Here is a 72089-nt window from a genome sequence, read left to right as displayed (position 1 = left end):
ACCTTTTCACCTTTTGCTATTACCAAGGCTCCTTTGGTGACCTTCCAAGCTTTATCTGTGAAAGTTGTCACACAACCTTCACCGCCTAACTGCCCTGTTGGAATCAGATTTTTCTTTAGATCTGGAACATGCCTTACCTCCTTAGGTAGCCATTGGTTTCCATTCTGCTGTTTTACAATAACCTTACCCATTCCAACGATTTTACAAGGTTTATCATCACCCAAACGAACTTGTCCAAAATCTCCTTGAACATAGTCATGAAAGTATTTCTTATCAGGTGTGGCATGGAATGAAGCCCATGAATCTACCACCCAGGAATCAGTAATATTTTCGAAAGAAAGAATCAGAGCATCTTGTAATACCTCACCTGTCACATTTGCTTCATGATTGTTTTCTTGCTGTGCATCTCCTTCTTTTACCTTCCGAGATCTACAGTCTTTCTTTAGGTGTCCTTTCTTTCCACATTTCCAACACACTATCCCCGATCTGGACTTGGATCCGCCTTTCCTTGATTTACTGCGATATCTTGAGCTCTTTCCTCTTTCCATTTTTCTTCCTCTAGACTCTGCACTCAAAGCATTTCTTGATGTCTCACCGGAGCTTTTCTGTCGCATTTCCTCGCTAAGGATAGCACCGACAACATCATCAAACTTTAAAGTACTAGATCCAGAAGCAGAGTTACTAATGGCCATTACCAAACCATTCCAACTTTCTGGTAATGAGCACAAGAATAACAGAGCTCTAACTTCATCAGCAAAGTTTACCCCTACAGAACTTAACTGACTTGTAACTGTATTAAAATCATTTAAATGGTTTGCAACAGATCCACCTTCTGACATATTCATATTAAATAACCGTTTCATAAGAAATACCTTGTTTGAGGCCGAGGGTTTTTCATATAGTTTCAACAACATCTGCATCAAACCCTCTGTCATGGTTTCCTTCGAAATGTTGAAGGCGACTGACGCAGCAAGGCACAACCATATTGTTCCGAGTGCCTTTCTATCGAGAAGGTTCCATTCTTCGTCTTTCATACCCGTCGGCATCTTTGTTTTTTCGCCCAATGGTAGGTATAGATCTTTTTGATACAGATAATCTTCCATCTGCATCTTCCACAGCGAGAAGTTTTGGCCGTTAAATTTCTCGACCCTAAACTTACCATCTTCCGCCATTGCTCCCACTCGAACCAGGAACCCTTCTTTCCTGCGATTTTATCAGCCAAATAGACCTTCATTATCATCTGAAAATCACGCATGATGACACAAAATGTAACATTGACTATATACGTGACAACCGTAGCCACTGCAATGCATTTTCTACTATGAATTAAGTGTATCCAATCCAGTTGTTTGAAACTAGAGGCTTTGATGCCATCCTGTAATGCCCCACCCCGAATTTAACCACTTTTACAAGATATCAAGGGAAAACATGGGCTGAGTGTCACTATGATATTACGCGACCTCCATGTTCCAGTTATAGAAGTGGGGTCGACTAACCGATAACTTACAACCATCCCTCAGGGACTACAAAACACACAGGAGCCTACAAACCACCCTAGGTGATCAATCCCTAAGCTAGAACTCCTTTTCACAAAATAAACTCTCCAACTGCACCCATAACATTGCATGCATGTAGTTGTGACCCAAATTCCTCAGTTCAGTGCATGTGGTAGTTAGATCTATGACACTTTTTTAGGTAAGCATCTTAACCACTACCTATAATTGCTTGTAACTTTCCATAATCATGAAAAAAAGGATAACAATGATAAAGAAACATAACTTGAGCCATATATTGACCAATACATGCCTAATGAAAGATATAAATTTCATCAAACACATGAAAAACATGTAATTTATAGGTCATGAATTCATATCTAATCATAGACTTCTGAACTTCATCTGAGAATCACCAAGAAGGCTCAATGCCCTCTCAAGCTATTTGCAATAACACTTGTTAACCTATGAATCCATCAACCATCCAGTAACTTATCAAATCATGAGAGAGATCCATAGCTGGAGCACATCATAAAACCATGCATATAACCAACACATAACCAGAATATGAAATATGTCAAATCAACCATAAGATCACCATAATAACTAGTACAAATGCTCACATATCACAATAGGAAAATAGATCATATTAACATATGAAAATGCCAACCAAGCTAGGGAATTCCATGTACCACCCAACCATATATTGGGATGAACCAAATCTCTCCTTCAACCAATCACCCCCATGTCATATTCCAAGCATGAATGTGGGATCATAAGGGTTAAACCAAAACAAAATCATCCATGGCTTCCAGAGGTGAAACCACCTCAAATCTCAAGCACATTGATTTCACCTCTAAGGTCCATAAATCACTAACATCAACCAATTCAATCTCTATCCAAGTATTCCAGGGCTCCAGGAACTAGTATCTCAAACCACAACCTCTAGGGAACCCAAGTTGTTTCAGGGAGCTAGAGCATTTGTCCCAACCCTAAAGATCTAGGGACTAGTAACTCAACCCACAAACTCCAAGGAACCAAAGTTTTTCGAGGGATCCAGAGTGTTTTTCCCAACTCATAGCCACAGGAAACTTGAGAACCAATCGAAAAACTAAACAGGGAACCCACTACACGATGGTTATTTAAGAAATGGAACGGCAAGGCTAAAAACACTGTCAATCCAAGAAAATCTCCATGCCAATGACAACACATAACCAAGGAACCACATCCATATACCATAAATCCAAAAATTAGCAAGGAGGTCACACATGCAAATTGTCACTTACAAAGTAATCCTATTGTAGCTATTGATCCAACTGTCTCCATGCTCTTCCTTGTTTTGCCTTGTTTTCTTTCTCCAATCCAAGTGAATACTAGAGTGCTCCAAGAATGCTCTAAGAGTGCAAGAGTATGAGAGAATGAGAGAATGAAAATAGACCTCAACTCAAAAATGTCAAAAGACTAGAAATGGATTCTATGATGTCTTTTTATTATTGATGTCTCATTTTTCTTTCATTTTCCTTCATTTTTCCTCTAATTTCCCTCACATGAAATTTTTTGTCTCTTCACCTTCCTTTTCTCCTATTTTCCTTTATTTTCATAATTAAATGCCAATTAATGCCTCTTTTTATTTTCCATTTCCTTTTCCAATTTCCATGGGCATTATTAAACACAAGTGATGCCAACTATAATGTTTTTCCCACCATTCATCTTGGAGTATGTGTCCCATGACCTTGGTCTTATTTTATTTACATGGAAAATCAACTAGGGGTTATTACAAGAATACCTCTGCCATACATCATATCATCATGCAATAACTTATACATCTTGACATTAATGCACAAGCTAGCTCATTGTTAATTTTTGACATCAATTTCAACACCATGTTGCCAACATTCTCCCCCTTTGTCATTGATGGAAACACCACAACCACATCACACATTGATCTTCTTCATTAGTTTGTTGGTTTCATTCTCCACTAGTGGCTAGTCTCATTCTCCCCCTTTTATTTCAATGGAAAAGGGTAGCCAAAACTGATTTCACTCTCTTACTTTGAACACCATGTTGACAATAGGTAGTCTGATGAAACACTTGACAAATACGACCAGCTATAGCACATAAAAAAACTAGGCATTAGAAACTAATAAAAATTTGTCGCTCATACTTTTATCTCGTACAAAAAATATGCTAACAATGACAATATGGCCAATAAATGATGAACATGATCCCACTGAACATTTTCTTGGTTGTTCACAAACAATTCTCCATGTTGTTCAAAACAATTTTGGCTACCATTGTCCATGCCTCCTTGCAACATGAAAGATACTATTTAGCCAACAATAGTGCTTTACAACATACCAAGAACAAATGTTTAGAGAAATAATGGTACATGGATTAATAATGCAAGTAAAGGGTTATATCAATGCACATGAAAGTGCATACATCACTGAAATAAATGCTCTCTTCAATGCATGCCAAACAAGAGACTTCCTTATATGTATGGCCAAACTTGCTACAAGTACATACATGGTTGAATCACATTATTTATATTCATGAGTACATCATATGTATCAACAATAAAAATAAAGTGAAAGCAACACAAAATTAATATGCAACCCTTGAAACCCTAATTTCATGTACAACTCCCCCTGAGCTCACTCACTTTCCAAACTTGTGTTGATCTTGTAGACTTGATTATGCTTATAGGAACTTGGACATATTATGCTTCCACTACAACCCTTCTTCATGCTTCCCATGTTGTCATATGCATCCCCTAAGACTATGCAATACACATTTCGCTTTTATAGTTATTTGTATGAATAAATTTGAGAGTAATAGTTTGCAGTGGGGACTAGCTCCTCTTACTTTGAATCTAAAGAGGAAGAGATTGTTTTCTCCCTCTTCATTTTTCCTGTTCTTACTTCTTCTTCCACACTTTGGTAGGCTACTTTATGGAATGCACATTTTCTTCTGCCTTCCTACTAGGCCTACTTTAGATAATCTCATCCTTTTAATTTATGCCTTGAGAACCCGAACAACTCACAATCCCTAGCCATGTAACCAAGATTGTCACAAGTGTAGCATCTCACATGACCAAGATATGACACAAGAGGACCAAATATTCTAATTTCATTGATCAATCTTCAAAATATGCAATCAACTACCTTGTGGCCAAACAGGTTACATGAAAAAAATAACCATAAAATACAGTTGTATACTTGAATGATGATGATAATATTTGAACAATATACTTCTATCGCTAGTTGAAACATGTTCATAGTTATGAAATATATAACACTCAATATCGTTCATCAAGGGACCAAAGGAATTGTTATTTTTCCTTTGAAAACTTGCAGATATTTTAACTTCAACTCTAGGAGCAGATGCCTTTCTTGCAAAGGATACTTCCTTTGACTCACTTTTCAACTGTTGGTTCTGCTACTTACTTCCTCCCTTGCTACTCATGCTGCTTCCTTTTCTTATTGCAGACTTTTTAGGTTGTGCATTAATGTTTCTACCTACCTATGAGATACATTCTCCTTTTTGAAAACCAAGACCAGAATTTTTCAAGGGATATCTTTGACTGCTAAGCATGTTGCCCAAGTGATTGGTTCTCTTCTCAAAATTTAGTTGATTTTATTTCTCTTTAAGCTCCTTCCTCATTGCAACATTTTCAACCTCTAGATTTTCACATCATTCCTTGCTTTATTTTTGTTGGTTTCTCATCACATCTTCAATTCTTCTTGCTTCTTCTAACTGGATCTTCAAACTGATGATTTCTTATTTCAACTCAACCTCATTGACATAAAAAATATGAAATAATTTTCCTTGATCCTTTTTCACATCTGTTAGTCTTTCTATTTCAAGAGTTAACTTATATATTACCATAATGGTCGACTCTAGCTCAGCTTCAAGGACAAAATTCTTTCACATCCATTCTCACCTTAAATATTCAAATTGGAATGGATAACATCAAAACCATATACTACACAGCTAAGAATAACCTCACAATCATCTTTCCCTTTGGATTTACCTTTCTACATCACATTCGGTTCTATTGTGCATTCATTTCTTGATTTCTCCTCTTGATGATTAGTTGCTTCATTTGCACTAGGAGAATGGTTCTCATTAGGCTGACAACCTATATTTTGAGATCCATACTTATTTTTCTTATTTTCCTTCTCTCCATTGTAAATATTGTCATCTTCTTGGTACATAACCTATAATTTTTCCCATATTCCTTTGTATTTTAGATCCATGACCTTCTCAAGATTTGCATTGTGAAGATTATTGAAGATCACAGACTTTTCTTGAGAATTCTTCTGTTGCACTTGCTTTGAAGGTGTGTCTTTACCATAATATTTTCACACTAGCTTCTAGACATCAAATCCATAGGCTAACAATTCAAACTCCACTTTATCTCTCTAAACTTTATAGCTTGCAGCACGATGCAGAGGTACATTTTTATGATCGATTAGAAATAAAATTGACCAGATATAACTTCCATTGGTCAAGCTAGAACTGAAGATACCCATTTTGATACCTCTTTGGGAGCTTGACTATACTAAGGGGGGGTGAATTATTATAGTGCATAATGGATCACCAATTATAACTTTTTACCATTTCTTTACAAACCACTAAATCATTAATTAACTAGCACCATAATATATACCAACAGATCTAAACATAACATATGAGAAAAAAATAATATATGAACATATGAACCATGAGAGTAGCATATAACACATCAAATAAACACCATCAAACACATGAGGACGCCAAATATTAGGTGGAAAACCTTCCAAGAGAAAAACCACTACACACATTGTCTTCTTCTTATTATTATTGATGAAATCTTCTTTTACATAGGAGCACGCAGAGGTTATCAGGGTCGAGGATGGGGCCGAGGAGGAGGAGAACCTGGTAGAGGCCACGGTCAGATTATCTGCTACAACTATGGGAAGCCAAGGAACTATGTACGGGAGTGCCAGAATCCTACACACCCGTCATGTCAAAACTACAGACAGTTTGACAATACTATAGAAGAATACCTGGTACTGATAGCTAAAATGCAAGAGAAGAAAACACAACCTCAAAATCCCATGAAAAATCTATAAATGATGAGGGCTGAGCCCCGCGGAGAAGATCCAAGCTTTAACATTGTGATATGAAGTGGAATGATGACTGGTGATGATAAGGGTAAACAACCTGAAGAAGAAGGATGGGTCCACAAAGCACTAGAGAAGGAAGTTAGCTTTGATCTGGATCATGCTAAGGAAACATTTATGGAAGCCAAGAAGAGCTAAGTTGAGGCCTCCACCTTAGAAATCCAGGAAAAGACACAAGAAATCAACGCGCCTGCAAAGGGTGACCCCTTTGTACTCACTACATTTTTGGAGACCTACATAAAACTGTTGCACAATAGAAAAGCTGTGGAACACCTGCAGAAATTAATAAATAAATGCACCATCAAGGAGAAGGTCCTTGATGGACACACATAAAAAAATTTGGTAAACATAAGGCACGAACAGGGCGCGAGATGAGGCTCACCATGCAAATAGGTGATTATGAGATGGACCAAGTCATTTTGGATCTGGGGTCAAATGCAAACATATTACCAAAACAAACATGGGAAAGGATGGGGAGACCTGCGCTACAGTCATCTCTGATTCAGCTTAGAATGGCGAACCAGCAAAAAATCATCCCTATGGGATGATTATGTGGAGTAACAGTTGATATAGAATGTCTGTGCACAATGGCTGACATTGAGGTTATAGAAATCATTGATGACAGTAATCCCTGCCCCGCGCTCTTGGGAGTTAACTAGGCTATTGATATGAATGGGGTCATCAATTTGAAGAAGAGGACAATGTCATTTGAAAGGATGTCACTTTGGGTTATAGTACTGTTGGACACTGTAGAAGGGGCGCACTATACTGAACTAGTCCACGATTATGATCAAAGTGATGATGAACTAGATCAGATTTAGAAGATTACAACATGGGATCAGGATTGGATCACTCTGACGTTAGATGGATGGATTACATGGGACCAGGAGAGTTCCTGCACCTCTGATTCAGATGAAGAGTTGGAGAATTGAAAGAATCACTTGCATGAAGTATCTGCATTGCGATGCAATATGATGACGAAGTCGCTGTGCTATGTTTCGTCAGAGGTAAGGAAATTACTCCATTATGATGGTTTAACTGACGTAGATATGTTTTTGGATGAATTTGAGTATGAAGTCCCTGAGGAGCACCACTTCCAAGCATTAGAGTTAGCACTACGCTCTACGCCTACATGTTGGTGGGGTATGGATAAGGATAGTTTGTTGGATGGAGAGACTACCGGAGAATGATGAGGTTACGGTTCGGGCATACTAACACCAAGATGACTAATAAATATAATGGAAGGGACGATCTGTGCGATCACCTAGCAAAATGGACTAAAGCATGGGGAACAAAACCGTAGCCAGAATGGGTACACATATTTTGCCATACTTTAGATACAATTCCCATGAACTGGTATGTGGAAACAGAGCTTTGCCATGGCACCATGGAATGGGATGTATTGAAGGAAGGGTTCTAATTGACCTTCAACTTTGAAGACGATTTCACAAGCATCGATGAATCGCTACAAGAGATTGAGGCGCTTATCTTTAGAAAGCCGAAGGAAACTATGGAATGGATTCAACCAGACTGGAGCACCTAGTTGTGCCATGCATTGGAATGCTATAATGTAATCGATGAAGAGGAAGATGAAGATCCAAGAAACATTAATATTCCAGAGGCAGAAGGGCATCATGAAGTCGAAGGCCCACACCTAGAAAACCTGGACATCTCTGCACCCTTGAAGACAAAGCAAGTAAACATTGGAACTGAAGAAGAACCAAAGTTAGTGAAAATTGGAGATTATTCAGATGATACTATAGTGGATAAAGTCACTGGTCTACTCCGTGAGTAGCAGGATCTCTTCCCCACTAAGTTTTTGGATTTGAAGGGCATAGTTGGTGATTTGTGCATTATGAAGATCACTTTGAAGCCAGAAGTGAATCCTATTAAACAGAGGTCGTATCGCCTTAATCATAAATACAAGGAAAAGGTTCGCAAGGAGCTAGATAAGATGCTAGAGGCAGGCATCATAGAACATGTTGAAAAATCTAGCTGGGTGAGCCCAATGGTGGTTCAGGAGAAGAAACAAAAAGGTGAAATAAGGATTTGCGCAGATTTGTGGAAGCTTAATGATGCATGTGTTCACGACCCATTCCCAACGTTGTTTACAGATGATGTTTTAGATAATGTTAGAGGGCCTGAGGCCTATTCCTTTATTGACAAGTTTTCTGGGTATCACCAGATTAAGATCACGTCTGAGGATAAGAGAAAAACGACCTTCACAACTAAGTGGGGTTGTTTTCAGTATATTGTGATGCCATTTGGACTCAAGAATTCGCCTGCGATATTTTCCTGCTTAGCATAGCAGCATTCAAAGAGTTCATTCATAAGTTTCTGGAAGTCTACTTTGATGACTAGATGGTGTTTGGATTAGTAAAGCGACATGTAGCAAGCCTACACCTGATGTTGGATACATGTCGCAAATACCAAACCACGCTAAATTTGAAAAAATGCATATTTTGTGTTCCTTTTGGGATCTTATTGGGTCATGTTGTGTGCAAGCAAGGATTGATGGTCCACCCTACAAAGATTGTGGTAATTGTGAATTTGGAGGCCCTTAGGAACGTTAATCAATTGTGTGCGAAGCTAGGACATGCAGGATATTATAGAAAATTTATCAAAGCTTATGCTCAAATTACTGTGCCCATGGAGAAACTGCTAAAGAAGGATGCAACATTTTGTTGGGATGAAGAATGCTAGTGCAATTTAGATGTGTTGAAAGAAAATATGGTCACTACACCGATCTTCATATTCCTTGATTGGAAAAAGGAGTTTCATGTGCATGTGGATGCCTCTTGGATTACGTTGGGTATAGTGCTAACACAGGCCGGTGAAGGAGAAATGGATCATCCTATAGCCTTCGCAAGTAATAATTTATCGAAGGCCGAAAAAAATTATTCAACAACAAAGCGTGAAGGATTGGCCATGGTAGACACACTGTAAAAATTCAGGCATTATCTGTTAGGAGGGCATTTCAAGATGTACATAGATCATTCTGCCTTGAAATACTTAGTCAACAAGCCTATGTTGGGGGGGGGATATCTGCAGATGGTTGATATTATTTTAGGAGTATGACTTTGAAGTAATTGTGAAGCCAGGGAGGTTAAATGCAGGACCTGATCATCTGTTGTGGATCGAAACAGCCGAGGAGCCTAATTATCTAGAGGAATGGTTGCCAGATGTGCAAATCTTTGCGGTACACATAGCAGATGACCATTTTGTAGACATTATCCACTTCTTGACTATGGGGATGGTACCGGAAGGATATATGAGTCAACAGAAGAAGGAATTAGTCATGTGCGTGGCTGATTTTTTGTTATTGCAGGACATCTGTATAAGATGCGTACAGATGAAATATTGAGAAGATATGCGTCGGAATTTGAGCAAAATAGCATTCTTGTTGAAGCTCATGGGGGAATTACGGGCAACCATTATGCAGGAAAGGAAATTGCATAGAATATTTTGCGCGTAGGTCTATGGTGGCCTACATTGCATAAGGATTCCAACACGTATTATAAGGCGTGCGATGCATGTCAAAGAACTAGCAAACCATCACAAAGATATGAGTTACCACTACATCCTCAAGTATCTTTGTAGCCCTTTGGGAAGTGGGAAATTGATTTTTTTGGGCCAATCCAACCCCCTGGAAAGAAAACAGGTGCACGCTCTATTATCACTGCGATGGAATATCTCCTTAGATGGGTGGAAGCACAGTTGGTGAAATATTGTATAGGAGATAAAACAACAAAAATCTTGTTTGAGTATGTCTTAACCATATTTGGCAACCTGAAAATATTGATGAGTGACAGGGGTATGTACTTTCTAAACGAAATGATCAGCATGTTGACTGAAGAGTTCCAAGTCTACCATCAGAAGAGTATGCCATACCACCCGTAGGAAAATGGAATTATTGAAGCTTTTAACAAGATTTTGGATAACGCACTGACAAATATCTATAACGCGCTGCGGAATGAACTGGATGTGCACGTACTTGTAGTACTATGGGCTTATAGGACTACTTGTAAGAAGGAGACTGGGCAAACATCGTTCAGATTAGTATATAGGGTCGAAGCCATAATTCCAATAGAGTACATTGTTTCTAGTCTGCATATAGCAGCTCTTATGGGTATGGCAAATCATGAGGCCTTGGAGGAACGACTCGCGCCGGTGATAGAGCTCAAAGAAGATCAATATTTGGTAAGATTCCATCAATAAGTGTAGAAGGAACGTGAAAAATCATGACATGATCACCATATCAAGCTTTGCACGTTCAAGGTAAACGATCTTGTCCTGTTATATGATAGTAAATTCACTAAGTTTCCGGATAAGTTCTAGATGCATTGGTTAGGGCCATATATAGTCAAAGAAATTATAGATGGAGTCGCAGTTCAACTCGCAAAGCTAAATGGGGAACCCTTCCCAAGAAAATTGAATGGGAGTAGGTTGAAGTTGTATATAGGGGATTATGCACAATGACTATATGGAAGTAGGATAGTCTTAGTGCATCAGGAAGTTGCAAGGGAGTGTGGGACTATAAAATAACTGCCGAGCCAAGAGGACAATGGAGCAAGCAAGTTGCAAAAAGACTAATGGATATGCAACCAAGGAAGCTACACTCAAAAAGCTCCACCATGGGGGAATGATCCGAATCGGATCCATAAACGACTATCATATAACCATGACTATATTGGGATGAAACAAATCCTTGAAGAATCCAAAACAGCAATCGAAAACACCCTAAACTAGTGGCCATGGTAGCCGGCGTGGAACGACGAGGACCTCTATCAAAGCGCACTAACTGAGGCCCATGGAGATTGCGCAGGAGGTCGATGTAGCCCCTAGGAGCCCCGGAATAGGAAAAGGAGCTGATTTTTGATGCGCGATTAGCGCCTAGTGCTAATTGCGCATCACTAGGCGAACAGGGCTGAAATGGTAGAGCCTTAAGCACTCGGTCACGTTGGGAGCCAGAAGACCATGGGCAGAGAAACAAAAAGCGCCATCATACGAAGGTGGAACCCACAACCTGGAAACCGGCGGTTTGATCGAGGTGCCCTTGAACGGTAAGTGGTTTTGGAGAAAACGGAGCGATCACACTCAGTGATTGATGCGTGGTAGAGGAGGTGAGAGAAAAACCACCGTGATCACGCATTATCGGTCGAGCAAGTCAACCGCGCTCAGCGTGCGTATGACGTTGGATCTAGAGGAGCCCAGATCGAATGGCTGAGATTGCATCCAATAGACAGAGCAGAATTGACAAGGAATTAAGCCGTGATTTAAGGGGATTTGGAATCCGTTGACCGCCACGGTGGAGAAAGAAACGAATCGACGAACAGGCTGGTGTTGTTCTGATGGAGACACATGGCTACTTCCCGAGCATTCATGCTGATGCCAAATAGGGAACTCCCAGCACACAGGCAGAAGGAGAATCAACGCAAGAAGGAGAGGAAACGAACAAGCATGGAGGTCAAATGGCTAAAGCCATGAACAGAGACAGCTGAATGGGATTAATAAAGAGAGAGCGAAGAGTCCAAGCGACCAAGAGAGATAGTGAACAGTGAACCCTAAGAGGAGGATTGAGAACAGAGAGTAGTAAAGCCAAGCAGAGGAGACAGAGGGCCGAGCTAACCACAGGCACTATCGAGCACCAGAGAGCTTGAAGAATCAAGCCTTCCCATAGAGGAATTTTTTTGGATTGAGCACCATAGTTGGCTCTTTCCACTGTAGACTGAGGGTCATAGAGCTGGTAGGAAGAATAAGAGTCTGTGTACTCCGAGTGGCTTGCGGAATCCAAGAACCACCTTGCCAAGCAATATCTGCTTCAGGCAAACTCACATTAAGTCCCTGTATTGTAATTTCTCTACTGAAAGACACAATAAAACAAGGCCACCACTGAAGCTAGACCAGAGACGTAGCCCTGGAGAAAAGGGTGAACTCCTTATTAAAAATTGTTTGTGTCTTTGTGTTGCTTACTGTATTTCTCTGCCGCCTTTCCATTTATTTTCTGTGTATTGGAAATCTGATCGATCCGTTGTTTCAATAACATAGAACACACACACCGGCACATGGGTCTGTAATACCTTTTGTTTAATAAATCTTCAACTGAGGTCACTCATAGGGTGATTTTCAGATCAAGTGGTATCAGAGTTCTAGGCTGTAAGGTTGGACAAGCTTGTGTTGGTTTAGCTGTGAATGCTCACTAGATCAAATCTCAAATTAGGAGAAGGAGAGTTGGTGGAAACTAATCCTGAAATTGGGAGAGTCTATTCTTGAAAGACAATGTCAGAAGAAGGTTCTATAGGGCCAAACTCTCAATTCACAGAAAGTTTTCTAGTTATAAAGTCCATGGTAGAAGAAATGTATAGGGACTTTAGAAATCATAAGGGTGAAGATTCATCAAGCTGTAAGCAAGATAAAGAAGAAGATGAATCTCATTCCCATGACCACTCCAAAGGAAAGGGGAAAGAAGAAAGCTTCCCTACACCTCCTAGTAGCCCTGTGCATAATAAGAAAGCATCATTGATTAAGTTAGATGTTAAATTTGATTTGCCTATATATGATGGAGAGCTAAATGCTGAAAAGTTGGACAACTGGATAAGACAAATTCATGTGTATTGCAGAGTACAAAATATAGACTCAGACAAGAGCAAGATTCAGCTGGCAAGCCTTTGCCTAGGGGGCACTGCCATGGTTTGGTGGGAAGGCAGAACCCAAGCTGATATGAGGAAGCATGGCAAGACCATCTCTGTCTGGAATGAATTTGTTACTACAATCAAAAAGCAGTTCTATCCATTGGCCTACATGCAACAAGTCATGATGAATTGGCAAACTCTTCAGCAGTTGAAAGGGCAAAGTGTACAAGGGTATACTCAAGAGTTCAGAAAGAGAGAATTGATGTTGGGTATTTCATTAGACTCACCAGAAACGCTTTTGAAGTACATTGGTGGTCTACATAGCTACATGAGGCATACCATCCTCATGTTTAATCCCACTAGTATAGATGAGGTATCTATACAAGCTACTCATCTAGAAGCTAGAGGAAAGAATGGAAATCCAAAAGTTGGGGGACCATCTCAACCCACTGTAAACAAGAGCAAGGAGAAAAGAGAGCAGAAGTGGAAAGCAAGGAAGGCTAACACTATAGAGAAAGGCAAAGCCTCATGCACCCACTGTAAAAAGGGGGGGCATGATGATGAGCACTATTGGATTCTGCATCCAGAGCTGAGACCTAAGAAGTTTGAGGGCAAGAAGAAGAGGGCTGCTGCAGCTATTCAGAAAGATTTGGGTTCAGACTTAGGAGATGAAACAATCATTGCAGCCACAGGGATAAAAGGTAAGAATTCTGAAGCATATACTAGTAATTCTGCTCAATTTGTTATTGATGAAGAACATGAGAGAAAAAGGAATGAGCTTTTCCATATTCGAGTTTTTTCCAAAAATCAAAATATTGATACTTTGTTTGATAGTGGCTCACAAGTAAATCTGATTTCCGAAGCAATTGTAAAGAAATTTGGATTAGCAACTACACCTCATAAGAAGCCATACCCATTAGGATGGTTGAATGATAAAGCACAACTACAAGTGACTAGACAGTGCAAACTCAAGTTTTCTTTTGTGTCAGGATTTGTAGATGAGGTTGAGTTAGATGTAATTCCTTTGGATATATGTGGAATTGTTTTAGGAAGTCCTTACTTGTATGCTAGAAAGGCTATTTTATATAGAGCCGAGAACAAGTATCTACTTGTTAAAGATGGAATCGAATACTTTGTAAGAGCTCACAAGCTCAAGAATAATTATACTCTCATAAACTCAGGACAGATGAAAAGTATGATAAATTGATGCAAACAGTTCTTACTGATGGTTGTAAAGGAAAAGAAAACTGATAAAACCAATGTATTTGAGGGTTGTAATTCTGATCAGCAAGCTGATATAGAAAAGATTGTTTCAGAGTATGATGTCTTGTTTCAAGAACCTCAAGGTCTACCACCTAAAAAGGGAATAGTACATGATATTATTTTGCAGCAAGATGTTCCTTTGCCTAACATTGGGATGTACAGGTTATCTACTTTAGAGAATGCTGAAGTCAAGAAGAAGGTGCAAGAGTTGCTCGAGAAAGGGTTCATCAGGCCTAGCACATCACCATGTGGGTCACCAATCGTTTTGGTGAGAAAGAAAGATGGCTCGTGGAGAATGTGCATTGATTACCGAGCACTGAATAAGATAACAATAAAAAATCGTTATCCCCTTCCTCGCATAGATGATCTTTTAGATCAATTGAAGGAAGCTGTTTATTTCACCAAGCTGGATTTGCACAGTGGATACCATCAGGTCAGAGTTGCAGAGCAAGATGCATGGAGAACTGCTTTCAAAACAAAGCAGGGATTGTATGAATGGATGGTTATGCCTTTTGGCTTGACCAATGCCCCTGCTACTTTCATGATATTAATGAATGATGTACTCAGACCTTTTCTTGATGATTTTGTTATTGTGTATCTGGATGACATTCTGATTTTTAGTAAAACGTGGGAAGAACGTTTAAAGCATGTTAAGCAGACATTAGATGTTTTGAAAAGAGAAAAACCTTATGTTAAAATCTCCAAATGTGAATTTGGCAAAACCTCTCTAAATTATTTTGGTCATATAGTAGGGGGAGGTGAATTGAAAATAGATCCCTCTAAAGTGGCAATCATTGTAAACTGGCCTAAACCCAAGTCTGCTACACAAGTGAGAAGCTTCATAGGAGCAGCCCAGTATTGGAGGAAGTTCATTTCAAATTTTTCCTCAATTGCAGCTCCCTTACATGCTTTGACAGGATTGAACAAGGTGTTTTAGTGGGGAGGAAAACAGTAGAAAGCCTTCGACACCTTGAAAGAAAAAATTAGACAACACCTGTACTAGCACTGCTAGATCTACAAAGACCATTTGAGATCCAAATTGATGCCAGTGACTATGCCATGGGAGCAGTGTTGACACAGCACAGTAAACCCATATGTTACCATTCTGAGACTTTTAATCCTGCAGTAGTCAACTATCCTACCTATGATAAAGAATTGTATGCATTAGTTCTGAGTGTGAAAAAGTGGAAACATTACTTAATGGGCAAGGAAACGGTAATACATACTGATCATTAGCCACTTCAATATCTACACTCCCAAACTAAGTTGCAACAGTCAAGACATTACAGATGGATGGGTTTTCTACAACATTTTCATTTAGTCATCAGATATAACAAGGGCATACACAACAAGGTTGCAGACATGTTATCTAGACCCATTATGAATGCATCTACCATAGTTAAGCATAATTTTGTACTACATGAAAGCTACATAGAACAGTATGCTCAAGATATGGACTTTAAAGATGTATATGCAACTTTCAGTCAAGGCAAAAGAGTAGAAGAATTGGACTATCATGTGAAGGACCGACTCTTATATCATTGTGGGAAACTCTGCATTCCACAAACTGAGAGAGCAAAGATAATTAGGGAAGCACACACTTCTCTGATATCAGGTCACTTTGGGGTAAGTAAGAAAGTTACACAGCTGCAAAGGTTCTACTATTGGCCAAGAATGAGTGAGACAGTTTCTAGATATGTAAAGGGGTGTGCCATGTGTGCGAAAAGCAAGCCCAGCAACAGAAAACTAGGCTTGTACACTCCATTGCCAGTTCCTTCTTACCCTTGGGAAAGAATTTCCATGGATTTTGTTGGAGGACTGCCTAAATCTAGGAAAGGTCATGATTATATATATGTTGTTGTGGATAGGTTCAACAAAATGTTTATTTTGATACCCTGTAGTAAACAGATTACAGTTGAACAAACTGCAAAATTATTCTTTGAACATGTATGGGTTCATTTTGGATTACCCACTTCTATTATATCTGATCGAGACACCCGATTTGTGGGAAAGTTTTGGTCTAGTTTGTGGGAACTAATGGACACCAAACTAAAGAAAAGCACAACTTTTCATCCACAAACAGATGGCTAGACAGAAGTAGTTAACAGGACAGTGATCCAGTTACTGAGAGGATATTGCAGCAACCACCCTAAGCTTTGCGATGAACACTTGTATTATGTGCAACATGCTTACAATAGAGCCAAACACTCTTCTACCCAGAGATCTCCTTTTGAGACCTACTTTTGTTTCATACCAAGGTCTCCCTTGGATTTTGTTTTTGGTAAAGATACCATGGTTGATGGACATAGTGATGTGGACAGGGAAACTAGGTTCATTGAACAGATCTAGGAGATCCACCAGGCAGTACAAGAACAGTTGTAAAAGAGACAGGCCAAGTATAAGGCTAGGCATGATAAGCATCAGATGGAGCATAGTTTTCAAGTTGGAGACCAAGTCTGATTGTATATTAGCAAGGATAGGATGCAAGGTGAAGGCAAGAAGCTAAAACCTATCAGCCATGGACCCTTCAGGATACTTGAGAAGATTGGTGAGAATTCTTTTTGCCTTGTTCTACCAGCTTACATGCACATCTACTCAGTCGTGAATGTAGATTGCTTGAGGTTGTTTGAACCTTCAATGATTGAGGACCCTGAAGAGCAGAGTCAATTGCCTTCTGTTGATGACTTGCTACCTGAATATCTTAATGAGTTGCAGGAAGATACAGTGCTGGACAAGAAGGTAAGGACGAGGCATAGTGGACAGGTGGAATACCTCAGGATTGGGCTTAAAGGTTCAAAGCTGAGCAGTGCGAAGTGGATTGAGATTGGATAAGTGAGACAACAATTTCCTCACTTAGTCAATGCTTGAGAAAAAACCAACGTTTGGTGGTCCAAAAGCTTTTCAGTAGGGAGGCCATGACCCAAATCAGATCCATAAACGACTGTCATAGAACCATGAATATATCAGGACGAAACAAATCCTTGAAGAATCCAAAACAGTAATCGAAAACACCCTGAACCAGTGGCCATGGTAGCCAGCGCGAAACGACGAGGACCTTGGTAAAAGCGCACTGACCGAGGCCCATGGAGACTGCGCAAGAGGTCGATGTAGCCCCTGGGAACCCTGGAATGGGAAAAGGAGCTGATTTTAGATGTGCAATTAGCACCATCGTTGGGCGAACATGGCTGAAATGGTAGAGCCTTAAGGACTCGGTCATGTTGGGAACCAGAGGACCATGGGCGGAGAATCAAAAAGTGCCATCGTATGAAGGTGGGACCCACAACCTGGAAACCGGTGATTTGATCGAGGCGCCCTTGAATGGTAAGTGGTTTTGGAGAAAATGGAGCGATCACACTCAGCAATCGACGTGTGGAAATTGAGGTGAGAGAAAAACAGCCGTGATCGTGCGTTATTGGTCAAGCAAGTCAGCCGCGCTCAGCGTGCATATGACGTTGGATCTGGAGGAGCCCAGATCGAACGGCTAAGATTGCATCCAATAGACATAGTGGAATTGACAGGGAATTAAGCCGTGATTTAAGGGGATTTGGAATCCATTAACCACCACGGTGGAGAAAGAAACGAATCGACGAAAAGGCTAGCATTGTTCCGATGGAGACACGTGGCTACTTCCCGAGTGTTCATGCTGACGCCGAATAGGGAACTCCCAGCACACAGGCGGAAGGAGAATTGACGCAGGAAGGAGAGGAACCAAACAGGCATGGAGGTCGAATGGCTAAAGCCATGAATAGAGACAACGGAATGGGATTAAAAAAGAGAGAGTGAAGAGTCGAAGCGACCAAGAGAGACAGTGAACAGTGAACCCTTAGAGGAGGACTGAGCACAAAGAGCAATAAAACCAGGCAGAGGAGACAGAGGGCCGAGCTCACCACAAGTAGCATCGAGCACCAGAGAGCTTGAATAATCAAGCCTTCCCATAGAGGATTTTATCTGGATTGAGCACCATAGTTGGCTCTTTCCACTATAGACCGAGCATCACAGAGCTGGTAGGAAGAACAAGAGTCTGTGTACTCCGAGTGGCTTGGGTTATCCAAGAACCACCCTGCCAAGCAATATCTGCTTCAGGCGAACTCACATTGAGTCCTTGTGTTGTAATTTCTCTGCTGAAAGACACAATAAAACAAGGCCACCACTGAAGCTAGACTGGAGACGTAGCCCTGGAGAATAGGGTGATCTCCTTATCAAAAATTGTTTGTTTCTTTGTGTTGCTTACTGTATTTCTCTGTTGTCTTTCCATTTATTTTCTATGTATTGGCAATCTGATCGATTCGTTGTTTCAATAACACAGAACACACACACCAACACATGGGTCTGTAATACCTTTTGTTTAATAAATCTTCAACTGAGATCACTCATAGGGCGATTTTCAGATCAGGGAAGGTATCACATAGAACAATAGGAAAGTGACCGTTATAGTTACTGTTCATGACTTGATGACCAAAAGATGGTTAAGTGGAGCGGGGTGGCGGTATTTAAGGAAAAAATCTTTGAAGATCTGTCGCCAAAACAACATTTATTATCATAACTTGGGGGGAATGATCGGATTTGAATTCAAAAATCCCTATAAATTACGAGTGCTGGTCCAACAGAGAACACTTTGTGCTCTCATATTTGTTGCTGAATTTCACTATCTGTTTCCTATAAGCTGAGTTTTTTGGGAAGAATTCCTATCACGAGCAAACATTTCTCCTGAAGCCCGTGATTTTTTTATGGAGAGAATGACTACCACCAACCCCACCGAAGCCCTGAGTTTGGAAGCAGCTGTGTCCGATACACCAGGACTGGAAGTGTCAAGTGTAGAGGCTATGCCTGCGATGCCCATGATGTCGAGGTTGCCCAGGACGAAACACACCATGACAAAAGAAAAACAATTTGCAATGAAAAAGAAGCAATCCGCAGCAAAGGAAAAGCATAAAAATCCAGTGCTGGTGCGCGCATCCCCAAGGAAGCATACTGAAACACAACCCAAGCAGAATAAAGATACGTAGCTAGAGCAAGTAGTGGACCTGGAGGCGGAATAATTCCAGGGAACAGAGGATATTGATGTTGAAGGGGTGGAACCCATAACAAGGTTATCCAAGTATATCCCTCCGTGGAAGGGAAAAGAAAAGGTCACAAAGGACCCAGATTTTGAGAAGTTTACAATATCCATGCCCCTACTACCTGAGAAGGTCCCTTTTGAAGGCCCTCATCTTGCAAGGATCCCATTGTTAAAAATGGAGGATTGGGACCTCGCAGACCACGCTAAGTTTCCACACTTGGTGACAGACAAATATATGTGGAGGGTCTATTATGAAGAAACAAGTGTTACAACGCTGGAAATGGAGGAACGGGTCTGTGGTGTCGAGAAATCAAGATTGCTCAATCTGTTGTGGGTGCCCCATTATCACCACACCCCATTAACACAATATGTGTGCGGGAGCTCCTCACAGTGGTGCACGATAGATGTTTATGGCTAGGAGGGCCTATCCCCATTACGGACATGCTAATTCATAGAATTAACTAGCTACCTTACAAAGGTGCGAGCCTAACTAAGGAGTTTGGCGGAAAGACTGGGGAGAAAGATCTGGCAGAAAGGATGAAGAGGGATTACAGCGTCCTCAAGAAGTCATGAGGGTATTCCATTATTTCCATAAAATATTAGGTAGTTCAATTCGCTACCCAGATTTTAGCGGGGAAGGTGATGAGAAAATGTCATGCAAATGAAGTTTTGGTGCCAGTGGTTTCCCTTCTTGTGCAGTGCATGAAAGGTGTAAAATTTAATTCGGCAAGACACCTCTGTTAGGAGTTCCTAGTGAATTGCCACAAAGCTCAGGACGAAACCAAGACATTCCACTATGCTTGCTTGTTACTATCAATTGTGCTCATTGCATGAATATTTCAGGAGGATAGCCAATTTCCTCTGCTCGAAGAATGATTGCTAGAGGCAGCACAATTCTCTTCCTTATGGTTTACTAAGGATGCCGCGCAGATTGTAGAGACGAAGATATTTTGTGTTCTTATGGAAATGGATCTCCATATGGCAATAAATCAATGTCCGAGGTTGTCCCCAACCTTGTTCACGCAGCTGTTAGTCTATGCAGTGTTCAAGGCTGACTTCCACGTAGTCTATATCCAAGCACGGAAGGATCCAAAGTAGAAATGGCACCAGTTGCCCTATTTGGTGTCAGAAATGGATGTGTAGGAGGTTGTAGTGTCATGGCCTGCAGAGTGGCACACCCCATCAGAAGTAGATGTTGGAACAAGCATGGGTGCAGGAAGTTCTGCTATGCAGAAAAGAAAGGAGGCAACTAAACAGGTTGTGCATACCCTCACAGAACAATGCAAGAAGGAAGCTGCAGAAAAGGCTTGCATTGAGAAGTAATGCACTGATAAAGAGCAGGCAGAAAAATAACATCACGAGTCCCAAAAAGGTGATAAGTCACCTTCGCCAGAGACAGAGGAAGAAGAGCTTTCAAGACAAGGTGGGAGAGGTGATGAAGGGCAACGCACCCCCTTCATTTTGGAAAGACATGGCATAGATCAGCAAGGAGGAACATGTAAGAAGTAGAAATCTAATAGAAAACAGGTTGATCCCATGGTATTAACAGAGGGTGATCTTGATGAGATTGGCGATAAAATTTGAGACACTGCCACAGAAGTATTGTAGTAGTTCGAGCAGTAATATGTGTAGATGCTTGGGGGTGTCCAGAAGGATCTGTGTGAATTGCAGCTCCAAGCAGCCTGAATCCAAGAAGATGTCGGGAAAGTGAGTAGTGTGCAAGTAAATTTAGCATGGGGAAAAAGTAAAGTTATAGAGATGGCCTGGCCGTAGGATGTGAGAGTCTTCCCCTTACCTGACAGTTCAGTCCACGCTGACACGGATGAAAAATGCACACTTCTTCACAAAGTCACAAACATGGGACTGAACCTTGCCTGCTATCACTTGAATATTTACATGAATTGCTTTAAGGAGTCATGGAAAAACTCAAGATCAGAGAACAGCAAGCACTAAATACTGTTAGTGAGTTTAAAGTCAAAAATCAGCAATTGTTCATTGAAAAGACGCATGCTTTGAAGGAAAAGGAGGCACTTCAGGTGCATAGTTCATGTCTAGAGTTAGTAGTAGCGGAGGCATGCAAAATAGTGCCTGAGTTTCACATCTCGGAGGATGCACAGACAGAAGCCAAAATTAGAAGGCTAGCTACTGGTGTGCGTGAGGCTGAACCAGAATTTGGACGAGTCACTTTTGAGTTCAACATCAATATTACAGAGTTGTAGTTAAAGTTGTAGCCCACAACTTTGCCTGAGGTCTGGGAGCAGTGCAGAGTTGCAATTAAGGAATGCATGGCTAACTTAGATGCCATAGTCACTGACTGTGTGGCACTCTTTGAGCAGGCTATGGAGCTAGTGACCAATCTACAACAGGATCCAACCCTGCAGACATTGACCACATAGGTAAGGGAGTTGCAGCGCTAATATGATGAGGACAGGGAAACTTTGCGATCCTTAGCACCGACACAACGCCTTGCCAAGTTACATGAAGGAAAAATTCTACAGGCATAGGTAGAGGACTTACAGAAGAAGGAGGCCTTACTAGAGGCCAGGTTGCAGCCTTGGTTGGAGGAAGCTTATCAAGTCATGACTAGCACTCAGGATAAGCTTAAAGGATTGTAGCAGACACAACAAACAATGAACTTAGAAGTAGAAGGACCAACCACTGAGAAATTGACCGAGGAAGTTAAACATGCAGCGCACAGAGTATTGTTGAGGTTCTAGTAATCCAGGTGGAGATGGGGGGTCTTCACAGTTCCAGCAGATTGGCTCGAGGGTGAGTCACGATCTTTGTGTTGGGGGCCTGTTGGGATGGGGTCCCCTGGGTTAGTTTGGGGTTAAGATAACCCAAGTTTTGGTATAGTTTTTGTAAATAATGTAAAGTCTCCGTGATTTGTGGATGCGGAGCGCGTAGATGAATAGGAGTCAAAGGGGCTTAGCCCCTTATTTTATGTAAAGTTTTGAGTCGGTTTTGAGATTCACCCATGGTTCGTGGACCATGGAATTGTATGAAAAGTCTATAAATAGTGAGTCTTAGCGAAGGAAAAAAAGATAGAGACAGAGAAGAGAAGAAAAATACTGAGAAAAGAGAGAGATTTGGGCCTAGGACAAGAGCTAGGGTGGGAAGGCTCTGCTTCCTACACTTATATAGGGAAAGAAAGGCTTCGCAATTGAGTGCGTGGAGGCCTAGGTAGAGTTTGCAGTTGAGTGAACGGACCCCTGTAGCTGTGTGTGCAGGGAAGTTTGAGTCCGTAACCTTGAATTGAAGATCAATAAAAACCTTTTTTCTGAATAATTCCTCGGTATTCTATTTATCTCTGTTAAGATCTATTTATGAAATATTGATTGAATGTTACGTGATTCTTTTGAATAAGTCTTAATTATGTACACAATGCATGTTTAAATACTTTTATGAAGACTCTGACAGTTCCTCTTATGTTTACTAATGACTTAAGTAAATTTATGCGAACACTAATTTAGAACTGCCCTCTGATACTCGAAAGTAGGAAAATTGATTGTTAGAGGTTCCCAAGGACTAATCGTAGACCTTTGTGAAGGTCTAAAGGCTTCTTTAACAGTGTTGCATCAATGTTCCCTAAGAGTTTATTGATCTACACAAAGGCAGATTTGAGCCGCTAGAAGACATCACACTAGTCTCTGGATGTAGAAACTTGGTTTCTTGCATCCCCTCATAATGCTTTAGGTGAGACTGCAGCCTGCATTATGCGGGTTGTTGCCGAAAGGTCTAGTAGTGTAGCATTTTTTTGGTTGACATAACTAACTCTGAACATGGGTCAGGACCCCCTAAGCCAACAATCAAGCTAGAACTGAGGACACCCACTTTGATACCAATTTTTTGGGAGCATGGCTATACTGAGGGGGGTTGAATTATTATAGTGCATAATGTATCACCAATTATAACGTTTTACCATTTCTTTACAAACCACTAAATCATTAATTAACTGGCACCATAATATATACCAATAGATCTAAACATCAGATATGAGAAAGAAATAATACATGAACAGATGAACCATGAGAGTAGCATATAACACATCAAATAAACACCATCAAACACATGAGGATACCAAATATTAGGTGGAAAACCTTCCAGGAGAAAAACCACTACACATTTTGTCTTCTTCTTATTATTATTGATGAAATCTTCTTTTACATCATCATCCACTAGCACACAGTAATGTGCAAGCACTAACTTGTGATATGGGAGCACCCACTCTCTCTAGGCCATGACTCTATGGAAGCACCCACTTCCTCAACTATATGCAAACACCCATCTGCTAGAGGCTCCAACCACCAATACGTTGTAGGAACCCACCTATTTGGAAGTACCCACTCCTAAATGGATTTGCAAGCACTGATATATTGGAGGCACTAAACCACAAATAGTTCTCAGGAACCCACCTGAAGGAAGCCACTACTCCCTGCTTAGCAAGCCACCACTTTCACTAAAGGCACCAACCTTCAATCCATAGTAGACCATGTTTCATAATTTTCACATTAGATCCACAAATATATATGCTTAATAATAATACAAAAACACACCAAACCTCTCCACAATAAATCCTCTCTCTTCTCACAAACCTTTTCTTAGTATCGACATAAAAAAAAAAAAAAAAAAAATCTCTCTCTAATATGATTTCTCTTTGCTACTTAAAACCTAGTAGCAGTACAACAAGCCACTTTATCCCTGCTCCACAATTTGACCTTGCTAACTCGTAGCAACAACATAGATCCTCTCATTGGAAGCTCTTAGCATCAATAACAATACATATAATTGTCCAACAATACAACCAATGTCAAAAGCTGGAAACAAACCTCAACATCACCATGACAAAAATATCAAACTCTTACTCAACGATATTACACATATACTCACTTAGATCTATTAATAAATAAGCAATAGTATGAAATCGCTACTCAATTAACATATGGAGTAGCATTTCTCAACCCTACAACAATAGCATGAAAAGATAGGGCTTATACGAGCAACACATTTATATTGTAACAGCCCCGAGTTAAAATTTCATGTAATAAAGGAGCATAGGATAAAATTAAGGTGAAGAGACACAAATTTGGATGACAAGAAATTAGAGGAAAAATAAAGGAAAATGAAGAAAATAGAGGCCTTAATGATAAAAAGGCTTCTGAGGATTAGTTCACAACCTTTTTTTAGTTTATCGTTTCTCTCTCACACTTTTGCACACATTGAGAAATCTTGGAGCACTTGGGGAATTAACTTGGATTGGAGAAACAAGGAAAATGGAAAGTAAGGAAAGTGTTGGACAGTTGGCATTGTCTAGATGGCTAGTGGCTGCAAGTGTGTTGGCATTGATGTCAACAATAATTCTGGGAGTTGTGCTGGATAGTTAGCATTGTCTAACTATTGGAAAGAGTGTTGGCATTGATGTCAACCAGACTAGCATGGATGTTTGTGGCAGGAGATGTTGGCTTTGATTTTCCCTAACCTAGCTATGATGGTAATTAGGCTAGTTTGATGTTCTTGATGTGTCAAGCTCAGGGGGAGTCTTGTGGTTGTTACAGGCTCTGGTAGGGAATCACTATAGTAGCATGCTTATTATAGAAGCCATAAAATAATGACTATGGTGGTTGGGCATCCCATAATGCCTTCGAAGAGCAAGTTCTAGGGACAAGAAGAAGGGTCAGGGTGAAAATATCAATAGAGAGTTTGAAACCATTTTTTCAAGTATAAAATGAGCTTAAACACTACATCGGACCTTATCTAATGGATATTCTCAGAAAGAGATTTCTAATGGTATGTGGAAGTCTGTAAATGGCCTCCTGGATCAAGAGTTATTCCCAGTCAAAGTTTGGTGACTTAAGTCCATGATAGTAGAGTTAAAAGGTGATTGGAGGAGTCTTTGTGCATAGCCAAAGTTGGAAACAATTCTGAACTCACGGAGATGATACCAGAGCCTCTACACAAATAAGGAAGTTCTCAGATCCTCGAAAGACTCAGAACATTGGAACCCAATATCGGAAGGTTTGAATATCAGAGAAGGCTCAGAACATTGGAACTTGATATCGGAAGGGTTGAATATCGAAGAAGGCTCAGAACATTGGAACTTGATATTGGAAGGGTTGAAAATCAAATCCTAAAGACCTTGGAACCTTGGAACCTTGTAAGTTCTTAATAATGAAATTCTTTAAAAGCATCGAGGTTGCGAGGAGTAGGGAATTACAAAGGAAATTTGTTGCAAAACAAAAAAAAACGGTGACCCTTTCTTTCTCCTCTGAAAAGACACATGGAAATTGTTGAGTGGTCCTAAGGAGTTGATGGTGGAAAATGATGTCAACATGATGTGGTAGTACAAAGGACATGTGGTAGTCATATTCGACATTTTGGGTTATCTAATGGGGCAAATCCTGATGACATGTGTCACCACTAAGGAGATGCCATGTGTAGATGATACCATCAACATGATGTCATCTCGGAAGTTGGAGATCTTGTAACTCCTATGCAATTGTTATTTGGAAATGTTACGATACAAGGGGCTTCAGATGTGGATTGGAGTTTGATCACGCAGACCCAAAGAACCAAGGGCACACAACATAGAGCAGGACCTAGCACCTAAGTGCTATGGAGCATTTTAGAGGTTGGGGATTTCAAAACTCCGTTGTAATTTCCTTCTGAAAAAGTTATGATACTAGGGAGCTCCAATGTGTTCTTGCCTAGTTAAGGAAGCTAAAATAACCAAGGGAAAAGAGGAAATACATAGGGAGATAGGCCCCTGATAGGAGAATTAATGCCTTAGCACCTAAGTGTTATTCCGACAGTCACATGCAGTAGTCCTATGGTAGAAATGGGATAAGGAGCTAAGAAAAAGGGGCTAAAGTCATCAAAATCTCGTAATATTGTAATGTCACCATATTATAAAGTTACGATAGGTTGTGGCCTCGAAATTTTATTGTGGTGTAATGTTATGATATTTTGGGCTTTGATATTGCACTACAAAGGAGTACAGAGGATGGATGAGCCGGTAGCTAAAGAGTACATGAGCACAGAGGAGTTGGTCAATGGAATAAATAGCATTTGTCAAATATAGTTGGGTCAAGGTAGAAAGGACCACGATTCTAAGAGAAGAGTGTTGGGCCTGTCTCAATTTGACATCATCTTCCTCTAATCTCCTGTGCATGCCTCATTAAATGAAATGAAGAATAAAGAAGCCATGCAAAAGTACCTGTCAAGCTCTATGAGCCATGAATAAGCATGGAGAGAGTCATCGGAGTGTGTAATTTGACTAAGAATTAATTCTCATTATGGAGAAATTCTCATATGCCCATTCTTGGTGGTTAATGAGGTAGTAGTGGCCTAGTTAGATGAAAACAACAGAATGGAAACCATGCAAGAGTACACTCTCAGGCAGTGTGGATGACAACAATGGAAACATCGACCAGTGTGAAGCAAAGGAATAAAACCTAGGATTGCAGTTGAGAAATGGGGGGAATGCAGCATTGTTGAGAGAGAAGTGTGGAGAGCTTTGTATGTAAGTGCCCTACTGTGTGAGGCTGTGTTAGCCATTTCTACAAAGAAAAATGTTGAGAGTGCCTATGCAGAGGAAAGAGACCCCGAGAGAGGTTGTGTTGCTGTGTGAGAAAAAGGCTAAGAGTGCATATGTAGAGGAAAGAGATCCTGAGAGAGGATTTGATGTTATGTGAGAAGAGGTCAAAAGTTCCTATGTAGAGGAAGAAGGCCGAGTGAGCCTATGTTGTGTTGTGAGAGCCCAAGAGAGCCTATGGAATAGAAGGGGCCAAGAGTTGAAGTGTATGCTACTAAAAGTAGAGGGTCGAGAGTAGTATGATGTTGTGGTGTTGACAGAGGGTTGAGTGGGTTGTGTTTTAGTGAATGTTGTGAGTGGAGCAACAAGTTGTTGTGAATTGTGAAGATGACAGACTGTTTGGGGTCAAGAGAAGAACCAACAACCACCATGAGAGAGTTTCCCAACAACAACACTAATTCACACAGATGGACTCGGTTATATGCTATAATGATAGAATCAAACCATGCATAGATGAAGGTATAGAGGGGGATATAAATACAAATTCTATGGATGCGAGCCTGCTAAATCCTGCTTCCAAAGCTTAAAAGAGAATTATGACCTCTGATACCTTGCTCAAGCTCCATTGAATGAAAATATGGAAACTCCAAGATAAAATAACTACAAGGTCCTGTTGTGGTAAAAACACAACCCCCCCATTATTGATGTGTTCACTTCAAATAATGGGGACCCTTTCTATAAAAAAATTTGGCTAAGCACCTTTTGAATTTTTATTTAGTTGATTGCCCTACGCTTTTGTTAATTTTTCGTTTTCTTTAGATTCTTGTTTTGATTGCTTTGATAGAATCGATTTTTTATAAAGCTTCTCATTGATGCTTGTTTCGCCTCATTTGGTCAACTGGTTTGAAAATGGCACTCTTTTGAAAGTCTGATTATTTATGTAGCCTGGGTTGAAATTGCATAAAATGTACAATATTGCATTTTGTAAATAAATTAGTTCAATAACTCATTCATTTTAAATATTAACCCATAGCGTGTTTTTACTAACATTTTTCCATTTTTAGTTATGCAGCCAAATCATTAATTATCGAGATTTTAAGAAATTCACTCCGATGTCTAAATCAATTATTGATCTCGAAAATCCAAATATTCAAGTGGCTGTAGTTTATTTTTCATTTATTTTCCAAGTGGCTGTAGTTTAGTTAATTTCATAACTAAATTTCATTAAAATAAAATCAAAATAAAACATTAATTTTATATATTAAATTTCAAAATAATTAAATTAATTATTATATAAAATATAATTAATTTAATTAAATTAAATTTTAATATATAAAATTAATATATATAAAATAAAATTAATCACGTCGGGACTTTTTTATCGCATCGCAAGCTTGGTTCGCAACATATTTTAAAAGCCATAAGCCACCCCCGATGCGATATCGGGTCACAAGTTTATTCGCAACATATTTTAAATCTCATAAGCCACCCCCCGATGCAATATATCGCATCGGGATTTCGCATTGTATTAAAAGGGCCGACACCTCCATTCCCCGATTTGCCGATGCGATAAGACATCATTCTTTAACCCTAAGTCTCATTAAAACGTTTTGATATTTGTTTTTTTAAATCACTCACGTATGAGTGAAGTGAGGAAAGGTGAGTAAATATAAGGTAGGTATATTAGTTTAAATATATAATATAAGATATTAAATTAATTTTTTAATATTTTAAATTAGTTAATATATATTAATTAATTAATAAATTTTAATTTAATCAGATTAATTAATTTATGATATTTAATTAATTTGATTAATTTAGATTTAAATATCATTTAGAATTAGTTTTTAATTAGATTAAATTTGTTTATAAATAGTTAATTAGATATTAGTTAGTTAGATTAATGATTAACAATTAAATTAGAAACTAATTTAGGATTAGATTTTAATTCAAATTTTGATTTTTAGCCCAGCAACAGAATTTCCAGATTCATGCCAAATTTGACTCATCAACTTTGGAAGCCCATAGAATGAGTTTTACTTGGCCAAATGAGGCCCAGGATGGCTCATTGGAAAGAGAAAATCAAGGAGAATATTTATGAGGAGATTTCATTGACAGATTTGGTCATTTATTGGGTCAAAAATCAGGCAGAAGATCAAGCTCCGAATTTTGAAAACAAAATCATTTTTCTGAGTTTTATTTTCATTGGTCCAGGCCTCTTCTAATTGCAGATTCACTCATCAATGATATTCTTGGCCAATTAAATCATCTAAGGAATCAAAAGAGAATTTATATTTTATAGGATTTGATTGGATTTGATTTAAATGCCAGCAATGCCATGATTGATTTTATTGTTGCATTTTAATTTATTTTGATTTCTTTTTGCAGGAAAACAGTGGAAAGAATATGGAGAAAAAGATCTCAGTCAATGAGAATGCTTCAGCAATTGAAGATCAGAATTTTGAGTAAGTAAAATTGGATTTAGCAGATTTCTCTTGAACAAACTCTCATCTCCAAAATTCCTACACAAATATTATAAATAACAGATTGTAGAATGGAATAAGGGCTGCTCTCCTCTGCAATGCTAGACTTCTGAAAGCACTACTGTAATAGGAATTTAGAGTTGTAGGAGAGAGGAGAGAAAATCTCAGATCTGGGGATTATTGAGGATTTTTCCTTTGTATCTTGAATTATGTATGAGGGGCATAGTTTTCACTATTGTGGCTTTAGCTTTGAAGGCAGAAGTTCAAGCAATTGTAAAGGACTGTTGGAGACCAAGATCAGAGAAATGGATGCAATAAATTGGTATTTTTAATACTACTGTTTTAAATACCAGTTTCATTTTTATAGTAACAAGAATGTGTCATTTTATTCATGTTTGTGCATTATTGTCAATATGGGTAGTTTGTCTCAATGTTGTTATCATGTATCTCTGTTCTTATGGATTAATTTCTGATTTCTGAGTAACTATTTACTCAGAAATCTGCCTTATTAAAACTGATTTATTAAGTGGTAATATGTTGTGAACTATTTCCACATATTATTGTTTAGTTATTGGATTTGCTGATTTGATAATCAATATCATTTATGTGAACTACTTCCTGAGTGTTGTTGGTTTATTATTTCAGTTAAAATGTCTCAATAGAATGTGTTTTGATATCCATAATATCAGTTAATTGAACTACTTCATTAACTTGATATTCATTATAAACAAGACATATCTAAATCCCAATACTTTAATTATCTTGCTCTTAGTTGGGTTAGATCTATATCTGCCTAATTAAGATAGGATTTAGATTAGTTTCTTTGGCTTGCATCATAGAATAAGCTTGCATTTAGAGTAAATTCTACATCCTTTTAAGTCCTCTCCTCAAAGAGGCAAAACTTTAGTTGTGGCTTGGCTGAACCCAAATCAGCTTAAGGGTCATTCTCTTGCCTGATCAGCAAGAAGAAGTGATCTGATGTCCCTGTCTATTGGTAGTTAAAGATACATTATAAACCAATGGCAATAGGGAGAAGGTAACTGGACCTAGTTGAACAGTCGGAGCCACCACACCAAACATAAAAGGAGCTGCTTTAAGGTCCGGACCGGGTGGTTATCCCCCAATGTTGTTGCAGCGATTTTCGAGGCATCAACATTTTTGGCGCTAGAAGGAGGGCCAAGATTTTTGTCTATTGGAATCTTTTCAATTTTAATATTTTATTTATTGCGATGGCTCCTCTCAAACTTCCAATTTGGAGTTGTATCCATGGACGTGCATCCTCCAATACTCCACCCGAAGTGGTAAGACTCTTGTCTCAGACAAAGTTTAATGGTAAGAGAAATTCTTCTGCTTTTAATCATGTCTTTCAATTTATTCAAAATGTTTCAAAATATGATTTTCAAGGAATTGATGAAGGCATTTTATGCAGAATTTTTACTCTCACATTTACTGCAAAAGCCAGAAGCTGGTGCAGAACTCTTCCAGTTGCTTCAATCCACAGCTGGGATCAATTTGTTACAATTTTCATTTGTAAATTTGACGGCTATGATTATGAACAGGTATGTGAAGAAATTGAATATCTACGAAGGTTTAAAAATGAGTCTGTTAATGATTTTAATATGCGATTTCATTTGAATTGCTTAAGATTTAAAGACGAAGATAAACATACGGAAGAAGAATCATTAGATTGGTTTGAATATATTTGTTCTCTTCCAACCATTCCCAATCCATATGAAATTAATTCGAGCTTTGTTCCATTCCCTTCTAATGTAAATGAGAATTCCAATATGGATGTGCAAATAAATGGTGATGAACTGGTTTCACAAAGCTTGGATAATATTTCCATTCAAATGCAAGAAGACAACAATAGCAATTTTGGGGAAAAGGCTGCTTTGAAATCTGAAAGCTACTTTGAAGTAAATTCAGAAAATCAAAACGCAAATAAGCAAGTACAAGCAGCAATCAAAGTAAATAAAATGCAAACTGCTGTACAAATTTTTGAATTTCTCCATGATGAGAAAATGCCAAAATCAGAGAAGCAAAGCAGCATTCTTCAAGAAAGCATATGCACGCAAATGAATGATCGGCAATCTGAAATTTACAATGAGAATAATGCACAAGAGCTCTCAAACAAAGACAGTTTTAAATGCATTGTTTCAGGTTCACATTTTTCCCTTAATCCTGATATTTTCAATAATGGTAATATTTTTCCTCCTGGTATTAATGATATTTCAAAAATTAAAGAGGATGAATTAAATAAATTACCATTAAGTTTTTATCAAGATAGAGAAGCAATTAATGATCATTCTTTTGCCCTTAATGAACATGATATTCTTGTTCCTCCTTGTTTGGATATATTGGATGAGATTGAAGGGAATTCTAGAAAGTCTTGTGAGGTCATTTATGATGATTACTCTGATATTGAGGATGTTGATTTCAATTTTTCTCAAGAGAATCCTCATGATAAAATTCAAATAACATCTGAGGATGAGGAACGCTTCAATTTAGGAATTATCCCAACTAATCCTCATTTTAGAGCAGCAAATTATCTTCATGATTTCACCATTCAAGAAAACATTCCAATTTATGATTCATATCATGATCAAGCTCTCATTCCTATTCATAATCATAATTCGTTTTCTATTTCACAAGTTGGAATTCAAAATTATTCAAATTCCATAATTCTGGCTATTCCTTGTGAAAGTGAAATCATTTCAAAACAATCCCAATTGTGCTGTAACATTAGTTGTAAAAATAGTGATTTCATTTTATTTTTATTTCCCCACTTATTTTGTATAAAATCAGATTTAATTTTTCAAATTTTCCACACTTTTCGCTGGCATATTGAATACCTTACTATCAAACACTCAATTGATGCATTGCCCAATTGGGAAATTCAAGTTTCATATTATAATCATCAGCATCGAAAGATATTCCAATTTATATCAATGCTAATGTTTCATCAAAAGCTTCTATCTTTTCAAAGGCAATGTCAACAAGAGAATGTATTTTTGCAATCTGGCCAGCAATTCAATTCAATTAATAAATTGTCATTTTATTTGAAAGGCTTCCATCCATTTTTCATTGACTCATTTGAAAATTGTTTGGAAATTTTTCCTTCAAGTAAAATTGTCAATGATTTAACATTTGTACATAACACTAACAATTTTTTTCAGGTCAAAGAATCTAAAAGTTCATCTTCACAATCTGGCCTGTTATCTCTTCCTTTGAACATTTCTCAATCCTTAATAGAAATCCATCCAGATTTTTATGATCCAATAGGTAGTCAATTGGAAAGGAAATTTCAGGAAAGAGAGATTTTAATTAAGTTCCTAACAATAACTGTACATTCTGATTTCATATTTATTTTCCTTAGTTTAGTCAAATATGTATTTTTATTACTAACATTTGAACTGTACATAAACGCGGGAATAAAAATGAGAAAATGGCTACACTGGAAATATGACTATACCTAGTCATTTTCATGTATATGGTTAGAATAGGAGTAAAATTAATTTAGTTAGTTTGTTTTGTATAGATAATTTACTTTTAGCGGTTCTGTAGATTAAAAATAAAACAAAGCAATCAGCCATTCTCATACATGTTCAGTGAAAACATTTTTCCCTATCAGAAAATTTTAATTCTTGCTTTCTTTTAAATTTCTTACAGCAATACCTCTACTCTGCCTATTTCGAATAATGTCTTGATTAAATTCAATTAAAGTTGCACTTGGTATCGATTGCCTCAAAGCCACTTTTCTTCATTTCGGGATTTCCTTCTAAGATTTTCTTTTGAAATTTATATGGTAAGGATTTGAGGATATAAAAGCTTCATGACCCCATTATCCCATGAAATGTATGACTGTCTATGATAAGCTTAATTCTAATTCCATCATTATTAGTCAGTCTAACCTTTCACGGTAATCATATGAAGTTCATATTATCTTCCTCGGAGTTTGCTAAAAGCTGATTTTAAGGATGTCCATTTTGCCAAGTGCACACATTCAAATCTGTTTTGATATTTTTCTACAATTAGTGGCTTAATCTCATTCTAATCTTTAGTTTATTATCTGATGCTGTAAAATGCATCATCTTTATTTACTAAAGGCATTATTGAACAGTCACTATAACAATACAGATTTTTCTCAAGATTAATTCGGAATGAGCAGAGGTAATAAATTGTTGTTTCACTTCAAAGGGGAAGCATAGTTTCATATTCATTTCTGATAAATTTTATATTCCATGAACATGAATGATTGATTTCATTTAGGCTGATTGCACACTTAGATTTAGAATAAATAATGAGATGATTTTAATCAAAGGAAGAATTTGAAGATTTATCAGGTAAAATTTACAGACAAATTCCTTTCAGGTATGCATTTACAACTTTATTCTCATCCATTATTAATTCATCTTTTCCTTAGTTTATTTTTTATTCATGTTTTGTTTTATTTGCAGGTTTTTATTTCTTTTCAAAACATAAAATAAGCAGTAAACCCATTTCAAATTTGCAACAGGCTCAGGGAAATTTTATTTGTGATGCATTAGAATTTAAGCATTTTTTAGCTTTGCTTTCATTCATTAGAAAACCCAATTGAAATTTCAAGAAATATCATAAGACCATTCGCATCACAAGATTTCATCGGAAGAAGTTCTTAGTATTTCTTTTGATAACAAATTGTTCATCAAAGACCTCTGATGTATTATCTTACTCATATGCCATATTGCATTTCGCATATCGGAGCTTTCCAAGTGAAGTATACTTCCATGAACATGAATCGCCGATCTCCGATAATCGACTTTACTGATATTGCGATAAACACATAATCCCGGACCCGATATGAAATTCAAATCAAATTCATAAAATATCGCGTCCGCTTAATTGCAATAATGGTAGGAGCATAACTTTAAAAGGACCAATCTCTCAGATCCGATATGTTATCAAATTTTCATCATAAAATTATCGGGTCCACTCTTCATCGCAGATCGGCATATTGAGAATTGTTATATCGTGCGCTTAAGATTGCCGATCGCGATCGCCGATTAGTTATGTCGTTCATCACATCGCCGATATCGCAATCGCTTCCTTGCAGTTTTATTTATGACCGATGTCTCAGATCCGATATGTTATTGAAATTCCATCATAAAAGTTATCGGGTCCGCTCTTCATCGCATATCGGCATCGCAAAAAATATACTGTGTTACATCGGGTACCCAAAGTTTGCCGATTGCCGATTAAGCTACGACATCCATCGCATCGCCGATAGTGCAATCATATTCATCACATTTTTTATGCTCACATCACTTCTCGGAATCTACAATGTGCGTTTTGCGATACGGGAAGCACAATGTAAATATTTTCTGATCCCCGATATAATGTTTCTTTAATGATGTGATCGCTTCATTTCATTGCACATGTTCTTATCAGCAATTTGCCATTGCAATCTCCGATGCGATAGCTTCCAATGCATGCCTTTGAGCCATTAACATTTAATCGATAAATGGCATAGCAACAAAAGTGAAGTTTTGCAGATTAAGTTTGAATCATGGTGAAGAAACATGTTATGTAAATCATCCGATACGGCAATGTGTTATTTTAAAAGCGAGCTTGGGTAACCACTATGGTAAGAAAGCAGTTAATGACCAATTTGCAGCATATTCAAATTATTTCAATTTCTCATACATTTTAGTTTAAATATATAATTCCATAGTTAAAAATGGAATTCAAGACCTCTCTATCTTCATATTTAAATTTTATTATCGTAGATTTGGTCTTGATTCTGGACAATTTATAAAATCATGGAGTTTATATAAAACTAATAATATTTTGAGAAACAGTCATTACAACAAATTCTCATTTTCATTTATGATGCATTTCTTTTGATTTAAATTCCCTTGAGCACTAAGCATTCCATTTTTACTGCTTGCTTTAGTTTAAATAAAATAAATAATGATTTTGGGGTTATATGATTTTGGTTAGTATGACTTCTTCATGTTTTTAATATTAATTAAAATAAGAAGTCAACCACTTTGGAGAAACTGATACCTTTCAGGTAAGATCAAAAGCAATGATCCAATGGTAAGATTCATGTACCCACTTTCATTAATTTCCATTTCATCACTCTAGTTTCATTTTTTGTTTTTAAATTATGCTGATATAAAACTCTGTTTTGCAGCTCTTCACAAAATTTTTCAATCTTCTCCCGAATCATATTTTCAAAGTCCATACTCTTCTTCTGGCTTTATTTCAATAAGCAACGATAATCTTCATCGAAACAGCTACACCAGGAAGTTTCTGAACCTTTAATATGTTTCTTTAAGCATTCCTTTTCTTTTAGAAAATGATTAAGATGATGCTTGGGAACAAGAAGACTCATATCAAACAGAAATTATTCATTGTGCCTGAATTTTACGATCACTATTATCTAAAAGCCTAAAGCATTCACAACTCTGCAAGGTATGTTTTTCTAAATCTCAACATAAGAAGGAATGATTACATGCTTATTTTCTTTTTCTTCATATTGTTGGAGACATTGGTACAAACATTCTTGTTTGAGTTTATCTTGCGAGACTTGGATTTTCCTTCCCATTTTTAGAGATTTCTTTGTTTTTATTTTTATTGCTGATTTCTTTTCTCACTTTAGCATAAGACTTCTTTTCTTTTGGTTTTCAGTTTTGATTTTGGTGACTTTGTCATTATTTATATGGAAGGCCTATTTGTTACCTAACAATGGTCAGGATACATGGAGAAAAATTGTTAATAGTCATCTATTAGCTTTTTCTTAAATCTCTTAGCAGAGTTTGATTTTCTTATTATAAAGGTAAACATATTTAAGGAAGAGATTACCAATCAAGAGAAGTTGGCAAAGTATCATAAAATCTGAAAATTTCTTTCTCATCAAATTGTAATCATTTTGAGATTCCAAAATTTTGTTAAGATCTTTCAAAGTTCCTTTATCAGTCAAGAAAAGTTATTTTTAACCAAGTAAAGACACTTTACAGCAAAGCACCTTTAACTCTGAAATTGTCATTCGTAACTCTTAAGGAGTCAATGATTCTCCCTGTCCCAAAGAGTCTTATTTTCTAGAGTATAATCCAGAAATATATTTAAACTTAAAAGATAAGAGGTCTCATCATGAGCCTGCTTACCATGATCATAGGGGAAAAATAGGATGACATTACCAACACTGCTAAACAAACCAGGGTAATGGCTTATGATTGCAAACAATTATAAGACAAGGGGTCTCATCACGAGCCAGCTTGTTCAGCCCAATTTTAACCAGTGAATGGCATTGTCAACTATCTGGCTACCATACCAGGACAATGGCTTTTAAGATTTACTTAAAAAATAAAAATAAAAATTTAAAGAAAATAAACATATATAAATGGATTTATCTCTAGATCAATAATTCTTAAACAGATGGGATTCTGAATCATTTATGATTAAAAGGTAACCCTGTCGAAACTATAGATGTTTGCTGGCAGCAGTGGCTCTACCTATGACAAAGGAGTATTTTTTAAAAGCTAAGCTGTAAAGTGACACTTCCTTTATCTCTACAACTAATTAAGGATTGATATAGAGTTTTTAAATATTTTAATTCATGAGAAATTTTGAGAAAAACTACAATTAGATGATTCCTGTTTTTATTCAGATTAATAAACTTAGTCAAGCATTTCAAGCATAATTTTCTCTTCTTTAATTATTTTTTCTTTAATTTTAGGAAAATCTCATTCATAACAGAGATAACTGGTTCTTCTCCCGCGTGTCGCCATTGTTGTGGTAAAAACACAACCCCCCCATTATTGATGTGTTCACTTCAAATAATGGGGACCCTTTCTATAAAAAATTTTGGCTAAGCACCTTTTGAATTTTTATTTAGTTGATTGCCCTACACTTTTGTTAATTTTTCGTTTTCTTTAGATTCTTGTTTTGATTGCTTTGATAGAATCGATTTTTTATAAAGCTTCTCATTGATGTTTGTTTCGTTTCATTTGGTCAACTGGTTTGAAAATGGCACTCTTTTGAAAGTCTGATTATTTATGTAGCCTGGGTTGAAATTGCATAAAATGTACAATATTGCATTTTGTAAATAAATTAGTTCGATAACTCATTCATTTTAAATATTAACCCATAGCGTGTTTTTACTAACATTTTTCCATTTTTAGTTATACAGCCAAATCATTAATTATCGAGATTTTAAGAAATTCACTCCGATGTCTAAATCAATTATTGATCTCGAAAATCCAAACATTCAAGTGGTTGTACTTTATTTTTCATTTATTTTCCAAGTGGCTGTAGTTTAGTTAATTTCATAACTAAATTTCATTAAAATAAAATCAAAATAAAACATTAATTTTATATATTAAATTTCAAAATAATTAAATTAATTATTATATAAAATATAATTAATTTAATTAAATTAAAATTTAATATATAAAATTAATATATATAAAATAAAATTAATCGCGTCGGGACTTTTTTATCGCATCGCAAGTTTGGTTCGCAACATATTTTAAAAGCCATAAGCCACCCCCCGATGCGATATCGGGTCACAAGTTTATTCGCAACATATTTTAAATCTCATAAGCCACCCCCCGATGCGATATATCGCATCGGGATTTCGCATTGTATTAAAAGGGCCGACACCTCCATTCCCCGATTTGCCGATGCGATAAGACATCATTCTTTAACCTAAGTCTCATTAAAACGTTTTTATATTTGTTTTTTTAAATCACTCACGTATGAGTGAAGTGAGGAAAGGTGACTAAATATAAGGTAGGTATATTAGTTTAAATATATAATATAAGATATTAAATTAATTTTTTAATATTTTAAATTAGTTAATATATATTAATTAATTAATGAATTTTAATTTAATTAGATTAATTAATTTATGATATTTAATTAATTTGATTAATTTAGATTTAAATATCATTTAGAATTAGTTTTTAATTAGATTAAATTTGTTTATAAATAGTTAATTAGATATTAGTTAGTTAGATTAATGATTAACAATTAAATTAGAAACTAATTTAGGATTAGATTTAAATTCAAATTCTGATTTTTAGCCCAGCAACAGAATTTCCAGATTCATGCCAAATTTGACTCATCAACTTTGGAAGCCCATAGAATGAGTTTTACTTGGCCAAATGAGGCCCAGGATGGCTCATTGGAAAGAGAAAATCAAGGAGAATATTTTTGAGGAGATTTCATTGGCAGAATTGGTCATTAATTGGGTCAAAAATCAGGCAGAAGATCAAGCTCCGAATTTTGAAAACAAAATCATTTTTCTGAGTTTTATTTTCATTGGTCCAAGCCTCTTCTAATTGCAGATTCACTCGTCAATGATATTCTTGGCCAATTAAATCATCCAAGGCATCAAAAGAGAATTTATATTTTATAGAATTTGATTGGATTTGATTTAAATGCCAACAATGCCATGATTGATTTTATTGTTGCATTTTAATTTATTTTGATTTCTTTTTGCAGGAAAACAGTGGAAAGAATATGGAGAAAAAGATCTCAGTCAATGAGAATGCTCCAGCAATTGAAGATCAGAATTTTGAGCAAGTAAAATTGGATTTAGCAGATTTCTCTTGAACAAACTCTCCTCTCCAAAATTCCTACACAAATATTATAAATAACAGATTGTAGAATGGAATAAGGGCTGCTCTCCTCTGCAATGCTAGACTTCTAAAAGCACTACTGTAATAGGAATTTAGAGTTGTAGGAGAGAGGAGAGAAAATCTCAGATCTGGGGATTATTGAGGATTTTTCCTTTGTATCTTGAATTATGTATGAGGGGCAGAGTTTTCACTATTGTGGCTTTAGCTTTGAAGGCAGAAGTTCAAGCAATTGTAAAGGACTGTTGGAGACCAAGATCAGAGAAATGGATGCAATAAATTGGTATTTTTAATACTATTGTTTTAAATATCAGTTTCATTTTTATAGTAACAAGAATGTGTCATTTTATTCATGTTTGTGCATTATTGTCAATATGGGTAGTTTGTCTCAATGTTGTTATCATGTATCTCTGTTCTTATGGATTAATTTATGACTTCTGAGTAACTATTTACTCAAAAATCTGCCTTATTAAAACTGATTTATTAAGTGGTAATATGTTGTGAACTATTTCCACATATTATTGTTTAGTTATTGGATTTGCTGATTTGATAATCAATATCATTTATGTGAACTACTTCCTGAGTGTTGTTGGTTTATTATTTCAGTTAAAAGGTCTCAGTAGGATGTGTTTTGATATCCATAATATCAGTTAATTGAACTACTTCATTAACTTGATATTCATTATAAACAAGACATATCTAAATCTCAATACTTTAATTATCTTGCTCTTAGTTGGGTTAGACCTATATCTGCCTAATTAAGATAGGATTTAGATTAGTTTCTTTGGCTTGCATCATAGAATAAGCTTGCATTTAGAGTAAATTCTACATCCTTTTAAGTCCTCTCCTCAAAGAGGCAAAACTTTAGTTGTGGCTTGGCTGAACCCAAATCAGCTTAAGGGTCATTCTCTTGCCTGATCAGCAAGAAGAAGTGATCTGATGTCCCTGTCTATTGGTAGTTAAAGATACATTATAAACCAATAGCAATAGGGAGAAGGTAACTGGACCTAGTTGAACAGTCGGAGCCACCACACCAAACGTAAAAGGAGCTGCTTTAAGGTCCGGACCGGGTGGTTATCCCCCAATGTTGTTGCAGCGATTTTCGAGGCATCAACAGGTCCTTACTAGAAAAACCACTTGCTATAGAAAGAATAGAGAAATGAACCCAATGTGCTTCAAATTAAATGTCTCTTCCTCGAAAAGATAATTAACCAGAGCATAAAATTGATCTTATGATACACCAAGTAGAGAGGGAGTTGTTGCGTTGGTTAAGTGTTAATGATGAGGTGACAGGGGTACTTCTTGGGGGACGGTCGAGGTCATTCAATGAATGACGGTCACCAAAACTTGAAGGCCTACAGCTATAAGATATTTATTTTCTAACATATTACATGCTTTGAGCTGTATAAATTAATATAAATTTGTTACTACTAATGTCTTCAAACAGAAAAATGGAGATTACAAATTTCCTCTACTATTCTATGGAATGGAAATCACAATTTAGAAACACATGCAATGACATGCAACCATTAAAACACCACAAGACCACAATGATTTACACTGGAACCCAACTGGGAAAAACACATATGCTTCTTTTCATTAATCAGATGAGAATGGAAAACTATTACAATGTCTTGCTTTGATCCTGAAGCACACCCTGCACTGTAAACCTATTCTCCTGCTGATTGTCCTACTTTGGCCAACACTTAGCCAATTCAAGGCCCTAGCTTGCTCCTATTTCCTTGCAAAATATTGGAGTAGATTAGCTCCTAAAATATATGATTTTTCTCTTGTTTTCTTACAAATTTCTTCCTATTTCCTCCTATTTTCTTGTTCCTATTTCCTTGCACAATCCTCGAGGAAATTAGCTCCTAAAGGATAGGAATTTTCTCCTATTTTATTGTGCAATTCCCAATGAAATATCTGCATGCTTGATTTTCAACCATGTACCCTCAACTAGTATACAATTGATAATCACAATGTGCCTTTTCCTCCACTGAAGCTAGGTAATTTGAATTACATGCATGGCAGGGATAATTTTAGTTTATTGACTAGTTTAACTGAGAGATAACTAAGCTAACAATAGTTCTACTCCTCAACTTACCCTCAAATGAGATCAGTGAACTGAGTCAAATTGAAAATATTGAACTAGATTGCTAAATTTTAGCAATCACTACATGCACAACTCTACTTCTAGCCTATAACTTGAATTTACTGAGTAAACTAGTAGGAAATTCCATGTCACACAGGTTAACTGTAATCTAAGTCATCTTGTCGATGTGGAAAATCGAATTACTAAACTTGACTAATGCACAAGTCAAATTTAGCCTTTCTTGCCACAATTTATAACACTCCCTCTTAGCAAGAAAGGGATTTTGAACCACCCCTATCCTGCACCTATAGAATTCAATTTTTCCTCTTAACAATGCCTTTTTCAAGATATCTACAACCTACTCCTTAGTTGGAATGTACTTTAGCATCATAATTCTCACATGCACACAATCCTGCAAGTGATGGTACTTGATATCAATTTCCTTGGACCTATCATGAAATACTGGATTCTCAGATAATTTAATACAACTATGATTATCACAATAAATCATTGTCGAATCCTACTCCTAACTGAAAAAGACCCACAATTATTTTCCTCATACATATCGCCTCACATGTTTCTTGAATTGTAGTCATGTATTCAACCTCTACTGATATGAGTGCAACAAACCTTTGTTTCCTTCTATACCAGGAAATAGTTGCATGCCCAACACTGAAAATAGCACCTAAAGTAATTTTCCCAGCTGATGGAATCCCTACCCAATCTACATCAGTGAATCCTTGGAGCTTCACTCCCTTTGTCCTCATATACCATAACCCATACTCGGTTGTGCCTCTGAGGTACCTCAACACATTCTTTGTTGCCTTCCAATACAACTTTGTAGGCTTCACCATGGCTTGACTCAACTTATTAATTACATAGATATTTTGGGCCTTGTGTTCACCAAATACATCAAGGATCCCATAAGCTATTTTTAGATGTTAGCATCGACCACCTCTCCTAAATAAGCACTCTCCTTTGTCTAGTTTGTTGGTAGAGGTGTGCCTATAGGATTATAGTTCTTCATGTGAAATATTTGAAGTATTTTAGAGGAATACTTCCCTCAACTCACAAACAACTCACCATCACCCTTCCTTACTTCCATCCCAATGAAGTAATGCATCAATCCCATGTGTTTCATCTCAAATTCTCTTGCAAAATTATATTTGCAAGAGCGGATCAACTACTCATCCCCTGTAAGTATCAAGTCATCAACATACAATACCAAGATAAGGAGATTTTCATCTACCACAATGTGATAGAGATTGGCATTTGCTTCACTTTTGGTGAATCCTAATCCAATGAGATATGCATCAATCCAAGTGTACTATGCTCGAGGTGCCTGCTTGAGAGCATACAAGGCTCTCCTATGTATACACACGTGTCTCCTTATCATATGTCTTAAATCCTTCTAGATGCTTTATGTAAATTTCTTCCTCAACAACTCCATTGAGAAAGGCAGTCTTCACATCCGTTTGGATCTTCCACCTCTTCTCTACAGCTAATGCTAGAATGGTTCTAATAAAGGAATATCTTGCCACTAGGGGAAAATTTTCCTCATAGTCCACTCCCTCTATCTAAGAGAAGCCTTTGGCCACAAATATGGCCTTATACTTCTTGATTCTCCCATTAGTTGCATGCTTCACTTTGTAGATCGATCTGGAATCAACCACTAAATTTTTCTTTGGACTTGACACCACCTCCCATACATTGTTCTTCGTGATGGATTCATACTCCTCCACCATGGCATCAACCCACACTGGTTGAGAAACTGATTTCTCAAATGAAGAAGGCTCTGACTCAATGAGTTCTATCATGAGATCCATATGCTTAGTGTACATGTCAAGCAATCTCCTCTAGCTGTGATGAGATGTAGGATCTCCCACATGATCTCATGCATCCTTCACCAATCTGTCAGATGATTAGGTTCTCTTCCTCCCCTCTCTAGAAGATTTTAGTTGAGTGGGTGCCTCCACTCGGCCTCCTGTCTTCTCCTCCACTTGTGGCTTCTCCACAACATCTTGAAGCTCTGTGTGAGGCTCCTCCTTTGGAGCTAGAAGCTCTTCCTCTAGTGGGATGATCAACTCTCACTCTAGAGAGCATCTCATAGCCCTCCTCATCAAATTTGACATCTCTCCTCACTACTGTCACCTTGAGTGAGGGAAAATACACCTAATAATTATATGGTGTCTCTGTGTATCCTACAAAGACTCCCATCTCAGTTGTAGGCTCAAGTTTCTTTCTACTATCCTTGGAGACATTACAATACATAGTAGCTCCAAAAATTTGAAAATGTGATACATCTAGCTTTCTCCCAGAGAATCTTCGGCTGTAAGCATGCCAAGTATTCTATGGGGGCTCTTGTTCTGCGAATAAATTGTGGTGCTTCATGCTTCCTCCCATAGATGTAATGGAATCCCTTTGATCATGCTACATGGATCTTGTTGCTCCCATTATGCTTATGTTTTTCATTTCATCGACCCCATTTTGTTGTGGGTTATGGGGTGCGATCAGTTCTCTTCTAATACCCTCTTTGGAAAAAATTTAGCTGAAGGTTCTAGATAGATATTCTCCTCCATTATCACTTCCTAGGGCTTTCAATTTCTAACTAGTCTTCTTTTCAACCAATGCTTTGAATTCAACAAGTTTTGAGAAAAAATTATCCTTCTTCCGCATGAAGAAGATTCGACATTTTCTAGAAAAGAAAATAACAAAAATCACATCATACCTATTTTTTTTTGTAGAGGCTATATAAAAATGGTCCACATACATCAGAGTGGACTCAATCCAAGATTTCTCCCACTTTGCTATCTTGGCCCTAGAAGGTGGATTTGAAATATTTCCCCGATGTGCATCCCTTGCAAACACCATGCTGGTCAAGGGTACATTTCAGGAGACTGGTGGTAATTTGTTGCATCATTTTTAAGGCCCCATGGTGTAAGTGTCCCGTGCATATATGCCATAGTTCTCTAACATCTCGACTCTGTAGATTTTTTCCCTTGCTACTCATTGCAGCACAAGCTTCCACCTCAAGTTTGCAGGTATTTTTCACTCTAACTCTAATATGTTTCACCTTTCGAGTAGCTACATGTCTCAGAAAGGATTTCCCCTTATTCAAAACAACATAATAGCCACGATCCTCCAATAAAACTATAGAGATCATGTTATTCTTTGGCCCAGGTACATACAAGACATCTTTCAAATGAAGATGGGAGCTCGACTCCCTCTTAAAGTTTATGGCACCAATTCCTCTGGTATTGTAGCACCCATCATCCCTAAGTTCTATGTGCATCTCGACATCCTTCTCCTCTAGGCTATTAAATAATTGTTTGCATCATGTCATATGGAACGAGGCACCTGAATCTAGATACCACACAATCCCCATTACAATGTTCACAATGCATGAAATTAGGGTGAAGTCTAATTCGAATTATGAGGCAAGTGCTTCACCTCCTGCTCCTCTTGAAGGCTTCTTATTAGACTTCTTGTGTGGACACTTTAATGCATAGTGCCCAAATTCATGGCAATGAAAACATTTTATCTTGATTAAGTCCTTCTTCTTTCCATGGTTCTCCCTGGACTATGGCTTTCTTTGGGCCTTCTTGCTCTTATATTTCTTACCCTTCCCAACCAAGGAAAAATTATCTTCCTCTTCAACTTTGGATGTTATTCCATCTCTAGTGTTCCTCTGAATTTCTTCCTGCACCAAATCGGACCCAAGTATCTCCCAATTAGGAAATTTGTCCCTTCCATTTATAGAGTCCTGGTAGCTATGCTAAGATTTTGGAAGGCCTAGGAGAATTGGACTCACTATTTCTGAAGAGGGAATATTTTCTCCAAGTTCTCCAAGATCATCTCGACATTGAGTGAACCTGGAGAGGTAATGTGGAATGGTTTCACCTTTCCGCATGCGGATGATTTTGAGCTTTTCCCTCAATGCCAATTTCTTGTCATCACTACCATTTTTTAATAGCCCAGTGAGGGTCTTCCACCATGGAAACTTTTAGGGGCTAATGTTCGCCCAGTGGGCTAATTTTCCATGATTTTTCCATTAAAAAGATTCGCCAATTTCCAATTTTATAAAAGATGATTCACCCAAATTTTAGAATATAAAATTATTTTACCTTAAAAATCACCAACATTATATAGAGACTACATATAAAATCATTATAAATTTGAATAATTTTACAAATATATCAATAAACATTTTATAGTTTGCATATTAGGGATTAGTGAGATTCCCTAATGTCTTTAAACTTCAAGAAAATTTTCCATCCTTAAAATTTTCCTTGTCTTCTACATAGAAAATGAGTCCCCTTTCCATGTAAATTTGAGAATATGTGGTCTCTCACACCCTCCAGGATGATCCTCCTAGCTTTTGTGAAAATCCTTCTTCCACTAGGCTAACTATTATCCATCTAATATTGTTGGCTTTGGAATGTCAGTTTTGGTGTACTCCAGCACACCATTATCATCAAGCACTTATTCCATCTTGTCCTTCTAGGCTATGAAATTTGAGGCTCCCTCAAGGGCATACTCCAATCTCAATCCGTTGAAAGACCTTTTCCTGCATGAAAGAAAACTACTTAACTAAATCTGCAAATTGAAATCTCTGAAGGATAAGATCTATTGGTTGGTTTCTAGTGTGATTTCTTCTCTGATACCATGTATAAATTAATATAAATTTTCTACTACTAATGTATTTGAACTGAAAATAAGAGATTTCAAGTTTCTTCTACTATTCCACGGAATGGAAATAACAATTTAGAAACACATGAAATTACATGAAACCATTAAAACACCACAAGAACACAATGATTTATAGGGGAACCCAACTGGGAAAAACCCCTATGTTTCTTTTCATTAATCAGATGAGAATGAGAAACTTTTACAATGTATTTCTTTGATCCTGAAGCACACCCTACACTTTAAACTTGTTCTCCTATTGATTTTTCTGCTCTGGAAAACAGTTATCCAATTCAAGTCCCCAACTTTCTCCTATTTCCTTGCACAATCCTGGAGCAAATTAGATCCTAAATGATAGGAATTTTATCCTATTTGCTTGTGAAACTCCCAAGGAATGATCCATATGTTTAATCGCCAAGCCTGTACACTCAACTAGTATACAATTGATAATTACAATGTGACTTTTCCTCCACTCCAGCTAGGCAATTCGAATTCCATGCATGTGCTATTTTTGGTTGATTGACTAGTTTAACTAGAGATCACTGAGTTAACAATAGTTATACTCCTCAACTAACGTTCAATTCACTCAACTAGTTAATTAAGCTCAATTAACTAAGTCAAACTGAAAAGAAATTAACTATATTGCTAAATTTTAGCAATCACTACATGCACAACTCTACTTCTAGCCTATAACTCAAATTTACTGAGTAAACTAGGTTACCATAACTCAAACTTATAATTCCATGTCACACAATTTAACTACAATCCAATTCATTCCGTTGATGTGGAAATTCAAATTAATAAATTTAACTAAGGCACAATTCAAATTTAGCCTTTCTTGCTACCTTTTCTAACATGAAAAATATTCAACTTTCCTCCTTAATAAATTTTTGTAGATTGAATCATATGTTTCTTCTATAATTAGAAAACTTCATGGAAGTGAAGATATTATTGGGTGTTCATTGTTTAGTTCTAAGGTTCCTTGTGCCAATCTTGTTCCTCAGTTTGCTAAATTGTCTTTTGAGGAATTTAAATTCCTCAACACATGAAAGAGTTCAACCTGCTCAAATTGCTAAAGTTGGAGAAGGATCCTCATCTCCATAGAAAATGGTGTCACTTTTGAGTGATGATTTCCTCCCATACTCACTAAATCATTATCACTGAGTCATCAAATATCATAATTCTGTGGATTTTCTTCTTAATTGCTAGATTTATTCCTTCACATAAAGCAAGGAACTCAACTTTATTATTAGTTTTTGTTCCCAATCCCCATGAAAATTGTGACTTTGTTCATCTATCAGGGCTAAGAAGCACCCCTCCTACTCTTTCCACCGCCAGCTTTCCTTTCGATGCTCCATCAAAAAATAATGATAATTGGTGTTGATTGGAATGCCAATGTTGAAATTCCACTAGCTCTTGTTGGATAGAGATGATTTAAAAAAATTTCAAACGAAGTTTGAAGCTACTAGCGTGATCTCAAGGGGATCCCACTCTAAGCCAATCCCTTTCAATTGAAGAGAAATTTTCTAATTCAAAGACATTGGAGCCCTATGAAGTAATTGTCTTAAACATCAGGGTGGTTTCTTTGAGGGCCACTTTAAAAGGATTTTTTTTTCTAGTTCTTAAAAATTATGGTGTTTCTTTCCAACCATACAAACCAACAAATACATTTGGGGAGCGTTGACCAACATCTCAAAATTATAGAAGAAGAATTTTACGGCCATGGAAACTTGCTTCTCCACGTTATGAGCATTTCCACCTAGTCATTTGGAATATATTCTATTTGGAATAGGTTTTCAAAGGCCACCTTCCAAACTTCGAAGGTGAAGGAGTAAGAAATAAATAAATGATGAATATTTTCTTTTGTGATGATGCACAGAGGGAATTAAGAAGGATCTTGGATATTTCTTTTATAGATATTTTTTGTAGTTTTATTTTTTTGATGGACAAGAGCCCAAAAAAATATATTAAGTTTTGGGATGTCGTACCTTTGCCATATTTCTTTCCATATCCTGTCTTGAGACAAATGTGCCAATTTATTTACAAGATGAGCTTACCCTTCTTTAATAGAATATAGATCAAAAGGACTCAATTTCACAAGTGATGATCTTGCTCTATTCAAGAGATCATATACATAACTTTTAGAGATCAAACAAGAGTCTCCCACTACTGAAGAAGGATGGGAGGAATGTTTGGGTAGGAACATCTAGACACAACCCTTAATTGTCCCATTTTTATATATCTTTGATCTTAGTGAGTCCTTTTTGTATCATCCCATCTTCCATCTCCCATAATTATGGTTGATTCCTTAATGGGCCTTGCTCATTGAAGTCATCATTCCAAAGATAATGTGATCACCATTATGTGTTGCTAGATCACAAGAGGGGCTAATTTTTTGCATAATTTCCAAATCTTTGATCCTGAACTAGACCAATTTTTTGTCTCTACTCTTAAAAGGAGAGTTCTATGAAAATAGTTTTTCACGAAGTCCTGCTTCCACCACTCCATGGTGTCTGAGATTAGTCTCCATGTAATTTTATCCCTAAGAGCCAGATTCATGAGATGTGGATCTTTAATAAATAATCCCCCAAAATCTTTAGGTAGTTGAATTGTATTCCAATGAACTAGGTGGAACCTTTTGTCAATGTGCTTCCCACCTTGCCATAAAAACATAAGAATAAGCACACCAATATGATTGAGAAGATCTTTTGGAGCCAATATATTTGAGCATAAATAGATTTGTACAGATGATAGGACATATTTTATCAATGCAATCCTTTCGGTTGGATTTAGCCACTCAGCACCCCAAGTCTACATTCTTTATTTATTTTTTTGGATGACCTTCATCCAATCATCTAAGTGTGCCATCCCTATGGAAAGAAGGATTCCAATATACTTGAAATGTTCCTACCCAATCTCTGCTTGGAATTCCAATGTATGTGTTATCTCTTGGAGAGAATTTTTAGAGAAATTCCAATCAAACCTCTGACCCTTCCTTTTATTTATTAATCCAGCTAACAATTCCAAATAGCAGTCCAAAACTGACCAAAGTGGCAACCTAAAATCTTAGATCCCCCCATAAGGAGGGTGTCGTCAGCAAATTTGGAATGATTGATCTCTTTGAAATTTCTCACTATGATGAGACCCATTAATCACCCCTCTATTATTATTAATTCCATATTTATACTTAAACTTTCAGCAACTAGAGTATATAATAATGAGGAGAGAGGATAAACTTGGCTAAGGCCTCTGGAAGCAAAAAAAAAAAAAAATGGGGACTTGTCATTAACCAAAGGGGCTATTTATGGAGCACCAATGAAGGCTCAAATCCATCTTAAGAAATATTCACTAAAACCTAACTTTTCCATAATGAATAAGAGGAAAGAGTGTCTTACCTGATCGAATGTGTTCACCATATCTAGCTTGATGACGATAGTTGGATATTTACTTTTCTTAACTGAGTGAATAGATTCTTGAACCAAGATGACATTATAAATAATTTGGCAATGTTGCATAAAGCCTCCTTTCTTATACTGTCAGAAATCACCTTGGTAATAATTTTATAAGCTAAGTTACATAGAGAGATTGGACGGAACAAAGAGAAGGAAGATGACTTTGATTCCTTTGGGGTTACAACAAGGAAGGAAGAGTTCATTCTCTCACTAAATTTTTCTTCCCCCTTGAGGAATTGATCAATCGCATGAAGTCCCTCTTTATAAGATTCCAAAAGGAATGAAAGAAACTTATGGAGAAACCATCTAGCCTAATGGATTTTTCTGGCTCCAAAGAGTAGATGGCCTCTATTACTTCTTCCTTGACAACTTCCTTGATTAACATTGAATGTTTATAATTTGAAATAAAAGTCGGAATGTAGGGAAAAAAGTCTTAATCCTTCACCAAATCTAGCTCTGAATATTCTAAGTACAAATTTTTAAAGTGTGAGAAAGCTTCCTACTTTATTTATGCAAAGGAGGAAAGCTTTAGATTCCCTTCTGGTATGATCCCTTACTTGATTGAAAATTTCCATAGCCTTAAATTTCTTGTGGAATAATGTTTTGTTTTGATCTCCAAATTTTTTGTAAGTGATCCTTGATTTTAAAATCCAATACTCTTCTTCTTGCCTACACACCAGTTTTATTTTTTTAGTTAGTTCCTTTTGTTACTCTATATGTTAATCATCTACTCTCCCTACTTCTTGCAATGCATAATGTTGCTCCACCTAATTGTATAGATCCCTCTTTTGAAGACATTGAGGTTTGTAATGATCCTCTGCCTAGGATCAAAGCACCTTTTTAACTACTCTAAGCTTGGAGTGAACCAAAAACGATAATAGCCCAAGCTTGTTTTATAACATTTATCATTCCTTCCTCTAATGGATCAATTTCAAGTGATATGGGACAGTGGTCTGACTCACTTTGAACTAGAATTAATGATATACAATCAATCCCTCTATTTATCCAATTCCTAGGAAAAATAAAATGGTCCAATCTAGTAGATATATGGCCATCCCCCATCCTTCTATTTGTCCATGTGTACTTTCCTTTCTTGAGGGTGATATCTATCAAGTCCCAGTGGTCAACAAAGTCCTCCATTCACTCCTTGAATGGATTATGAATTATATTTCACTCACACTTTTGTGTAGAATAAACTAATCTATTGAAATCTCCCCATTGATATTGTCCTGATGCCAATGTTCTTCCTTGAGAGAAATAAGAGAGTCCTAGAATTTAGACTTGTCTTCGTAGCTAACAAGCACATACACATTAATTATTGATAAATTCTCCTAAGAATCATTCTATTCTAACCACATTGCTATCCAAAAACTATACGTTTTGTTTCCTATGAGAGTGAAATGGGCATCTGTTGAGTCATGGAAAAGGTATGCATATATTATTTATTTCATTATCCTTTTCTTTAGTTATATCCCTTCTACACCCTAAAGTGTTAATATATCAAAGGATTACGGTAAAAATAAGGAAATTATATATCATCACGATTTAGCTAAGTGTTATCACTCTTTATGCAGGAAAAGGACGAAATGGAACAACTGTTGTTCCCTAACCAGGAAACAGCATACAGGCAGCAAGCCAAGGATGGAGCGCGCAATTATGGATAAGAACAAAGGAGATCACAGCATCAGCGCAAGGAAGGAAAGTTAACTGAAGATGGAAGATTGTGCGAATTCCTCAGGATCTCTTGATCTTGATGGATCGCTGTTACTATTTATCCTCCTTACCGTTTGGCCATCATAAAAGGCAGTGATTGCAAAGAGAAAGGGGGATTGGATATTATTCAAGAATTACCATTGTATTTATGCTTTGATCATCGACTCTTGTTTTTGAAACAGAGTACGAACTGGCTGTAACTATTTTTCAAATGATTAATATATAATACAGTTGTTGTTCCTTCTCACATACTGAAGTAATCTGGCGGTGTTCACTGGCGGCTAAGGGCCCAGCCCTGGTGGATTCACTTGTTTTTCCTGTATCATTCTTTTATAATTTGTGTCGTGTGATGGTTTGGTTTGATTTCCATTTATCGTAATCGCATCGCTTTGCTATTTCGTATTCCCAGACTTAACGAAAGTACTCTGTTTTACATGTTGCAGAAATATTGATTCAAGCTGTTATCTAATTACCTGCTTTAGTATTCTCTTATTATTATTTCTGATTTAGTCATTTAAGTTCAGCATTCTATTTCAAATCTAGTTATTTAGTTCAGCATGCTATCTTGAGATTCTCTACTATAAAGAGCATTGACTACTGTTGTCTACGCTCTCAGACTGAGATCCCTGCTGTTCAGATTAGAAAATATGTTTGGAACATCAATCAGTTAAAAGAGAAACGAGTTATTGTTACTGTATTCTTGACTGATACTTGAATGAATGTTTGATTTGGTTTCATTAGCAAGTTAAGCTTTCTTTTAATTGTAATTCGAGTTCACTAGCTGCATCCATTTACTCTTGTATTTGAAAGCACTGTACTGCAATTTAGAAACATTACTCTTGAGTAAATAGCCGCCACATACTGTGTACACTCTTGAAATAGAAAGTCTTGCCCAGATTGATAACTAATGTGAAGATAATTAGGAGTTAAAAAGACACCTTTTATACCTCAACATTTTGGCGTTGTTGCCGGGGAGAGTGTAGCCATTTCTAAGGAGTAGTGTGCATCTGATGATTTCCTGTTAGGAGAGAATTGGGTATTAAAAATGAAAGGTAAGAACCTGCGTACGGAGCACATAAAATGCCTACTCCCCCGCCTGCTTTCCAGTAAAATTATTTTTTTTTTCTCACTTAAGACTAACCTAAGTACCCACGGGGGATTTGAACCAGTGACCTATCGCAAGGAGTGCCTTAACAGCGCACCCAATCACCGTCAATCCAAAGCCCCGTGGGCTCTTTCCAGTAAAATTGTTAAGAACTTAGGGTAGAAGTAAATATTTGAGTTGTGTGTATGGCTAAGAAGAAAAAACCTGAAAATAATCCAAATCCACTACCCAAACTCGACAAAGCTAAGAGACTGGTGACCCTTGGTCGATCAACCTTCATAGATGACATCATTAAGAAAGCCAAATCTCAGCCATTAATAGGCCCTAGGAAAGTTGCTTCCAGACAACCTACTGGCTCCCTTCAAGCCACAGACTCACCATCTGTAGCCTTTGCTGAGATGTACAGCAAAACAGAAGAAACTAAGCAAAATTTTCAAGAAATTGAAAATTCTCGCCCAATTTCTCTACAAGAAGGTAATTCTAGTAGTCTCCGTGAAGGAGGAGGAGAAACAAGGAGACAAAGGATCCAAATCCCCTCATAAAATAATTCAAACACTCAGCAGCCCAGATAAGGGGAGTGTTGTTAAGTTTATCCAAAAAGAAAAAACAAGAGAAATTGAGGAGCCAAGATCCCCCCAGGTAGTAGTTCAGCAAGGAATACTCATTGTCCCAGACCAAGGGAGTGTTATTAATCTCATTCCCATCCCTTCTAGTCATCTTAGGAATAACTCTTTAGGAATCCCAGAAGGGTATTAGCACATATTTGATCAAATGGCCCAGAACCAACAAACACCTTAGACCTCCACACTATAGTATCCCATCATTGACACAGCAGTAAACGCACCTATGAAAGCCATTCCTCTCCAGAATATTCCTACCTTTCATGGGTTGACATCAGAAGATCCAGACACATTTATGTTTGAGTTTGATGTATTATGCCGAGGGTATGACTATACCACCGATCCCCAAAAACTAAAGTTATTTCCCTCCACATTTAAAGGAGCAACTTTACGATGGTTTATGGGATTAGGTGGGGGCACTATAAATGACAGGGATCAGATGAAAACTACCTTCCTAAAGAAATATCAGGATTGTTGCAGATCCAGGGAATTAAAGGATGAGATATTTCAAATGACAGCAAGACCTATTGAAACACTAGAGGAATATGCAGAATGCTTTCAATACAATCTCCAAAGATCTCCCTATGCATCTTTACCCTTGCCTGATAATGGGTTGAAAGCTACACTAATTAAAGGGATGAAAGAACAATGGATTGATAACTGATGTGAAGATAGTTAGGAGTTAAAAAGACACCTTTTATACCTCAAAATTTTGGCATTGTTGCATCCACTGAAGCCATCTAGGAAAGAAAATAATTTATTTCCTGCTAATGTGTCCGAGACCTGGTCAATGAATGGAAGGAGGAAGTGGTCTTTCTAGGTTTCTTTATTAAGTTCTCTATAGTCAACACATATCCGCCACTTTCCATTCTTTTTCAGCACCACTACTAATGGAGAGACCCACTTGCTATCAGATATTGGGTAGATAAAATTTACATCTAAAAGTTTTTGCAATTCAACTTTCACAATATCCTTAAGATGAGGATTTAATCTCCATTGGGGTTGGTGAATGGGTCTAGCATCCTTTTCTGTATAGATGTGGTGCACACACAAGTGGGGATTGGGGGCTATTTATTCCATGCAGGAGCAGATATGCACATTAGAAGATGCGTCCAGGAAGATGAAGTGTTTGACATTCTAAAAGTGTGCCACGATGGGCCGTGTGGCGGACATTTTGTACACCGTAGAACTGGTCACAAAGTCTTACAAACAGGATATTACCGACCCACTATCTTTAAAGATGCTAAAAAGTTTGCTCAAGCCTGTGATAGTTGCGAGAGGGCAGGATGCCCTGGACAATCTGATGAGATGTCTCTGAACCCAAAATTAGTAATCGAGCCTTTTGAGCGGTGGGCGCTAGATTTTATTGGTCCAATTAACCCATCATCTAATCAAAAAACATACATATTGGTTGCAATAGAATATGTTACTAAATGGGTTGAGGCAGAGGCACTACCAAGAGCTACTAAGGATTCAATGATACATTTTCTTTTCCAATTATTTGTGCGATATGGCCTACTGAGAGACATAATTACAGATGGAGGACCATAATTCGTAGGTAACAATATTGCTGCAACATTGAGAAATTACCATATTCTTCACAAAATTACAACTCCATGCCACCCATAGGAAAATGGCCAAGTAGAAAGTACTAATAAGGTAATTGAGGCAATACTTACAAAAACAGTTGCATCACACAGACGTGACTGGGCTTTTAGATTGCCAGAAGCCTTGTGGGCATATTGCACAACATGGAGAAATACCACGGGATATTCACCATATCAATTAGTGTTGGGAGAGAACCCATCTTCCCAATCGAATTCGAGATTCAAACATTAAGAACAGCGCAGGAGGTGGGTTTGAATTTAAATGAAGCTCAGATCAATAGATTACAACAAATCAATGAATTAGATGAAATCAGGCTATTAGCTCTTCAGCACACTGCATTAATCCAACAGCAGAGAGTGAAATGGCATGATGCCCTTATTAAAAAGAATATCTTCCACAAATGAGATTAGGCACTCCTATATGATTCTAGGTTTCAGGATTTCCCCGAAAAACTCCAAACCAGATGGTTAGGACCTTAGGAGTTACAAAAGGTGCATGATAATGGCACCATTACATTGGCAACCATTGATGGATCTGGCTATTCTTTTAAAGCAAATGGTCATCGAGTGTAACTTTATCACAAACCGCTTACCAGGGAGTCCTTTTGCCAACAGTTACAGGAAGATTCCACCATGCAAATTCTCGCTGAGGAGGGTAACCCATCCTCAGCATCAATCCAGTGAACAATTCATTTGTTTTTGAATTTTGTATATAAACTTTTCTTTCTGTTTAAATTTTCTTGTATAAATTGTAAATAAACTTTTTTTTTTGCTTTCGTTGTTCCATTTAAAGAACAATTGTTGTTCCCTCCTAAGGAACAACAGTCGTTCCATTTAAGGAACATCAATTTTCTCTTTATTTGATTTTCATGCTATTCCATTTAAGGAACAATTGTTGTTCCTTCTAAGGAATAGCCGCCGTTCCATTTACGGAACAATAGTCCCCTATATATACGATTTTTCTTGTTGTTCCATTTAAGGAACAACAATTTTTTTTTGTATTTTCGTTTTGCTGTTCCATTTAAGGAACAACAATTTTGCGTGTATTTTCTTTCTGTTGTTCCATTTAAGGAACAGGTGTTGTTCCTCTTAAGGAACAACAGCCGTTCCATTTAAGGAACAGTAATTTTGCATGTATTTTCTTTTTTCTATTCCATTTAAGGAACAACTATCGTCCCTCTTAAGGAATAGCAACTGTTCCATTTAAGGAATAGTAGTTTTCCGTGTATTTTCTTTTTGTTGTTCCATTTAAGGAACATCTGTTGTCCCTCTTAAGGAACGGTAGCCGTTCCATTTAAGGAACAACAATTTTGCGTGTGTTTTCTTTTTTCTGTTTCATTTAAGGAACAACTGCTATCCCTCTTAAGGAACAACAGTCGTTCCATTTAAGGAACAACAGATTTGCGTGTGTTGTTCCTCTTAAGGAACAACAGTCTCGCGTGTTTGTATTTTTGTTGTTCCATTTAAGGAATAGTTGTTGTTCCTCTTAAGGAACAATAGCCATTCCATTTAAGGAACAACAGTGTCGCGTGTTTGTTGTTTTGCTGTTCCATTTAAGGAACAGTTGTTGTTCCTCTTAAGGAACAGCAGCCATTCCATTTAACGAACAACAGTTTCGCGTGTGTTTCTTTCTGATGTTCCATTTAAGGAACAGTTGTTGTTCCTCCTAAGGAATAGTTGTCGTTCCTTCTAAGGAACATCAGTTTCATCATTATTTTCTTTTTGTTGTTCCTTATAAGGAACAGTAGTTTCACTTCGGCTTGTTTTAATGTTGTTCCCCCGAAGGATCAGCACTTTCGCTTGTGTCTATTTTCCCATTATTCCTCTTAAGGAACAGCTGTTGTTCCTCCTAAGGAACAACTGTTGTTCCTCTTAAGGAACAACAATTTCGTGTGCAATTTTTTTCCTTTCTGCTATTCCTCCTAAGGAACAACAGTTTTGTGTGAAGTTGTCATTTTGTTGTTCCTCCTAAGGAATAGCGGCGGTTACTTTTAAGGAACATCACCCTTTTTTTGTGTGGATTTTTTTGTTGTTCCTCCTAAAGAACAACACTCTTTTTGAGAGATTTTTCTTTAGGAAATAAACATCTTGTGAATATTGTTTCACTCTTTATGATCCTCTAAAGGCAAGAGTACAAACATATATGCAAGGATACAAAATTTAAAGGCTACTGGAATAAGCAAATCAAAGAAAAATTATTATCTTTAATGAGATTGCTTTGTATTGATTAGAAAAGGGGGAGGACACAACTATCTATATCACTTTGTTGTCCTTATCTTCACTATAACTTAAATTGATTGATTACTTGTATCATGTTGGTTCTTCCCTAATCCCCATAATTCTCTTTGCTTATTATCATTGAATAAGAATAAGGGCATATTTTCTTCTATTGATATGTTCAGACTTCTTCCACCATCCCTACTCTTAAGGAGTGTTGAGCCACCCTCTATATATAAATAGGAAGTGCTATATAAAAGAAAAGAAAATAGAAGGAAAGAAAAAATATATATATGTTTACTAACAATTCTATGATTTGTCAGATATAGAATAGGGGGTCTCATCATGAGCCAGCCTACCATAATCATAAGGAAGCAATGAAGTGGCATTCCCACTATGGCCACCACACTAGGAATATGATCCAATGGACACATCAGAAAAATAAAAAGTCCTGAGAACAGGAGGTCTCATCACGAGCCAGCTTGCCCACCTTTCACTCCTTCCTAGTGAATGGCATTGTGATCCATCTGGTTACTAAGCCAACACAATGGCCTCCATTCTGACATCACAAGGCACTTTCCTAATTATACATAAAGGATCATGGTTCCAAAGGGTGAAAAAGAAACTCTGTCAAGGTTATAAACACCTATGGGCAACAAAAGCTCTGCTGATGGTATTGGAGTCATATTTTTCAACATCAATAGTAATTATAACTCCCTTTTCCTATTCCTTTATCTTTATTACAAAAGAGATTATGTTCCTAATTCCTTTTGAACCTCTATGCATGAAATATCGTTTAAAAAGTCAATCATAACAGTTTAAGTGGAATAATGACCGCATAGCATCTTACCTACGTTAGATGTCCTTTCCTCCTTTTCGAATCACTCCATGGCATCTCCATATTTATTCATAATTTTCATGTTATGCATCGATTTCAGCAACTCGATATTTTTGTGATCTTGTCATAAATATGTACACCTTGCCATTTTTATTGTTGTACGATTGCTGCCAGTACATCGTTCCTTCATTCAACTAGTCGAAGGTGACCTATCATTTTAAAGGGGGGCGCGGGTGACTTCCAAAGCACTCTTGCATACATGTCAATCTTTTATTTGGTTGTACTGGGCTACATGATATCCCATAATAGCAATTTTTTAACGGTATCGATGTTAAAAAATTATTATCCGATATTAACAGTTTGTTGTTCCATTGTTGGCTCTGTGTATTGTTGTGTTACCTGTGTTAAGCTAACAGTGTGCAGAATTCAAACAAAATGGGAGGACGATAGGTACGTAGCGAGCCATAGATACTAGCTGTTTCTGATGCCGCCCGAGAAATTCTAGTATGAGCCGGATGGGTCGCATATTTTACACGACTGCAGCAACCCAATGAAACTGTGTTATATACCTAGGGGGGATAATATGCAGTACCAATGGAGGTACCCAAGGTAATAATGTAATAATGGGATGGGCCATAGTAATAAATAAGGTGGTTAACCCATGTCATGTAAGGAACCACAAGTAGTTAATAATAATGTAATGGGCCCATGGTATTAGTTTGATCGTATGAGGGAACCATGGTAATGATCCATGGTATTCTATGAATGAGGCCTATATAGAGGCTAGAGACTCCACATGGGAGAGAGTGAAGGAATATTGTATGAACAGGCATATGGCTTGTGGACTGTTCTCCTTCCTTAAGGAGTGAATGTATGGTGTTGGCCTACCTTAAGGGTTTGATCAATAACGAATCATTTCATCTTATTTCTGGGTATATTTGTATTCTCTTATATTTTCATATCAGATCTATAATATTTCTAGGTTAGAGCTATAACAAGTGGTATCGGAGCACTTTCTTGGGCACAAAAGTGGAGAATTTTTTTAATTTTTTGCAGGATTTCGAGGGCAGCGAGTTTGCAGATCAAATATGTACATTTTGGTGAAATATATACTAAATCTAATTGAAGATCTGGATTATTGGTGAAAAAATAGCCGATTTAAAAAAAAAAAATCGGTTGAATCGGAGTCCGGATGAAGGAAATATCGCTGATCTAAAAATCAGTGGCGTTGCAGACAATTTTCAGGGCAGCCATTTGGCGGCACAGATCTAGACGTCCTGGTACAAGATCTGAAAATTATAATCGCAGATTTGGATTCTATGTGAAAAAATACCCGATTTCAAAAAAAAAATCGGTCGAATCCGAGTCCGAATGAGAGAGATATCGCTGATTTAAAATCAGCTATTTTTACATAAATTTTGGTGATGACGGGAGAGTTGCAGCGCAGATCTGAAATTTTAAGTGTCGGGATCAAGATTTCTATTACATGGGTAGATGCAGAATGATTGTTCCATTTATGAAAACAGGTCATAATAGGGATTCTGAGCAATATTGACGAAACTGTAACAATTTCAAATTTTCACCAAGTAAGTGAATTTTTCTCAAACCCTCTTCATGGCGATTCTATATTTTTACAGGAAAAGATGATGATCCTACTATTGAAGAATTCATACAAAGATAAAGTCCACACATGGGACATATTGGAAGATTCCAATGATGCTTAATATGAGAGATGAGGCTCAAAAGTGGAATTTATCACTTGACTTAGTTGCTCAAACTTTCAAATGCAGAATTTGAAAAAGTCTTTTTGGACAAATGGTCTCGGGCTAGAAAAAAGGAGAATGAGACACATAAGGGGTTAATTGCTACGGGTGTCTCCTTATTGTAGGTTCATGGATTGATTCAGAAGGAGAAGATCGTTGTGTCTATAAATCCTAGTTGTAAGCATAATTTTATCAATGTTAATTTGGCAAAAAACTTGCAAGTTCCAACAAAACACATTGAAAATATACAGGTTGATAATGAGGATGTTCAAGTTTATAAAGATTTGAAGCTTTCTATGGATAAATATGTGTTGCATTGTGACTTGTATACTTCAGATATGGATAACATGGATGTTATTTTGGGATATCCTTGGATGGAATATGTGGGTACGGTCAATATTAATGTGCAAAAGAAATTCCTGAAGCTCTGGTATAAAAAGAAGAAAATTACATTACAGGATATTTCCATTAATAAACAGGTAGAGTCCAAGGAGGCTGAAGGAGAAGATGTTCCAGGGTCTTACATATTAGATAATGAGCCAGTGATGATAGACAATCAAACACAAACAAAGGTGGAAGCAGAAAAGGTTACAGGTGTTGATACATCAGAGGAGGGCTCAGTGGTTGAAGTCATATTGGAAAAGAAGACACCACAACGGGCACCACAACAAGGTGAATTAAAGAAAAAGACACCGTGGATTAAAACTTCAACATATCATCACCCACATCACCCTGCAAAAAAACAACCAACAAGATGGCAACCAATTAGCCACAAGGAAAACAACCCCCGTATGACGGCTAGCGAGGAGCGAAGATCCACCTACTACACATCAACACAGAAGAGTTGCCATGGTCAACTTCCATCTCAAGCGAGCGAGGAACCAACGAGATCGAGGGTTCACCTTTCTCTTGGATGGCTAGATGCACGTGCATGGTACCAGTGGACTACTCTTTTGAGTAGATCTTATTATTTGTGTTCTTCCCATGTTTCGGGGACGAAACATGCTAAGGGGGGTGGAGTGTTATATACCTAGGGGGAATAATATGGGGTACCAAGGGAGGTACCCAAGGTAATAATGTAATAATGGAATGGGCTATAGTAATAAATAAGGTGGTTAACCCATATCATGTAAGGGACCACAAGTAGTTAATAATAATGTAATGGAATCTGCGGGTACTATCAATATTAATGTGCAGAAGAAATTCCTGAAGCTCTGGTATAAAAAGAAGAAAATTACATTACAGGATATTTCCATCAATAAACAGGTAGAGTACATGGAGGCAGAAGCAGAAGATGTTCCAGGGACTAACATATCAGATGATGAGCCTTGGATGATCGACAATCAAACACAAACAGAGGCTGAAGCAGAAAATGTTACAGGTATATCATATGAGAGCTCAGTGGTTGAAGTCATATTGGAAAAAAAGACACCACAACAGGCACCACAGCAGGGTGAATTAAAGAAAAAGCCATCGTGGGTTAAAACTTCAACATATCATCACCCACATCACCCAGCAAGGCAACCATCAAAATGGCAACCAATTAGCTACAGGGACAACAGCCCCCGCAGGATAGATAGAGAGGAACGAAGATCCACCTACTACACATCAACACTGCAGAGCTAACACAGTCAACTTCCATCTCAAGCGAGTGAGGCACCAGCGAGACCGAGGGTTCACCTTTCTCTTGGATGGTTAGATGCACGTGCATGGTACCAGTGGACTACTCTTTTGAGTAGATCTTATTATTTGTGTTCTTCCCATGTTTCGGGGACGAAACATGCAAAGGGGGGTGGAATGTTTTATACCTAGGGGGGGTAATATGGGGTACTAAGGGAGGTACCCAAGGTAATAATGTAATAATGGGATGGGCCATAGTAATAAATAAGGTGGTTAATCCATGTCATGTAAGGGACCAAAAGTAGTTAATAATAATGTAATGGGCCCATGGTATTAGTTTGATCGTATGAGGGAACCATGGTAATGATCCATGGTATTCTATGAATGAGGTCTATATAGAGGCTAGAGACTCCACATGGGAGAGAGTGAAGGAATATTGTATGAACAGGCATATGGCTTGTGGAGTGTTCTCCTTCCTTAAGGAGTGAATGTATGGTGTTGCTCTACATTAAGGGTTTGATCAATAAAGAATCATTTCATATTATTTCTGGTTTTATTTGCATTATCTTATATTTTCATATCAGATCTATAGTATTGTCGGGTTAGATCTACAACAAACTGTGGCTATCGAATTTTTATAGAATTTGTAGGATGATCATTCTATAATAAGAGGATGGTGAATGACAATAATGGATACAGTAATAGCTGAGGTGTCTAGATTACCAGCAGTCGAACCCATATGGACGCATAAAAAATTGAGGCTACAAGACGCCATTGTCGCCTTTCGGGATGAGGGACAAAACCTGATTGTCAAAGGCAAAGGAGTTCAACCTTAATCTCTGGGAGAACCATGGACAAAGCTGGCTAGAGTCGTTCATAGCTATATCACATGCGATGGAAGAAAATATGTAGTAAGACCATGCCACCTTAAATTACTAGCAGTTCTAAAACAAAAATGTTCTGTAAACTTGCCTGCATATTTGAATTTCTTGTTGCATGACGTTGCTCAAAGCATAAAGAAATCCCAGCATATAGAGACTGTTGTAAGTCATCATTGTCTAATTCAGCTGATAGTAAGCTACAACCTTGCCTAGCAGCAAACCAGTTGGGAAGAATTAGTGTTTGCTATAGAAGGGGGGTTAGCCTTACCTGCCCCAAAAAGGAAAAGGACCACCAGCACAGCAAGCAGACCACAAAAACGTAGACACTCTTCTAGATTGAGGACAAGCCTGGGAACAGCTGAAAACCTCCAGGGTAGCAGCAGCCAACCCTTAGAATTATCTAGCCCTAAAAATGAGCAACCCTTACAGCTGGAAGGAAGAGACAACCAAGAGTCAAAACTTGAGGAGGAAACAGAGCATACTAGTGAAGAGGAGAGGAATGAAACAGAACTTCCCTTAACTCCCAGCACAAGTCCACCACAAGACCCATTACATGAGGTTGAATTGGCCCAGATTTTGGCCAATATGAGTGAATATATACAGCCTGAAAGTTCGCTCAACCTCAATGTTGAAGCAACACAATCGGAAGAAAACTCTACCCACAATAGGAGTATATCATAAGAAATAATTGGTGAAGTAGAAATAGGGGCAGAAGTCACTCAGGAAGAGGTGGACCAAACTAGGGATACCCCTCTAGAAGAACCTAGTCAGGTCAATTTAAACACAGAAGATGTGGGCCAAACAGAGGAAATAGAGACTAGTCAGGGTAAAGACACAACCCTTGGAGAACAAAACCCAAATGAGCAACCGAGCTCGCTAAGAGCAGAAACGGTTAGTGAAATAGTTGTTCCTCCTAGAAAGAAGAAAAGTGAAACTAAGAGGTTGAGAAAGGAACAACAGAAGCTGCAGAACTTAGTGAAAAGACTCAGGCAAAAGATAAGGACATTAAAAAGGGGGGAAATTTCAAGCAGAACCCCAAAAACGGTGAATGCAGCCATTCAAACTGAATTTCATAGTACAAGGGTTACTGGGACTCAAACTGAGCCCATATTCATTCAAATTGATAAGGAACAACATGCAACCGTTACAAAAGCGGCTGCCCAAACAGAGAATGTACATTTTTTTACTGTAGCTGTTCAAATGGAGGCAATACCCTCCAACAGCATGGCCACCCAGACAGAAAGTCTGACTTTCCATAATAAAAGAATGCAAACTTTAAGCATTCCATCCTATGATAAGAATACACAAACTATAGGTACTCAGTCTAATAATAAAAACACCTGGATAGATATCCAAGCCAAAGATTTTTTGATAAGCAATGATCCTTGTATAACAAACCTTCAAGAGAATCTAGCATAGGCTCAGTTGACCATAAAAAGGCTTGAGGAAGGTACTGTTCCCCAACAGAGGTACCAGGAATTACAGAGGCAATTGCGGAATATCAACGTGTCAGAAAGCAAGGCCCTCGATAAATATCGGAGGGAAGAAGAAAGAACTGAGAAAATAAAGATCAGACTGGAGACAGTCATGCATCAAATGGATACTCTCTGTTCACTATACACGGATGTTTTAGCATGCAGGTCCCCTTCCAATAACTACACTTTATTTTGGTTAGAAAGGTATTTACAGTTAAAAATTAAGGTTGTTAGGGTAGGGAAACCCATAGAATTGAAAACTGTTGAAGATTTCATAAACTACTGTAAACACCATGGAATGAAAGTTCAATGATTACTTTGTGAGTTTTATTTGCATAATTTTGTATTGGAAGAAGAAATGGAGAATAATCCCAGCCCTTTTGTGGGGGATGTACAATTTCAATCTTTCATCTCATTTGTTGTGAACCGGTTGAAATAGTTTAAAGCCCATAATACTTTCCAGAGGCAGGAAAATGGGTTGGACCTTTGGATCAGAGGTGAACTGAAAAACCCACTACAAATGTTGTCCAAACACAAAAGTTTGATGCAAAAGGAAGGAGTAATCCAAGTCTTGGGGCCCATTCACAAAGAAATTGTCCAGCAGGAGGTAGAGTATTTTCTCTCTATCAAAGACAACTCCTTGGCAGCAGCTAAATTCAGATGAATAGTTTCCAATCATAATGTTAAAGACAAAGAACCATTCAACTGTAAAAGCTTTAAATTGGCTGCAAATTGCTTTGTTACTTATAGCAACCTCATCTTGAGGGAAGGCCCATATTGGATAGGCTATCGATTTCATAGTCCTATTGTCTAGTATCCTGCAGAAGACTATAAAGCTATATATGAATTACTTGAAGGACAGACAGGACACATTTTTGAAACCTTGGCCAAGAATCATGGGTTCAGACCACTTCATGACATTCCTTCTCCAGCCTATTCCTTGACTACTCTGCATACAAACTATATGGTTTTCATGAGGACATGAAAAAGGGTAAGCAGGGGAGTATGTTGAGTCATGGAAAAGGTATGCATATATTATTTATTTCATTATCCTTTTCTTTAGTTATATCCCTTCTACACCCTAAAGTGTTAATATATCAAAGGATTATGGTAAAAATAAGGAAATTATCTATCATCACGATTTAGCTAACTGTTATCACTCTTTATGCAGGAAAAGGATGAAATGGAACAACTGTTGTTCCCTAACCAGGAAACAGCGTACAGGTAGCAAGCCAAGGATGGAGCGCGCAGTTATGGATAAGAACAAAGGAGATCACAGCATCAGCGAAAGGAAAGAAAGTTAACTGAATATGGAAGATTGCGTGAATCCCTCAGGATCTCTTGATCTTGAGGGATCGTTGTTACTATTTATCCTTGTTACCGCTTGGCCATTATAAAAGGAAACGATTATAAAGAGAAAGGGGGATTGGAGATTATTCAAGAATTACCATTGTATTTATACTTTGATCATCGACTCTCATTGTTGAAACAGAGTACGAACTGGTTGTAACTATTTTTCAAATGATTAATATATAATACAGTTGTTGTTCCTTCTCACATACTGATGTAACCCGAAGGTGTTCATTGGCGGCTAAGGGCCCGGCCCTGGTGGATTCACTTGTTGTTCCTGTATCATTCTTTTATAATTTCTGTTGTGTGATGGTTTGGTTTGATTTCCATTTATCGTAATCGCATTGCTTTGCTATTTCGTATTCCCAGACTTAACGAAATTACTCTGTTTTACATGTTGCAGAAATATTGATTCAAGTTGTTATCTAATTACCTGCTTTAGTATTCTCTTATTGTTATTTCAGATTTAGTCATTTAAGTTCAGCATTCTATTTCCAATCTAGTTATTTAGTTCAGCGTGCTATCTTGAGATTCTCTACTGTAAAGAGCATTGACTACTGTTGTCTACACTCTCAGACCGAGATCCTTGCTGTTTAGATTAGAAAATACGTTTGGAACATCAATCAGTTAAAAGAGAAATGAGTTATTTTTATTGTATTCTTGGCTGATACTTGAATGCATGTTTGATTTGGTTTCATTATCAAGTTAAGCTTTCTTTTAATTGTAATTCGAGTTCACTACCTGCATCCATTTACTCTTGTATTTGAAAGCATTGTATTGCAATTTATAAACATTACTCTTCAGTAAATAGCCGCCACATACTGTGTACACTCTTGAAAGAGAAAGTCTTGCTTAGATTGATAACTAATGTGAAGATAATTAGGATTTAAAAAGACACCTTTTATACCCCAACAACATCCAACCATAAATTTTCAAGGCCACTTAAGACACCTCTATAACTCTGAGTTTCATAAATACAATCTCACCAAATTTGTTTTTAAAGATTCAGCATCTCACCTTATTCTAATTTATTCCCTTAAAGTAATAATATTTAAGGTTTATCCTTATCTACTAATTGTTTTACAACATTGGAATTGATAGGGTGTCCCAATCGCCTTGTATTCCAAGATATTATTTTCATTATATTCTAGGGGGATTTTATTTCTTACCTCCTCCCAATTTAATTCTTCCTAGTTCATGATTTATCACTGAATTTAACACATCTGAGACTTGAGGTTGATTTCCAATTTTTTTTTCAACTCCTCCTCTTTCTTCCTTTCTTCTTTAATGGAGTATCACCCTCCTTTATTTCCTTCAGATTCGAGACTAGTATTCTCATCTCCCCCACTCATATTTTTTCTAATATTTCTTGTTAAGACATGAGAACTAGGGTTCACATTTTTTTATGACCTTGGGGTGACTTCTGGGTTAGCCTAAGGGGTTCCCTTTGGTTCTGCTAGATCTTGAGGAATATTCGTGGGCACTAAGGTCAATGTATTATGGGTGTTTCTTTGATCCTTTGTTCGAGATGAGTCTTTTTCCAAAGGGGTCACATTTTTCTCACGAGAAGATTCTAGAATTTCCCCTTCTTTAATTCCTTGAGGGTCCTCAATTCCTTATGGAGTTTCTTATGGCAGGACATTTAGATCTTTCTCATCTTTATTTTGAAGGGATCCAAAAGGGTTTCTGAAGTATGAAGCTACATTTTGACTTGGCCCTTAAGTGTTTCTAATGGGAGCTATATTCCCTATATTTCCCCCTGTTTTTTGTGTTTCAATTGTTCCTATTGACCCTCTTTTGAACCATATCCCTTTTCAAGATGAGCCTTTTTACAATCCCTACTGAAGTGGCCATATTTTTTTGGGTTTGGAGCCTGATTATATTCTTTATTTATAGATATCGCCAAGTTGGACCACATTTCCTAACGAGGTGGAAATGCCACCCGTTTAATTATCGCCAAGGGGGTCTAGGGGGGGGAATGAAAATTTTACGAGTCCCCCATGGAAAGGGTTCAGGGGCAGCACCCTCGAAGCTAAAAATATATGTAAAATTTTCTTTTAAGATATTGTAATTTCGTAGTCAATCTGGGCCGTTCATTAGGAAGATGATCTGACGTATAAATTATGTTTAATTTAGGGTTTTTTTTCCCTAGAAGGAAACCCCTCACTATATATGAGGGTATTATATTTTGGCTATATATGTATCGGTGTATTCTAAGAGATAAAAAGAGAGGCGGACGTGTGAGAGAGAAGAGGAAATTACAATGGATATGTTGTAGGTTGTATCTCTTCATTTTGATGGATAATATAGAAGGAAGGACTCGTTGTTTCTCCATGGATGTAGCCCAAACTAGGTGGACCACATATATCTGTATCTATCTTGTTTTATGAATTTTCTATGTTTGTGTTTATGCAATATTATATGTGTACCATTGCTCAGTAATATATAATTTTCTAACTTATTCATGGCAAAATTTGCACTTGAAAGGGATTTTCTCATAATCTAGGGCCTGATAGTGGCTCCATTTTCCTTGAGTCAGATTGATTTCAGATGGTATCCATTTTTCCAGATCCACCTCCACACATACTTTTGCGCATTCAAATTGATATCCTTTTATCTCTACTCAGTTAATATATCTTCCTACTCCATTGTCAATTTCTCTTAAGCAATCATTGGTCCAATATGATAGAGGAAGCCATGGAATCTTAACCCATACAAGGACTGAATTGGGGATATCCTCATCAGGGTTGAAATCAAGAGACCACGAGTTGAGATACATACTTCTATATCCAAAGAAATAGGGGCCATTCTGAAATATTATGTCTCTATCCGCCTTATATTCAAATAAAATAGCAAAAAACCCATTTCCACAAGAAAAGATGGAAATATTCCCTTTCATCTTTTGCTTCCAATTTTTATCGATCCACTATTCCATCAACTTGGGGGATGGACACATTCCTGTAAACTTGCCAATAAAAACTCGATCAATAAATATCATAGTGGTTTTGTGGAATGTTGATGGGAGCATGATCGAGGGTATATTCTCTGCCCACATCACAAATTTATAATGTTTCTCCTTCATATGGGACTTCTTGCAAAGACCAACCACAAGAGCCTAAAAAGCTACCAAATCATCATTAGAAGGGAGAGGATCCCCCTCTAAGCTAGATGCCATGTGTCTTTAGCTGAAAATTTGTTGTCGTATGTAAGTCTAGGTTTAGGATTGAGATGCATAAATGAAAATATTTACCATCGAAATTACAAAAATATAACAAATTTAATACTCTTGTATATGATTTTAATCATTATTATAAAAAGTCATTATTATGAGCATGGGACATGTCCACCTTATTTGTATATTATAAATATTTCTCTCAGTGGGATGGTTGTTTCATAAGTGGACCCCTCTATATCTCCTTCCATACCTCCTTCTTTCTAAAGCCTTTATCTCTCTCCCAAGTAGTATCAATTAGACAACAACTTAGGCAATAAAATTGTTGGGTGTGTAGCCTAGTTATCTTCTTGATTCATAGGTCTCATTAGCATTGGACCCCAATTCCTAAACAGGGTGGAAACATTGTCTGTATGATAACCATCAGGGGGGTCCAGGGGGGCAATGGCTACTTTTAATGAGCCCCCCCACCCTCGGGCGAGGGTTTGGGGGAAGTGCCACTGAAGCTAAAAATAGATAAAAAATTTCCTTGTAAAATATTGTAATTTCGTAGTCAATATGGGTCATTCATTAGGCGAATGATCTGACAGTGGAGTTTATGTCAATTTAGGATTTTTTTCCCTAGAAGTACACCCTCAATTTATATGAGGGAATTTTATTGTGCTTGTGGATTATTATTATGAGCGATAGAGAGAGAGGAGGCTGTGTGAGAATGGAGAGGAAATTACAATGAATATTTTGTAGGTTGTATTTCTTCACTGTGCTGGATAATACAAAAGGAATGACTGGTTGTTTCTCCATGGACATAGCCCAAATTGGGTGAACCACGTATATCTGTGTCTCTCTTTTTTTATGTGTTTTTGTATTTATGTTTACGCAATATTTTATGTATTTCATTGGTCCATTAATTAATTTCTAACAAATATGATGATATATTTAAGCTATATGTGTTGGAACAGGGTCCCCTGGGGTCAATTTTGTTAAAGATTTTGTTATCTATGTAAAGTCTTCGCATTTTGAGGAAGCGAAGCGCAAAGGTCATAGAAGTCAAAAAGGGCTTTAGGAAAGTCAAAGCCCCTTAGTTTGTTAGAAGTTAAAGATGTTTTGTGACCCACCCATGGTTCAAAAACCATGGTATTGAAATGACAGAAGCTATATAAAGAAGTCTTAGTGAGTCATAGGAGGCCAGCTAATCATTGAAGATCTATGTATGGGCAAGTGATCTAAGGCAGAAAAGTCTATTTTCTATACTTAGGAAAATGATCCAGGTGGATATTGGTGGCCACCAGCCAATTCCACTTGGACCACACCATTGTTTCTTTCAATTTTTAAGTTTCCTTAATTGTAGCACAATTTACTATTTTTAGCAGTTTTTCGGGTCCTAAAATTTTGGAGTCGTTTTGAGGCCCTAAATGACATTTTTTTGAAAATCTACCGCCAAAAAATTTCTAATAAAAATATATTTTCCGTCGTAGTCCTCGGAGATATCTTTCCAACTAGGTATCATGCATGTCAAACAAAGATAATATGACCAAGTCACGACCCCAGGAAATTGGTTGTCCAACTAACCCCAAAGGGGCCCATAAACTCTTGGTGTTACATCTCCTCTGGTTAGGGTTTTGGTTGTTTAGGGTTTTCTCTTATTGTTCAATAATAAAAAGGCCTTTGAGACTCATTGTAACGAAGTTCATAGGCAGGTAGCCACCACATCTCTTCTCATAGATAGGCTACCATCACCCAAGCTAGTTTATTTCCATTTCTGTTTGTAAGCATATTTCAGCATTTTACATTAATGAAATGAGGTATTATTTCTTTTACATCTCTATATTTATGGTTATATCTGTAATTTGTTGTGTTCATGTTTAAATCTGGGTCAGTGGTATCATAGGGGTCTGCTCTTTCTCAGTTTTTCTTTGCATGTCCCCAACGAGATCAAGATATAAAGAGTTAGGGCTTGAACTAGTCAAACCTTTGCAAGACCAACCTCACAAATCCTGACGGCCTCCCATGGTGGATGAAAAGAAAGACGAGGGGACAGGATATCCTATCAAAATCTTACTCGAAGAGGCCCTCGAGCGACAAAGGACCATGATGATGGACAACTTTGCTCAGATCCTTCAGCGGCTACCCAGGGGCGACACATCTACTTCCAGTAGCTACTATGGAAGCACCACACCCTCTAAGGTACAAGTAATCTTTGAAATTCCCATATTTGAGGGTCAGATAGATGCAAACATTGTAGATAAATGGTTAAATCTTCTAGAAGGGTATTTTTCTGTTCATGATTTTTTCAGCTCGGAAAAGATTACTCTTGCGCTTCTCAAAGTCAGCCCCCACGTCAAGGACTGGTGGGAAACCTACTGCAAGCTAAAGGATGAAAGTATGGCCTCACTTTTTTCATCTGCACCCACGTAGAATTCATTCCGGGATGCCATCAAGGAGCAATACTACCCGGTCGCAAGCTATGAGGATAAATACATAAAGTGGACCATGCTATGGCAAGGAAGGGATCAAGATGTGCCGAGTTTACCAATAATTTTCATAATCTTTGCACAAAGTTGGGTATCAAGGATTCTAAGCACCATTTGGTACTTAAGTACCGCGGCTACCTACACAGGTACATCTGAGACGAGATGGAGTTCTTGGACATCTCCTCACTTGACACGGCATACCAATACACTATCAAGATTGAGCATAAGTTTAAACAAAAGAAGTGAGAATTTGGTTATGCGAATCTGAAGCAAGGGAAAGGTGACCCCAAACCACAGAACAAAGGACAAATCCAAGGCAAGGTGGCCCAAGACAACCCACCAAATCCACAAGCAAACAACAACACCGCGAAGCCAAATAAGGACATGGGAAAGTGGTGTGAGTTCCATAAGAGCTCCACTCACAACACAAGTGAGTGTCGGGCCAACCAGTCACCGGTGGCCAAGCTAAAGGCTTCGGAATCAAATGCATGTTCCGACTCTGAGTCAGAACCCAATAAAGGGAATGACAAAGGGAAGCGGATTATCAATGCGGAGCCCAACGCCACTCTTTCCACCATGAATATCCAGAAGGAGGAACTCGAAGATCCAAAAGAGGAGGAGGATCGCCTCTTCCACTCCCAAATGTGGGTAAAGGGTTCCCCACTCTAGTTCATTGTCAACAGTGGGAGCCAAAAGAACTTCATTTTGGCAGAGGTCATGAAGCATCTAGGCTTACCGACCACAACACATCCCCAACTATACACCATCGGGTGGCTTCACCAAGGACGGGATCTTCGCTTGAGCCAGTAGTGTCGCCTTCCATACAACATCAAGCCCTTCACGGATGAGGTATTATATGACATTTCTCCCCTTGATGTTTGTGATGTATTATTAGGTCAACCATACTTATGGAAGTGACATGTTGTGTATGATTCAAGGCCTCGTGTTGTTATTGTTACTTTGGGAAATAAGTTGTACAGGATATCGGAGGTAGCACCGCCTACCACTGTCTCTTTGGTTACTGCAAAATAATGCAGTAAGCTTATTTCTGAAACTGGGAAAAAAATTTTGATGATATGCCCTTAGGGAAAGAAGAAGATAGTAGCCACAACCTCTAGACTGGGCCCCTCTGCACGACAACAACAAATGGACAAGGTTGTGGAGGAGTATGAGGACATCTTCATCTCCCCCACAAGGGTGCCTCTGCACTGTGAGGTCAAGCACTCCATCGATCTGACCCCAGGTGCGTCACTACCTAATGGACCAATCTATCGGTGCTCCATTCTGCAAAATGAGTAAATCAAGAGGCGGATTTAGGAGCTGCTGCAAAAAGGTCACATCTAACCAAGTTCATTTCCCTATGGGAGACCGATCGTGTTGGTGCAGAAGAAGGATTGGACTTTGGGATTTTGTATTGACTATCGAGTGTTGAACAAAATCACTATCTAGAATAGGTATTCAATCCCACGAATTGATGACCTTCTGGACTAGCTGAAGGGGGAAAAATATTTCAGCAAGATCGACTTGAAGTCAGGATATCACTAGGTACCAATCGAACCCTCCGATGTTTGGAAGACTAACTTCAAAGCCAAGGATGGCCTTTTCGAATGGTTGGTTATGCCTTTCAAGTTGACGAATGCTCCTACAACCTTCATGAGGCTAATGGATGACATCTTGTGGCCATTCACCAACTCATTCGTAGTGGTATACTTGGATGACATCCTGATCTTTAGCCATAGTTGGGAAGAGCACCTCCACCACATCCGATAGGTTTT

The sequence above is a fragment of the Pinus tabuliformis genome, chromosome 8 (assembly GCF_031772625.1).
Source record: "Pinus tabuliformis cultivar Carrire ecotype Pingquan chromosome 8, CPIR1, whole genome shotgun sequence".
In the NCBI taxonomy this organism is placed as follows: Eukaryota; Viridiplantae; Streptophyta; class Pinopsida; order Pinales; family Pinaceae; genus Pinus; species Pinus tabuliformis.
Note: the sequence above shows the minus strand (reverse complement) of the source record.